The sequence below is a fragment of the Manis pentadactyla genome, chromosome 13 (assembly GCF_030020395.1).
Source record: "Manis pentadactyla isolate mManPen7 chromosome 13, mManPen7.hap1, whole genome shotgun sequence".
Taxonomy (NCBI): domain Eukaryota; kingdom Metazoa; phylum Chordata; class Mammalia; order Pholidota; family Manidae; genus Manis; species Manis pentadactyla.
The window spans coordinates 8,937,943-9,009,715 of record NC_080031.1 but is presented as its reverse complement, the minus strand read 5'-3'; the positions used below and the strand labels follow the sequence as shown (position 1 = coordinate 9,009,715).

Here is a 71,773-nt window from a genome sequence, read left to right as displayed (position 1 = left end):
CGCCCCAGAGTGAAGCTGAAATCCCACCCCCAACAGTGGGCGCAAATCTATGCGCTCAGTATGGGTAAGAAGGGAGAGCAGGACGCGCGGGCACAGGAAGGCTCTTTACTAGGCCACTGTCTGTTCGTATACCCCACGTCCTCAGGGGCCACTCAGCCCTTAGGATCTTAGGAGACGGAACAGCGTGGTTTACACTCGCCAGATACCATAGGCTGCCACTGGGAGGGGAGCTGACGTCCCTAAAGTGTAGACCGTCACCCACAGCGCCTCTTCACTAGTCTCCTCCGTCTCCAGGATAGACCCCTGAGAGTCTATTTTCCCTCTCCGTGGCTGCCTGCTTTCGGGATGTTCAGTTCTTACTACTATAAACTTATTTAAAAATCACATTTCAGACTCCAAGACAAAGTGCTCTTAGTTTAGATTGGCAAGATCTTAAAGTTCTTTCCTCCCTTCTTCCTCTGCCCTCTCACCCTCCCCATCTATTTATCATTTACCAGTTCATCCGTATGGAATACAAGGCTTCCAGTTCCTGGGGCACTGTAGTTTGGGGCCTAATTGATTCTGGTAATTAATTTGTTTTACCTGCTAGATCAGATGGAAATCCTACCCGTGTGCCCAAGGATTAGCACTTGGCTTTCTAACACCTCCTCTAATTATCTAATAGCATGGGTTGTGAGGACTCAGTCTCTATTAAAACACTTTTACTATTAGCAGTAGTGATTGGAATTGTGATGACGACTAGATTTCACCAAATTAGAGCTTAAAAATGGGGAGATGGAAGAGAAGTGGCTTCTTTTAATTTCCCTGAGTTTAACAATAATTAGAGCAATTTTCGGAGATGCGAGCCGAAATTACCCCTGCTGTGCTGTAGATGATCACTTTAATTTTAGCAAATTGACTCCAGGGAAATAAATTTAACAGATTAGAAAAAGACAAACAACAACAACAACAAAAATAAGATTGGGAGGGAGAAAAATGAAAAGAAAGATTGGGAAAGGGAACAGGAGACCAAAAAGCCTAGTATGATTATTTGAGGGAGTAGCTAGGATTGAAAGGGGTAGTACAGCAAAAATAAAAGCTGTGTGTGTGGATGAAGAGGAACCAATGGAAATTGGAGAGGTGGTGAAGGCTGGCGTTAAGAGGTAGCGCTGAACATGCACATACACAGACCAAATCACTTGACTTATGTAGATTAGTTTTCCTCATACCACATTCTATAACTGACATTAAGAATGTTATGATCATCATCATTTTACTCATTTAAATCAACAGTCCAGTCATCCCTTAGCCATAAGCTTAAATTGCGTTTGGCCGATATGGACCCTCTTACTCCTCTCTTCTCTCCGCCTTTGCTGTCATTGCTCTGAAGTTCTAAAACCCCAAGCCCCAAGGCCGAAGTAAATGCCTTATCCCTATTGCTCTGGGGCTTTTAAAAAGCCTTTTTCTCTCTAAAGAGGAGTTTGTCGATGGCAGGGACCTTTTTAAAAAAATCTTTCTTTAAAAAGCTACTGGGAGCGAAGCAGCTGCTGCAGTGGAGGGGCAGAAATTGAGGTCGAGAAACCTGGTTGGAAGCAAGAACCTGAGTCGGCTCCGCTCTCCCCGGACCTGGCCCGTCCTGTTCAGCACAGCGGACAGCTCCACGCCCCGCCCCGAGCCCTCCGCGCCCTCCCCTCCGCTGCTGGCAGCCTTGTCATTGGCTCTCCCGACTCCCCTCTCCAAGCAGCCAATACTCCTACCCGTACACCCATCCTGATCCAGGAGCTTGTCTTGTCGCCTCTCCAGCGCCCGGGGTAGCCCAGGCCGGGGGAAGAGTCGCGGGGATCCGAGCCTCCGAGGGTGGTTGTCAGCTCCAGACCAAGCTTGCTGAGACACTGCCTGCTTCCTACACCGCGTCCCCGGCCCTCGTCCTGTGGAAGGAGCAGGGCTCATGATGAATCTCAACTTCACCTCTCCTCTGCACCCGGCGTCTTCTCAGAGGCCCACGTCCTTCTTCATCGAGGACATCCTGCTGCACAAGCCCAAGCCGCTAAGGGAAGTGGCCCCCGACCACTTCGCCAGCACTCTGGCCTCCCGGGTGCCTCTGCTAGACTATGGCTACCCCCTCATGCCCACACCCACCCTCCTGGCACCTCACCCCCATCATCCTCTGCATAAGGGAGACCACCACCACCCTTATTTCCTCACCACTTCGGGTAAGTAACAGGGGCCTCAAGATATGGGAAGTGAGAGAGCAGGTCTTTCAGTGCAGCCCCTAGGCCTGTGGTGGAGACTAGGAAAAGCCAGAGCTGGCTTGGCGACCTCTTTCCCTGAGTGACAGTGGAGGGTTGGGGATGTGGCTGAGAACACATGGAGCTCCCTTGAGGCATGTTGACCCATGGGAGTACTGCTGGTCCCTCCGCCCTGTATAATGAAAGAAATGTGCCTGCCAAGAGATGGCGAGGGGTTTTGAGGATGTTCTTGGTGGGCAGCGCTCAGTGTCCTTTCTCTTGGTCTTCCTGGCTCTTAATCCTGATTCCCCGCCTCTTCCTGCTCTGAGGGGGATCCCTGACCACTCCACAGCCTGGAACAATTCAACTTTACACCTCTGAAGCTCTCTCCTCCTAGGCTCTGAGCCTTCACAGGAACTGCAGGTGCTTAGAAGTGAGCGAGGGCTTGGGATATCCTAAGGACTGAGGTTTGGGCTGGCCCGAATAAGGGAGAAAAAGTAAGACAAAAAGGAGGGACGCAGCTCCTTCGACCCTCTTCACTTCCAACGTCCAGCGTTTAACTCACAGTCGTGGGCTCGGCAGCTCTGCCCTGCCCGTGTTGCTGGCATCGCTGGAGCCTAGCACCGAAGTATTTTCATTACCCAGGCATGCAAGGTGCAGGGACCTGCAAAATCTGGCTGGGGCAGGGAGATGTGGGAAAATACGGATTTTCCTTCTGCTTCTCTCTGCAAGGCCACATTCACGCTTTCTTCTCTGTCATTTTCATTCCAGCCAGAATAGAGTAATTTAATTCGTTGAGTCCAGATGCAGAGACCAGCAAGAAAAACAGCCTTGGGTTGGGACTGGGGTTGTGGAAAGATAGGAGACAGTTTGTGAAAAGTGGGTGCTGGAATCCACGACAAAAACTAAAAATATTTGTGAAGTGGGTAAAACACAGACTCTGGGGTACTAAGTTTAAAAGGGCAAATTTTAAAGCCTACATCCAAGGCCGCATCTGGGCCTTAGCTTCACCACGGGCCAGCGACGACTCTTCGGGCGGCACCCATGTTCCTCCCAAATAGCTGTGGCCAAAGCCCGGGGTTCCGGAACTGCTCGTTTTCTATTATTTGTTTTCCGGCTGCTGTTGGCTAATAGCGATGTCTGCGGCAGTTGACTGTTGCATCTCCGACGCAGTAAAGGCAGCGAGGGTCTAAAGTCTTCCCAGACCTGGCCAGGGAAAAGCTCTTCCTTCAATCCTTCTGCTTGGGGTTGGGAGGAAAGAATGGGAAAAAGAATGAGCACCAGGTTAGAGAACGGGGTCCCAGCGCGCCTCCGAAACTGATAGGGAAACGTGCGAGGCGGGAGCTGCCCCCCTTCATTCCCGCTCCGCAGCCTCTCTGGACAAGAGAGTTTCGATTTCTTTGGCTGCAGGCGGGAGAATGGGGGCGGCTCCGGAGAGAGGTGGTTTTTCGTGAGCTTGGAAGGCAAGACCACATTCGTACTTTTAGCCCCAGAACGACACTGAGCGTCGTCTGGGGTCTGGAAGGATGTCGGGGAGAAGGGGTGGGATGGGGAGGCTGACAGCTCCTGGACCATCCGAAGTTGCAAGAAAACTTCGGGAGGCGCAACCAGAGGACGGAGCGCTGGCAGACGCTACCCAAGTCGCTCCAAGACATTTTTTAAGGCCTCAGATCTGTTTTATAATTTTCTTTTCTCCTTTTTGTTTTTCCTTACTGTTTATTGTTCTGTTTCCAGATGGCCTTTCTGATAAAGATCTCCAAGCGCTATTCTTGCGATTTTTCTTATTTTTTCTGCCCTCGATTCCTGGGAGAAGGGCTCGAGAAGCTTTGGCGCGAGGAGTGGAGTGGTGGAGGCAAGAGGCGGAGGAGGCCTAGGGGTGGGACGGGGTGCAGGTTGCCCCAGTGGCGGGGCTCTGCCCACCTGGCTGCCTGTCTCTCTGCAGGGGTGCCGGTCCCGGCGCTGTTCCCGCACCCCCAGCACACCGAGCTGTCCGGGAAGCACTGCCGCCGCCGCAAAGCTCGCACGGTTTTCTCTGACTCGCAGCTCTCCGGCCTGGAGAAGAGATTCGAGATCCAGCGCTACCTGTCCACGCCAGAGCGGGTGGAGCTGGCCACGGCCCTCAGCCTGTCCGAGACGCAGGTGGGCCCGGGAGGGAGCTTCGATCCCTGCTCTGCCCTCGTCTCCTCTCCTCTCCTAATACCTTCTGGACCTATTGCGGAATTCTTAGGAGGGAATGACCCCGCTTCCTGTTATTCTAGGCTTCTCCAAAGACCCTCCAACCACACGTCAGATTTAGCGAAGCAAAAAGCACTCGAGAGGGCTATGGACATGGAGGAAAAAGTCCGCGGGTGATTTCTGAGGATCACTCCTGATTTGAGAACTATCATTTCTGAGCCTCCCCCCACACCTCTCTGATCAGGGCAAAAACCCTGGTCCGACATAAAATCATAAGAGATTAGTCAGGTTCTTGTCAGGAAAGAAGACTGCACAAGGAGTTTCCTTTCTTATTTTAACCTTTCACAGCTAGCCGCCAGTCGGCATCTCCCCTCGCCGTCACTATAATTTAAGCCACTTCTGTATCGCCCTGTCCTGAGCAGAAGGACCGTTTGCATCTTCCTCCAGATGCTATTCACCTGCAACCTCAAAACTTCTCCACTCTTACCTTCTTATATTCTCTGCACCTGGGTACCCAGCTTGCTGGGAAATCATTAGCCCTGCCAGGCCCCAGTGATCTTCTCTCTGATGAGAGCTGGCAAGTTTGACTCATTTTCCCCTCCACGAGTCTTGCTGGACCAGGTATTCAGATACTGCAATCAGAGGGAAGTAAGTTGAACTTACAGACCTTCCTCCACGCAGCACTTACTATTAGTGATTCTAGTTAATAAGTATCAGTGTTTACTAACCACATCATTCTGATTCTAATAGTTATTTTGGGACAATCACTTCTGGGAGCCTTAGGATGTTTGATTCTGCTTCAACCAAACACGGTAACTTGCGCGTAGTAAAGGTGTGCTTTAAGCAAAGGATGAGAATGTCACAGCTCTTGGATAATTCGTTAATGGGTTGCGATCCGTTTTCCTAAACCCCAGCAATAGCTCAGCCCTTAGCTCAGTACCGGTGAGTCTGAAGGAATGACGTAGTTTTTTTTTTTTCTTCTTCCCGGAACCAGGTGAAAACGTGGTTCCAGAACCGGCGGATGAAGCATAAAAAGCAGCTGAGGAAAAGCCAAGACGAGCCTAAGGCGCCGGACGGGCCCGAGAGCGCGGAGGGCAGCCCCCGCGGTGCCGAGGCCGCAGCGGCAGAGACGCGGCTGGGCCTGGCCGCCGGCACTTTCGTGCTGACCGAGCCCGAGGACGAGGTGGACATCGGGGACGAGGGGGAGCTGGGCTCGGGGCCGCACGTGCTCTGAGCCTCGCAGCCTGGGAGGCGGGGAGGCCCCGCGGGGCGGGGCGCGGCCCGGTCCCGGGGCGGACCCCGGGGATGAGCTCCTGGAAGGCGGACCACGCGCACCTGCGGAGCCTCCGTCCCGCGCCCCGCCTCCCGCCCTCCTCCCCCTCTGCCCGCCGAGCCGCGCGGTGGGTGGGCTCCTTCCCGGGCGCAGCCTCTTCAGCGGCGCGAGGAGGAACGTGGGCTCCGGGCTGAGTCGGTGGGACACGTGTTCCTCGCGGCGGGCGCGGAGCCCCTCGGCCCTCAGCTCCCAGCCACCCGCCCCAGCTCCGTGGTGCGGACTGCGCGGCCTCTCCTCCCGGACTCTGCCTGTCCTCGGCCAGACCGATGGGCTGCAGGTAAGGGACCGGGTTTCGGGGCCTTCGGCCCGGCGGGAATTCACGCAGAGCCCCGCTGACCCCCGACACGTCCAGGCCGGGACAGGCTCGCGCGCTGCTCACCACGAACCTCCCGCTCGGGTCGCCCCTCCCGCACGTGGAATTCAGACGGGGAGGCGACTCCCTCCTCAGGACTGCGCGCCCGTCCCCTCCTGTCACCGGTCCCCTAAAGCGCTCGCGGTTCTGCACCCTGGTCTCCTTCCTGAGCTTGCGGCCCCAGGCGTGAGCCCGCGCGGCGAGAAACTTGGCGGGCGAAACCCACCCAGCAACTTCTGCTTCCCAACGCTGTTGCGCGCCTGTCCCGCAGCTCTTCCCTGTCGCACGGGGTACTGATATTTTAGAAACGAGCATTCCTCGGGTTGTTTGTGGTAATGCACATTCTCGTTGCATTTTAGAGAACGCAGTTTTAGCAAGATTAAGGCTAAAGGGGAGTACGCGTCCTTGTCCGGGGGTGCACCTGTAGGGGGATCACTGAGGTGGGGAAGGAGTTTGACCCTGCGCGATGCCCCTCTCCCTCTCCCTGTCTATTCTCTTCCCGGGTTTGCAGTCTCTTTAGATAATAAAGGGCTCGCAGGGCAAAACAGGGAACAAACACGAGTTTCCGGCAACCGTTTGTTACCGCGTCCTCTTGCTCTCACGCCCCTCCCCGCCGTGCTAGGTTGTCTCCTGTTCTCGGTTGGAGCGACAGGGCTAATGACGTTCCGTTAATAGATCCCATCTTCGATTTTTCTGTTTTTAATAGTTTAATAGGCCTGAGTTCCACCAACATGGAAAAAGTCACCCAACATGGAAAAAAAAAATTTTTTTTTGCCTCTGAAAGGCTGAAAGGATAGACATCTCTTGATATTTGGAATTTGAAATTATGCTAATGAATCGCACAGCTACACTACATATCAGCACACTTATCAAATATAACAGTTGCTCCAGAGTGACCTTAGCTTCAGATCTTCCTGTCATTGCGGTTGTGTATTTAGGTAAGTGAGCCCAGGAAGGCTGAAAAAGAGTGAGTGTGGCTAGGTGGAGGCCTGACACAGGCCGGTGTGAGCTGGAGTTAAATTTCATCTTTTTGGTTCCTTATTTCTCTAATAAGAATCTTCGAGGACTGACTTCTTTGATTCTATGAATGTAGCAGTGGGCTTTGCTTTTTATTCATTTATTCTTTTTTAATACAGTAGGCTTGTTCTGGCAAACATTAAGCAAAGATAAGTGCGGAAGTACTTTATCCAATATGCATCATTTAGGAGGCAAAGCTGTTACTTTAAAAACGTAAGCATGGCATAGCTGTTTGGATTGTCCAAAGTACTCTTTATCAATCAACGTTCTTGTGAGTCACAGACAGCACCGACTGTTTTTCTCTTTCAGAGCTAAGGAAATTGAGGCTTGGCAAGATTGAAGGATTTACCCAGGAAATTAGGAGTAGCTGGGAGCCAAAGCGGGACAAAAGAGTATCTCCTCTGACTCCTTGTTCATCTCCTTGCCCAATACACTTTGTCTTCTTCTGGTAACAATGCACTGTTGGCATTCTGCCTCTATCAATGTGTAAGAACACCTCTCTTTTATTTAGATCCTGTGGATGTGCTATTAAAAGCAAACCAAGGTCAGATTTCTCCTCTCCCTGTTCAGATCATGACAGCATCATTTTAAGGCAGGAGCTTTTGGCAAACGCTTTCCAATAAGACAAAAGACTTGGTTGTAGTAAAAAAAAATAAAATGACTTGTGAATAAGAATATTCTTGGTAACCTCCAAGGAAAGTAGATACTATCACAAAGGGGAAAATCTCAAATTCTTCTAACCCTAGGAGGAGGAGCTACTAAAAGAGATTTGGGAAGAACGTTTAAAGTGAATATAAATACTATGTCTTGGGGAGAAATTTTTAAAAAGTAGATGATTAACACAAACCCCAAAACAACAGACAGACATACATCTCTTTCTTCTCCTGTCTTCACAAGGAGATGGCAGGGCTTATTTTGGATCTAAGAGAACAATTAGGTACTTTTCATACTTTTTTGAAAAGGCAGTAAAATAGGGAACACTGTTAGCATAGGCACAGCATTAAACATGGGAAGATGCTCTTTCTGCCTCCCCGTGGTCCTCCCTCTGTGGCTGTTCCTGGCTGGATCGGCTGCAACGGGAAGGGCTTAGCCGCTCACCACCAGTCACACTGGGGCAAGGTTTTCTCGTCAGTCGTCCCTGAAATGGGTGGCCAACGATTCAACGGCAAAGTTCTCCTACTTTACTTTTCTTTTTTTATACACAGGAAGTTAGTGATGATGGTAGAGGATAGGCACAATTTAGTCTCAATTTCATGTAACATGATAGCACTTTTTGTTTTTTGGCCTTCAGTACTGATCAAAGCCTCCATAGGCTGAAAAGGTATTTTGTCTGAATTACCCAGGCTTTTGCCTCAACTCCATTTCACTTGGTGGTTGAATATCTGACAAAACCACCCTCATTATCATGTATTAAAGAAAGACATACAGAAGTCTGATTCTGAAGGGGCCCAAAACCTTAAAATAGCCAAGGTGGGCAAGTAATCCTACGTGTAACCCCAAATGTAGTAAATAATTTTGTCCATATTCTTAATGCTTTTCTGATGGACTTCGTTTCATAGATTCTTAGATTGTCAATAATGTTTCTGATCACATGACATAAGAACATAAGAAATGGATCACACACCATTCAGCCTGGTATTAGGTGAAGTAGCACTACGAAATGATTAATTGGAATCCATAGCACCACTTCAAAAGATAGAGGACTTGCTCTTGTCGATGTGTTTGATAACAAGAGATAAAGATGTGAAGGCACAGAGCAAGCAGAATGCTTTCTGGTGCTAAGAGAATTGTGCAATAAACATTTAATTGAAGCAGTGATTCCCTGGTCTTCTTGTGCTGGACTCAAGCATATATGCAAAAATGAGTTCATTGAAATATTTCATGGTTCATATAATATTTTTTGTGATATTCTCGGCCTCACGTTTTGAAGAGGGTGTTGACAAACCAAAATTCATCCAGTATGCAGGAACCTAGATAGTAAAAGGTACAGAAACACAAATAGAGGATTGTGAGCTTTTTAGCTTGCAAAGCAGAGCTTTGGGGAGGAGTGGGAGAGGGGATTAGCTATGGGAATTGTATTTGAATGGTTGCAGGGCTATTAAGTATTCAGGGGTATGTATTTCTACCGTGTTGAAGAGGGCAGATCCAGAACCAACAGGGGCTCCAGGGAAGCAGATTTCAAATCAACACCTGAATAACCTTCTATAGGCCAGGTACTGCGTGTCCACTGGTAGAACAGGCTAAGTCCACACTACGCACCTTTCACCTAGAAAAATCTCAGCAGAATCTGGAAAGCATAATATTAGGGATGCTTATTATAGATGTCTTCATTAGTGAGAGGTTGGTAGGTTAGTAGATATCCTGTTTGGTTCTTTCTAACCCTTAAGATCCTGGAATTCTATCTTCTTTTTGTAGGAAAGGACCTATAAATTCCAACTTATTGAAATCACTTGTCATCTAAAGATTTGAGTTCATACACTATAAATAAATATAACCGTAACAATTAGGAGAGTTAAGAGAAAAAAAGAAAAGCAGATTTTTAAAATGAAAACATAAACCTCTTTATTCATTTTAGAGATTCCAAACACCTCATTATAGAAAGTAAGTGAAAATAAAGTGATGTCCCAGGGAGTTAAGGACAAAGATATAGTCGGGAAGGAATTGTCACTGTCAGACATTTATGATTAAGATCCAGATATAATGAATGTCAAAAGACAGTGGCAGAATTAAGGCTAGAAGCCAATTTAAATTACACTGCTATTCATACTATAAAAGTGTTGGTGGGGCTATTGTCATAGTATAATGTGGAGGAGAGAAATTTGCATACCTATTTTAGGTATGAACTTTTAAACATTTTAGCTGGAAATTAGCAAAATCTTAGATGAATTTATGGAAAGGCTTCTGATGAAGAGCAGTCCAAAACTTCAATTGGTTTTCCTAAGAGGTACCGAGTCCCTTAACCCTGTTTTCACTCAAGCCAGGGTTGAATGGCCACTTGGGGTGATGATTTAGAAGAGGTTCATGCATCCAGTAGGATGAGCTCTGATGATCTCTAAGCTACTTCAAATCTCTACACTTTTCTAGTCTAGAATTTTTGGCCTAATCTCCTTTAATTACAGACGAGTCACCGGAGAGTCAGAGAGGTTGAGTTGCTCCATGTCATATAGCCTATTAATTTGGTGAGTTACAGAATTAATACATGTAGAGGTCAGAGATAATTCCAATAAATATTTAGAAGTGAAATGGAAGTTTGAAATGATTCTCATGTTTTACCTCCAGATTCTCTCCATTGTATTTTCTGGCTTTAATCCCCCTCCCAAAGACACATTTCTTTGCAATTTTATTTACTACCCTTTCAGAATGCCCAGTGTGAACACCAGATCACCTTTCCGCCCTGGTTTCATTTATAATAATTCTGTGAGCCTGTTCATATTATTCTTTTTATAATATCGTGTAGCTGCAATCAGATTTGGCATCATAGCCCGTGGCTAGATGGCTTCACTTGGAGATTTAAATTCTAATCTTCTGCGAATGATTATATTGTTTCTATTGGCATCTGCAAAATGAGGAGACGGCCCTATGAATCGATGCAGAATGGAGCAGATGTGAAATAGACATAAAAGTACCTACTGTGAGATCTTGGATGAAAAGTGGTAGAGAAAGATAATGAATTACAATATAAATCTGAACATTATCAGTCTGGTCCTTCTTCCAAACTTCACAGGACTACAACAGTAACAACAAGGTTAATCAGAAGGTGTTAGTCTTGTCCTCCATCACCATCATTGCAAAAGGGTTATTATGTCTCTTTCCAAGGAATTTTATTTTTATCACTTCATCTTATTTTCTCTTTGTCAGTGACCTACTGTGTGGACTAAGGATGCATGAGCTCTGGATGAAAGAGGAGTCAGAAAGTTTCATTGAGGTTGCTTCATTTAGAATGCTCTTTTCTCTCCTTACCTACTCCGCCCCCAGCCTGATCCATAGTTTGTTACCCAGGGCAGATGTAATGCTGTGTAGGAAGGGAAGTTAGAATTCAAATCCAAGGGAACCCTATTAAGAAATAAATAATTGCTTAGGTTTCCAGTACAGAATCTACCAGAAAAACCCAGAATTTAAGCTACCTTGTGAAGCTTTTGAGAAAATTTTTAGTTTAAAAAAGGCACACTTTCTGAATTTATCTCTTTAACAAGAAGTAAAAGAGTTGTTTAAAAATATTAGCTAGTACAATCATTGGGGATTATCTGAACATGCCTGACATCCATTTTTCTCAGTGGCCTCCTTGGCTACAGGTAATGGAGTAATTAAGTGTACTTGGCAGTATTCTACCCAGAAGTTAAAGAATGGCCAAATAGTCTTTATTCTTCAAGGTTTGAGATGGGATGGGAAATAAACTGTAGAAAGCAATGGGAATAGGGAGAGAAGGGTGGCTCTTTATCCCAAGTTTCAAAGGGAAATAATTTGTGAGCTAAAAGCAAAAAAATGAATATGCTTACTCTGCTCCTTTGCCAGCTATTTTGTTAGCTTTCAGTTCCTAAGTTCTCTAATTTTAATTTGAAAGATTTGAGTTTTGTCATTTACCTAGGCCCATTGTTTGAAGAGTCAAATAGTTCTACAGGGTTATTTTAAAAAGGAGCAGTCCCCTGCCTACTTCCCTATTTTGTTCACTACAGAGGCAACCAGTTTGTGGCAGTGACTGATTGTTTTGGCATTTACTTTCATGTTTCTAAATGATTTCACTGAATTGCTGCTTTTGGATATTTCTGTTTCAGGAATTTTCTAGTACTTAATGCTACTAAAGATGAAGATTTAGTTCTCTTTCTCCTGGCCTCCCACAATGTATATGCACCCTGCCCACTTCTCTCAATATTGTGATTTTGGTTAGATTGTTCTTATGATATGCCTGTCTAACTCTAAGCTAAGCCAGGTAGTCAGCTCTGATTACTTTTCTTCTTCAAGACTTTTTGTTTTTCTTGGGATATTTATCTTATTCTGAATTTTTAGAGGCCTTATGACTAATTTGTCTCCAGACTCTTCACGGTTTGTCTGTACCCACCTCCCAAGAGATTCATGTCGTCTTAGCATCTCATTTTCCTGAGCAGATCTTTCCCAGAGCCTCTGGTCTGCTCCACTTTGGATTCTGTGTCTGTGTGTCTCCCTTCCCCTTCATCCTGGGGGTTCTTTCCGTGTTTCTCATATCCTTGATCTTCCCCTTTCTCGGTTTGCTCTCGTTTTGGTGGATCACAGTCTCTCTGTCTCTATTCTCGTGTCATGCTTTATTAGTATTTTGGCCAACTATGGACGCCTAAGTTGGTAATCATTTTTGAGTACTTTTGAAGGCATCATTCAATTGAGCTTAGCTTCCAGTTGCTGCTGTGAGGTCCAACAACCTCTTAGCTTCCTCATTCTGTGTGTGACCTGTTTTACTTATTTACTTGTTTTCCTTTCTTGAAGCTTTTCTGATACTCTTTGCAGCAGTGTACTGTAATTTTACAGTTATGTGCTTTGGTTGGAGATACATTTTGCCCGCTGTTCTGGTTATTTACTAGGCCCTTTTACTCTGAAAACTCATTTCTCGCAGTTATGGGAACGTTTCTTAAGATAATTCTTTGACTTCTATTCCTGTTTTTCTATGTTGTACTTTATGGAACTCCTAATATTTGGATTTTTTTTCACTTCCTGGATTTTATCTTGACATGTATTCTTTACTCTTAATTTTCTCTCTTGAGGAAGACTCAGTGTTATCTTCTAATTTTTGTTATTTATTTCTGCTGTCATATTTCTAATTGCCAAGATCTCTTTTCATTTCCTTACCCTCTATGGCATGCAGTAGAGCAGCCTCAGATGTTTGGAAGTCCTCGGGTGCCTGCTTCTATTTAAGCTGGAAAAGCTGACAGGGACCTGTGCTTGTACAGGGGGACTTGCTGACTGGGAGTTTTCCTGCAGGATAACATGGCTGAGTTATTCAGTTAGAGAACTTCTGAAGTCAGGGCTTTTAGGTCTTCTCTTATAGACTGGTCAGATACCCCAGAGAAGGATTTTCCAAACTCCTGCTTGTAGGATAAGGGCCCAACATCCTGGGAGCCACGTGAGAGAAGCGGACCAGCCCACATGGTCATGGTTGACTGTTTCCAGCCCTGTGCCCCCTAACAGAGCCACCTTTCTGCCTTCTGTAGGGAGAGAGCGATCTTTTACTGGACAGGCACAGTCCTTCATTTAGCTCCCTCTCCCCCATTTGCTCTGCTTTCAGAGGTAGTTGACATTTTCAGTTCCTGAGCATTTGGGGTATTCCGTAGTGCAAATTAGATTGATTCTTGGATTTCCCCTTTGCTAGGTTAGCATTTAGTATTTTGGAGTCTGCCTTTTCTTTTTTTTTTTTTTCCCTCAATTCTTCAGCTTTGCGGTTTTCAAAATTTTGTTATCTTGTCCCTTCTAGTCTCTGTTCTTATACATGTATGCCTTCTAAAAACCCTTTACTGTGTTCTTAGTGGGGGTTTGCCAAGGGAGCGAAGTAGGGGGTGTATGTGTATTCAGTCTACCATATTTTTCCAGAAGTGTCATAAATTGGATTTAATGTTACTTTGGTTTTTACAATGAGTAATGGAGATGTTGATCTTTTACCCTGATGTTTCTTTTATGTAACTGAATTTGTTGAGGTTCAGGAGAATTTCATTATCATTAGAGCAGATGAAAAATCTGTCTCCATTGCCAAAGCACAAAATAGCCCTTCCTACCTTACCTTCGGTGATGAGTACCAATGGCTCGGGATCTACCAGTTGGAGGGCAGAATTAGAGTTCTTAGGCCTTAGGATCTTTATCTCTGAAAGATCCTGAATAATTTTACAGGAATTTGTGGAAATGTCAAGGTGAGGAGTTTTATGTTGTTTCCTTTTCCTCGGTCTTAGATTAATTGAAAACCTAGGTCCTTAATTCTCTGAGTAGGGAAACAGAAAGGATAAACAGAGAAAGCAAGACAGAGCCACAGACACACAAGTAACACAAGCATGAACACATGCTCCTGAAAAGAATGGTGCAAACAGCACAGGGAGAATTGGAAGGTGACCAATTAAGACATTAAGTGTTTTGTGACACATGGCCGCATCTGCATTTTGCCCCGATGAGAAGGCCATCAGCTCATTTTCAGAGGGCTGCTTCCTTCTTCAGCTCAATCCTCAGATCAAAGCAAAACTGTCTGCTTGCATTTTCCAATCAGAATGGGGATGCTAATTTATACTCCTTAATGTGAGATGGTTAAGAGACTCCTTCAATTAACTGAATTCTATAGCCAGCAAAATAAAAGGTATACAAAGAGGCGCAGGCTGGAAGAGCCGAAATTCTCATTAAATCGAAAGGTCCAGTATTCATTACCTTGTGCATCTGAGGCTAAACACTAAATATGGGGATCATCAAAGTAGGTTTAATGGGTTAAATTGAGAATATAATCTAATTAAAATATTAGACATGGCTAAATAGTTCTTTGATATTCATCTAAAGGTTTCATTTAAAATAGGTGCTTGAGGTTTGTGTGATAGGAGATTATCAATTTTAAGTAGTGACAACATTCAGGGACCTCATCAGGGCTGCTTCAAAGGGTCACCATTGTGTGGAAGTGGGGGACATGGGAAAAGACAACACCGCCAGGTGACAGGTTAGAGAGACGAGGTAAGGCTCATGGTGCTTTATGATAGTGACGTTGATAGTTGGATGGCAAAAAAGAAAGCATAAGAATGATTTGGGTGACACCTTCGCTGGATTGTTCACTTCGTATTATTCACTGGATATTTATTCTGTTCTCTGTTTCCTTCTCCCTGGTAAACAGCTTCCCAAAGGATAACTGATTATCGTTTTTGATGGTTATTTTTCCCACTGTCAAACTTGCACCATAAGGATCTTTACTATTTACACACCTCTTACTAGTAATGCTTGGGATCCTCAGGGCTGAGGGTACCCTGAGAAGACAGTCTAACTGTTCCAGCATAGGGGCTGTCTCTCTGAGCTGTCAACTGAGTAAAGGATATTTATGAAATCTTACCACATTTTCCCAACGCTTTACCAACTGTATTTGCCTGAAATGCTCATATCATTGTGATCCTCTCAACCTGTTAGGGCTATTTAATAGCGGAAGACCTTTTTTTTCCTTCAGCTTATTGAAAATTAATTACATCCATTGCTCAGTTTTGCAAGGGGAAAATGAAAAGGCAGTGGAGAGGCGGCAAGGGAGATAAACCCTGCCCACCAAATTCTTTTTTTCCTCTCTTCATATTACCCAAAGAGCCCCTATATTGAAGGCTAGAGAGAGCTGAAATATCCATTCATTTTGCATCTTACCGTATCTTGCAATGTGCTGTTTCATAACACTTTGGGAAGGCCCCCAACTTCCCAGTTATTTCACTGAGCCAAAATTAAGTAACCAAGCATGAAGAATAGGAATCTGTAAGACTGGGAAGTAAAATAAATAAATGAATGAACAAACTGTCATCAAAACCTTTTGCTCTCCATTTACCTGATGTCTCCTTAGGGCATTGAGACATTTTATGTTATTCTCAGTACCTTTGAAAGAAAGACCTGTGGTTTTGCTTAATAAAGCTAGAGGGAGAGTGGAAACAAATACTGTACTTTGTCTGGAGGCAGAAAGGTAAGGGGCTAATTCTGAATATCAGATTCCTAGCTACTCTGAATCCTACTTCAGTGTATTTTAGAAAGTAGAATATCTAAATAAATATTTTACTAGGACCCATTTTCTCCCTTACTTTGCTTTTATGTATACAAATTTTGTCTATAGACAAGATAGACAGCTCCTTATAACCTGGGACGTAGAGGGAGTGAGACACTCTGAATAAACAAAATCCACAATAATTGAAAGGTTTCACTTTGTGCTACTGTTTTAAATCCTTCCCTCAATGGGAAAACAACTGAAGAGGCAAATGGAGCATTTGTGTATCTTTCTGTTTTTCTGTTTTAACCCGCTAGGAATAGAACTTAGGAAAACACACTTAGCATAGGAAGGAGAAGTCCTGTGGTCACCCTGTGAATACTTGAGGTTTGGACGAAATATGTATTATTCAAGATTTATTCTTTACTAGGAAAAGGTACTCTTAAAAAGGGCATATGTAGGAGAGCAGCCTTGATCTTCCCTTAAGAACTTTATATTTCAAATACTGCTTCTGGTATAATGGTAATACGTGTTTTAGAGAACATCTTGGAGAGAATTAGCTAAACTTGCCCTGATATGTGCAGACTGTCACCCAAATTCAACTCATTTCCTGCTATTTTTGAATAAGTAATTAAAAAAGAATCCCCCTGAGTTTACCTAGGCTGCTGTTGTAGACCATTTGCTATCAACTCAAAGTTCTCAATTAGCTCCAGTGTTGTTATAATTACTGGATGTGTTTTCAGAAAACTCCCAGCTAATAACTGTTGGGATGAAGTGCCGTTTCTCACTATAGGCTAAACTGTGCACGCTCCTCCTTGCTGTGATGTTTTGACAATGATTCATTAACCAATAATAAGGCCCTGATTGGAACTGTTAGACCTTGGTGCCTTTGCTGAGCTTACCATTTATCCTGTGCCTCAGTACTGTCTTCCCTTGAGTTGGATTTTAGATAACTCCCAAGAGACTCCTTACTACACGAAACAATACCACAAAGACAGCTGTCATTAAATTCAGCTGCTTATAAAAAGAAAAACAAAACAAAACAATAACAAAAAGAAAGCTCCCTCTAAGAGGATACTCCTGTTGGAAACTCAAGAATGAAAAACACTATAAGAGACTCTAATAAGAGGGAATGCATGGTTTAAAAGTCCTTTACACCAGTTCATTGAGATTAACCAGATTTGGCACTACATCTTTCAGTGGCATATATAACATCTGGTCAAATACAGACCTTCCATTATTATATCATTCAGGTGTAAAGTTCCTTGCTTTCTAAAGACAGATGGTTTTTACTTAAATATCTAAAACAGAAATACCATAAAAATTGGTCACTAATCCACTTGGGTCTATAAAAGACCGATATTGCTGCCTCTCGTAGTATTTACCTTAAAGGAGGGGCAAAAATGTTCTTGTCATTTACTGTTTTCTGTAGAATGTCTATCTGGTCTTAGTATTTTGGTAGCTGAGTGACTTTCCCCCCCAGGTCTTACCCTTGTGAGAGGACTCGGGACCAGCTGAAATCCTGTTTGATCCGTTCTTTGATTTCAACCCCAGCTTTTCAGCAAATATGTTGTATTTCTTTAGCCCAGATCATTTTAGATGCCACTAGTCGCTTTCAGTATTTGTTTACAATGAATTGTGATGTTCTAGAGTCATATATACTGGATGGTAAAGACTTGCTTTGGGAGTAAAGAGCCTATGAAATGTTGTTTGACATAACTGAATTTAACCTGTTTCAGCCGAGTGTGGGCTCTTGACGGTATGAGTTAAAATGATTGAAGGATTTTTACAGTGTTTAGGTTAACACAGAAATGGTTATGGGAAGGTTTTCAAATGTCCAAACTGAAACAGTATCTCCTTTATTGGTCAGCATCTGAGTTGCTTTGTCTCTTACAACTTGATCAATGTAGTAATAAAGTTCCCAGATTGTTCATGTTAACGTATAAATTATACAGTAATGCATATTTCTAAAAATGGGACTTAATGTCGGAAATTAGGTCCAAAATTGAAATTTGTAACAACTACATCATCCCTGCCCACAAAGAAAAGTAACTACCTCTTCCCACAAACTAATAATCAAATGCTGCTTTTCTTGTTATTGACTGATTGGAGTTAGACCTGCTACTCTTCCTTTTTCAGTAGGACTGATGGGCATCAGAATCACTTGACCTTTCTTGACCTCCATTTCTTCTTCTGAAAACTTGGCCAGTGAACAAGATAAACCCATTCTAAGCTCTAAATTCTTTTGCAATACTTGGATAGGAATGGAATACTAAAAGAATTTACCATGTCCTTTTAAATATGAAAATACGGAAATGTCTGTATGCATTATTTTATCATCCAGAGTAAATTTAAATTTAAGGCCATTTTGGGGGAAAAAAAATTCATTCTTGTGTTTCTAGAAAAGCCTTCACCATGTACCCTGAAGGGTCGTCATCTTATACAAATATACTTTAACAGCTTGGACTGTGATTTTTCTGAACTAACTCATGTATGATTTTCCAAATACCACTGAAACATGATTTGTCAGTTTACTATTTATCTTCAGATTCTTGTTATCTTTCTAGACTTTCCATTCTAATTGTCTCCAGCTTTAAGAGAAAGTTACGTATAGGCAGCTTTCATACCACACTGTGTATATGTAAAATGTGTATGACATAAGAGTAAATCTCCAAAGCTAGTCTTTATGCCACATGTATCGATAAAATATTTGCCTTCCATTATTGTTAAAACTGTCCACTTTAGGATATGGCTATCTAAGAATGCAATGCCCATTTAACACAAGCAAGTAAGAGAACATTAAATCCTTAAGGGGCATTATAATTTGCAATCACAATATAGGTATATAGGCCATGGGGAAAGCAGGACAGCATGGAGAAGAGACGTAGTAACTCTCTAGCATCTTACTGCGCAGATCGGCAGTGACTGCAATGGGGCTGGGGGTGAGGACTTGATAATACGGGTGAATGTTGAAACCACAATGTTGTTCATGTGAAACCTGCATAAGATTGTATATCAATGATACTTTAATAAAAAAAAAAAAGAAAACATTAAATCCTTCAGTAATTCTTTTAAGACCTGGAAATTTTACAATGTTCACTCAGTCTCAAAAGATAAGAAAATAAAATAGTTATTAATATTGACATTCAGTAATAAAATATGGAATGCTTTTGTCTTGCCTGATATTACTTTCTGTGTGAATGCACATATTTGGTAATATTTTAATATACTTGTGATTGCAAGATGCCCAACATATTTATGTACTTGGAGTGAGTAGCTTTGAGAAAGTGTATCTCTCAGAGTTGCCTGAATTGGGTGTTTCTGGACTTGTTGGAGGGTTTCTAATTAATGTCTCGATGCTCTGTTAGCACAACCTTGGGATTTGTTGTACTATAGTAGGTACATGTAGATGTACCTTCATTTTTTTCCCCACTTGTATATATAAACCCTTTGCTAAAAAGAGACTTTAGAAATATTTTGGAAATGTTATCTCAAAATACAGTGGTGATTACTCCAATTTGACTTCACTTTAGTAGAAATTGAAGTGTTGGTACTTTCTTTTTCTTATCAGGAAGGTCAGAGAGAAACACAAGTAGGTAAACTTATTTCTGGATAACTTCAAGGTTTTCATTATGCTAAGGATGGATAGTGATTGTTTAAGGAATCCAAAGATCTGATATAAAACCAAAAGGCTTTATTCCCTAGTTCTTATTTGCCCAGATTCTAACTGATTTGCAAATAAATTAAAACATTGATTTCTTCCTCAAAAGTAAAATATGGCACCATAATGTAATAGGGCCCCATATTAAATCCTGTACAAAGTGAGTATAGACTGCAGTTGAATGATGAAAACAGGTCAGCACTCTCCAAACAGAGAGGTTGGCTAGAGTTTCTTTTCTCCACGTCCATTCCTCGGGTGTGTTGGGTGTCCTGCACACATATTGTCTACACGATGTGAAGGACTTTGAAAGCAGCAACAGCCTGTTTTTCCCTTTCGTGTCTGCTCTGCAGTATTTCCAGCAGGGAGATTTCAGGTAAAGTGTCTTCTTTTCCAGCATAGGTTGGAGTGTTCTTTTCTTTTGATGTTTGACCAGTTAGATTTGAAGGTTTGGGTTTGGGGATGGTCTTAGCATATTCCAAAGCCTAAAAGCATAAAAACAAAATCTTACTTGAAATGCAAGGTGAGCCCTGGATTCTTTTAGTGAAATCTGGTCTTAGGAAATGTTTATTGGTGATAGACATAAAGACTGTTGCTGCAATAATGTACTAAGATGTGGATGAAAATGGAGATAAGATGGAAAATGCAAATAATACAGTATAACACAGTTTTAAGCAAAATAACCACACGACAATATGCTGTGAAAAAAAAGTTGAAAAATGCTATGTACAGTTGTGCCTTTGGATATTTTCTTTATAAAACTGCATTTTATTCAAGTGTTTGAAAATAGATTTCTCATGTGTTTGATCTATTTAGCTTCTGGCAGTCTTATTAAAACCAAACTTCTATTAAGGAGATGTTAACAGACCTTTCCTTCCAAAGAGGACTTGTTATAGCTTGAGACCAAAGACATCACTGTAGGTGATATAAAATTGAGTCTCCATTAGGTTCCATCAACTATACTTGTTCCTAGGCTCTTAGAACTTGAGCAAGTATTTATTAAATGTTGAAAATTATTTTTTCTTTTCTTGAGTATATCTATAGAAACCTGGAGACTGAAAAAAGACACTTTTCCCCCCAGTGATGTCAGTTCTGAAAGGCATTACAATAAAAATGAGATCACTAAATCTGATTTCTAAATCTGCCTGTATATCAGTTTTACATTTTCCTAAGAGTTTCTGGAAAGCTGGAATGGGAACAGGTAGGATATTTAGGTCCTGGTAGGGGCAAAAACTCCAAAATGGAAAATCTCCAGAACTCTCGGTGTGTGTAGGTGACTTTGGTAGGAATTTCTAATTATAGACTTGTTGCCTTGAATCTCTTCATGAGAAAATAATGGACTGGGGAGAATAGAAAAAAGTGGCACATGTGAACTCAACCAGACAGACTGAGATCTCCAAGGTCTGAGGAAGAAAGCCAACAAATGGAAAAAATGATAGTCTGTGAAAAAGAAAATGAAGTACAAATTCCTAAAAGCACCCAAGGGTCACTTGTCCCTCATGCAGAGGGTCCCATGTCCTTACTGGACTGAGGCAGAGACTTGCACTACAAAGCCTGGTGTGCCCGTGGAACAGATTTCATTCCCATCACGACTCAGCCGGATGACATCTGAGAGGGAGAATGTTCTGTACTTTACAAAATCATTTTTCTTGGATAGAGGAACTTATATATTACAATCCGTCGGGAAAAATGTTGGGGAAGAAACCTGAGAAAGATGAGGAAGTATTTTCTTTGACATGGGCAACCATAAATGGCAAAAAGTCTCTCATTTCTTTAACTTTATTTAACGGTAGAGAAGGAAATGAAGAGAGTCCATCAGGACTGCTAGTTTCTCCTCGGAAATCGCCTCATTATTCAGTTTTTATGTGTGAAACACTAGGGAGAAAACGTGTGGAAGACAAAAGACAGTAAGAGAGTTCAGGAAATAAAAGGCCAGCCTCATAGCCTTTTACACACATCGTCTGTGTGTGTGTCAGTTGTACATCAGTGTCTGAAGGACAGGTAGCTGCAGGGAAGGTAGTAACTAAAACATCCCATGGTCAAAACCTATGGGAAGTTAGTAAGTTAGGAGGGAACAAAGATCTCCTTTCAATGAACTACCCTGGGGGGGATGTGTTACCTTCTGCCGAGGGACGGCAGGTTTATTTTCAGTTTTTGCTGTTTGTGGCTTTGACAGTGTGGATAGCGCCTTCATGTTATACTGCTTCACTTGCTTTGCATATTCCTTCTGCTGTATTAACTTCTGCATCTGTTCAGAGAAACAAATTTACCATGACTCACAGGTCCTGCTGGATGCCTGTTCCCTGTTTCAAGTGGCATTAACTTTAGGGAGCCAGACATACTGTGCCGGCGGCCCAGGGGAGATGGTGCGGTGCCGGCAGTGGAATGGGGAAGTCAGCGTTCCCCCTAGAAATAGTCTTTCTCTGGAGGATCACTGCAATAGCACACCCGGTGTGCCCTTAACGGTGGCTAAATGACATTCCACCTCTTCTTTGTTGCATTTACCCAATTTATTTTCATTTTTGCTTCCAATTTTGAGCTGTACTCTCTTTTTATGCCTTGAGTGCAACTGCAGTTAAAACGCATTAGATGAAGATCTGTTGCTCAAGGTAAGAGAATAAAGTGGATGCACTTTTCATGGGCTGGGAAACTCTTACCCTGAGTGTCTTCTCTGTAGCTACTCTTCAAAATTACCCAGATAACTCTGTTGGGAAAGACCAACAACCGTGTAACACACATGCGTCTTTTCATGGGCTTGTATCCCTCTCTTCTGTTTGGGCCTTCAAGACTAACGGGAAGGTGGATACATAAAACAACATTGGCTACGTAGGTTTATTTTACGGTGGAGTGAGTGTCTGGGTCCCTATTACCGATGCTACTTCAGAAAGGGGAAGGGTCTCTATTCAGAGCGAGACATTTGAATTAGGGTTCTAGGGGTGGGGGGCATCTTTAAATGTTTCGGCTGAAAGACAGATGGACAAATCCAAGCCTGAAAACTGTGTGCGTACATCACACTCACTTTGTGTCTGATGGACTCGAGGTCAGGTCCAAGGCCGCCAAGCTTCACGTCTCTTTTCTTATAATCTTTCAGCTTGGAACTCTAAAAATACAAACACAGAGACCGTTTCTTTCAAGGACTTGTAGGCCCCCCTCCAAGTTGTCACAGCGCCTAAGAAAGGGAAGAAGGGAAATGAAGAGTCGAAGCCTGTGGGGACATTTGGAGGGTGGGTGCATTTCCAGACAATTCTTCCATTTTAAAGGTAGTGATTAGTAATAGTTTCTTTGTTCATCTGTAGCTGGTTAGCAGACATGTTTTGACTTTCCCACTCCTGCAATAAACTGAAATTCTGAAAATGAGAAATAAAAATCTTCAAGTGAGTAAAGTGCTGTTTTGTTGTTAACATTTTTAACATGACATATACTTTTCTACTTTGCATCTGCTGTTGCTATTATGTTTGGTTTTACACAGTTCACTAAATCGAACGATTTGTGTGGAGGAGGCAATCTAAATGAATCAGGTAAGCGCAGACCCTGTCTAGGGTGTCATTATTTTCAGAAGAAAGCAAACATTTGAGGTTTAAGAATCTAGGCAAGACCCACTGAGAAACTCATTTGATTCAGTGTGATCTTGGATATTTTAAGGGTATAAATTTTATGTGATAACTCTTCTTAGTACTGCATATTTAAAGGGACAGTAACAATGTGACAATTTAATTATTAGATTCTGACACTTGAGCACAATAATGGGCAGGAAAACACCAATGCTCTCCTGGCTGCAGCAGAGATTAAGCTCTTCCCCAAACTGCTGATTTTGACATTAAAACTGATGTTATGATGCTACTTTGCTGCTTGGTGGCAGACGCCCTCGTGGGGGATACCAGGTCCTTTTTTCTTGGTATTTGTGAGTTCATTTGGTTTCCTTCCTTGGGAAGGGTAGGAAGGACACTATCAAAGAGATGGCTGGATGACAGTAATTATCACAGAGTGGAGAAAGAGCAATACTGACGAGGCAGACAGGTCTGTACTAACTGCATGGTACCACCTGTCCATATGCTAATGACAAGGCTGGGCTTTTTTCTAAATTTTGAAGCTTCTTATTATGTTAAGTCCTAAGATATATAGAATATCTAATGTGCCAAAGTTGGCAGAGATAGTCCAGAGACTTAAAAAAAATTTTTTTCATCATATTAGGTATAGTTACTATATATAACTCCCCAATCTTATAAGTGAACTGCTGTAGATACAAAGTATACAGAGTTATACACATTGTTATCAACTGTTCCAAGAATGTGTTCTTTTCCAACTGGCTTATTTTGAGTATACAGAGGTCATACTAGTTAGCTTCTCCATTGCCATTTTCCACTGTAGAGGCTCAGAGTCAAATACTTTTTTTCCCCAGTGCTTAATTCTGGCCCAGGAGGTGTAAGTGAAAGTTTGCCTGGGTAGATAGAGGATGCATCTTGGGCAGCTTTTGTTCAGGCTAGTGCAGCCCCTCCCCCTTCCCTTTTTCTTGCCTGGAATGTGGATGTGATTCCTAGAGCTGCAGCAGCTATCTTGTAGCCAGGAATGAAAAAGAACAAGAGAATCATACAAATACTGGTTCTGATGTTTTGAGCTGTGGAACTACCAGTGCTAACAACTACCTACTTGTGGATTAATTGCATTTATATACAAGAAGAATGAACCCATATTTTTGAAGTTGCTTTAAATAGTAATTATGTGACTTGTAGGTGAAGGCAATGTTTTTGACATCTAGTCTTTAAAGGGTCAAAATCATGTGTTACGTAGGCAACACTGCAAGGATAAAGAGTTCTGTAAAAATTTGTAAATAGAGTGAAAAATTTATAGTCAAAACTCTTTGCATTTTATTCTGAAAGGTGAGAGATCCTTTTTAAAATAAATCTTTGGACTAAATCATTTAAAAATTATTATTAAATTATATAGAAGAAACATTGTCCATTGAAGGCCTTTCAAAATCATAAACCTCCTTTGAGAAAGCAATCACCTATAGCCACTATCCAAAAGACAAGAAATAACAAGTGTTGGTGAGGATGTAGAGAAATGGGAACTCTCCTACACTGTTGGTGGGAATATCAGTTGGTGCAGCCTCTGTGGAAAGCAGTGTGGAGGAATCCCCCAAAACTAAAAATAGACATACCATTCGACCCAGTAATTCCACTTCTAGGAATTTATCTGAAGAAAACAAAATCCCTGCTTCAAAAAGATATACGGACCCCATGTTTATCACCACACTATTTATAATAGCCAAGATATGGAAGCAACCTAAGTGTCCATTGGTAGATGAAAAGATAAGGAAGATGTGGTACATATACACAATGGAATATTATTCAGCCGTAAAAAGAGAAGAAATTCTGCCATTTGCAGCAACGTGGTTGGACGCTAGAGGGTCTTATGCTGTGAAATAAGCCAGGTAGAGAAAGACAAATGTCATGATTTCACTTATTTGTGGAATATAAAAACAAAGCAAAACAGACCGAACAGAGCAGCAGTAGGCTCACAGACACGGAGAAGTGACTAAAGGTTACCAAGGGGGAGGGCACAATAATTCACTATCACAATATAAATTGGTTAAGGGGATAGTAATCCAGCATGGAGAATATAGTTAGTGATTCTGTAACATCTTTCTATGTTGTAGTTACCATACTAGAGGGGGTGAGGATTTAATAACATGGGCAAATGCTGAACCACTGTATTGTACATATGAAACCAGTATAAGATTATATATTAACTAACCATACTTCAATAAAAAATTACCTAGCAAAACCACTATAGCTGTTCTTGCTCTTTCTGGCTGTTCATATTTTTATAATACTATGTGCTATGAATTATGGTTTTTTTGACTGAGCATTTTAGCATTACACTGCAATTTCTTGTCTAAATTTTTTTCAAAAATGTGACTTTTATGCATAATATTCTATTATACATAAAAGTGGGACAAAATCACAAGCACATGTAAGGCCATTACGGACACTTCCACAGGCAATGTATAAGAATGCCCTATGTAGCCAAACCTTGATTACGCTGGGTGTCATCACATTTAAAAATCTTTAAAAATTTTTAATAGGCGCGTGAATTCAGCAGACATTTGCAACTGCAAATTTGTTCTTTGTGTTGAATGTGCCATCTGCACCATTGTTTTGTAATCACTAAGTTGCCAAAGTAAACCAGTAACGAAAAAGGAGAACCCCACTCATATCCAAGTCATAAATCCAATGTGTTGAAAACTGAGGAGGAAGAAATGATCAGAGCACAGAAATCACATCCTTGGTCTGAAGGAGCATAACTGTAATCCTTGCACTGACTCACAAAAGATACACTGTAAAACACGAATAATCGCTCCCTGCGCCCAGGCGTAGTTGTTACTATCATGTGGGATAAACATCTTGGCTGTCATAGAAAAACAGACCTGAGCGTCTAGCATAACATCCGGATTCCAAGGGAAGAGTGTGGCCCAAAGCGGCTACGTCCAAGTGCCACTGAGCCCTTTACTGGAAAAGCTGCTTCTCGCAGAGACATTTCTCAAGGGAGAAAAATTGTTCTGGGGAAACTGGCAATGAAAAATCCTAGATTTACTTAAGTTTGCCTCAAGGAATCTGGATCGGATCTCAGCACTGTAATTCCGTTTGATCTCTTTCCATTAAAAGTCTTTTTAACAGCTTTACTGAGATACAATTCACATACCGTAAGATGCATCCATTTGAAGTTGTACGATTCAGTGGTTTTTAGTTGTATATTCATTAAGTTGTACAAACCTCGCCACAATCCAATTTTAGCACATTTTTAGCACCTTAAAAAGAAACCCATACCCATAAGCAGTGGCTCCCCACCCCCCCCAACCTCCAGCCCTAGGCAACCACTAATCTACTTTCTGTCTCTTCAAAAGGCTTTTATAGTAAAATAATCCCTAGAATTTACTTTGATTACCTCTCCTTTTGGCTGTTACAAGACTAAAAGGTCACAATAGCACAGTTCCCCCACCCCCCACCCACCAATTAAATCAACAGTGATAGTCTGCTTGGTCTCCAAACCCGAGGAGAAAATATTCATATACTCATGTTCTTAACAAATCCCTAATGGGGGTCACTGCTAGTCTTTGCATAAGGTGAACACAGACTGACAACCAACCCTGGCACCAGCCGATGATCGCTGAGACCAGACCCACCCCTCTGGACTGGTGTTCACCCTCCATCGCTTTAGCGGAGGATAACATAGGACTATGCTGATAGAAAGGTTCTGCCAGTAATTAATCACACTTCTTCTCTGGCTAGATTTTTATCCTAAACCTGGGGACAAAGTGTGCCTGAATTGAAACTGACACTGACTGCCCTGTTTCAACTCTCAAATGTTGTACTCTGTTGTGTGGCCGCTGCAGGGTTTTTCTCCAGAACATTCCTCAGATGCGTAAGTGTGAGAAACTTACTTAAAAGCAGGACACACACACACAAAAAAAACAATGCCCCAAATACTGTGGAACAGCAAGTGAAGGAAATTTGCTCTGTGGTGGCTAAACTTAATCCAAATAAACCTCTCCTTAGAGGCAGTCAAGCAGCAATACCCAGATTGTCTGTGACAATAAACACACGAGTTAATTACTGCAGCTCAGCTCAACACAGCTGCCCAACAGCTCCTTAAGCAGTTATTTTGTGGCGAGTTGTGATAGATATTTCTATACTGTTTATCATCCCTTGGTCTGTGTTAATCTCTTATTGCCTGATGACTGGATTTAATGGTAAGGACAATGCTTAGTATTCATGAATCAGTCACAACAGAACGGCCGGGACAAGGGGGACTGGTGGTTGGGCCTATTATCTTTACAAATCCTCAAATTTTTAATGTGATTCAAGTCGATTCCCTTGGAAACCACGAGATTGGCCGTGACTAGCAAATGGGCATGACCTGGATAATGATTCCCTCTGTCTGGGGCCCCAGCTACCTGCCGTCCTATACAAATAGCTCCGTTCTAAATCACTTCAGCTTCTGGAATAGCTTAAAGGACAAAGAGAGCTGCTATGTATGTGTTAGATGTAGGTTGAAGCTGTTGGACCGAGAGAATGGATACATATGGATTGTCACATTCCTGAAAGACAGCAGAAAGGAGGCAGATTTTTCAAGTTGGGAAGCGGGTGTGGAAAGCAGTCACTGGAAGTCCTCTTTCTCCCCCTTCCCTGCCCTCTCATGCTCCTAGATTTCTGGTGACACACGCTGGGGCAGCAACCTCTACCTTCTGACTGTAGGGCATGAATTCAAATGACTACAAGGAGGAAGGAAAAGGAAACTAATTTTGTTGATGTCTGTTTTTCGCTGGGCATTAAAGTAACACGATTCATTATTTCATGTAATTATCGCACCGAATCTACAAAATGAAAACACTCTGAGCATGAACGCAAGGAAAGAGGGGCTCAGATGAATTAATAATTTGCCCAAGAGACAAGTCAGAGTCTGTCTTGTAACAGAAACGTTTGGTGACAGAGCTGAGACGAGGACTTGGGGATGGCTGAGTCTGTGACTTCCACTAAACCCTGCTCACTAAGATAGAGTTTGAGAGCTTGCACTTTCCACAACAATCCACAGTTGGCAAGAACCCTGTCCCAGAAGGTCCTCTTCAGGGGTGGTGTGTTTGAGCCATTTTTAGGTCCTGTAACCTGGAAGTTCTGGAGGGAACAGGCCACTCTCACTCTTGACGTGTTAGTTCCAAAGCTCTGAATGATTTCCATATAGAAATACCAATATGCATGGTGTCTGGCTTCTTAGTCTATACAGACTCTTAGTTTATAAACTACTGGAGGGCAGTGCTAATCATGTTATGGGGTAAATGAATGACAGAATTTCCAGAATTTCCTGCCAAGGTTTAGTTCATTTCGATAGGTGTTGATCACTGCAGAGCCTCCCAAAGATCTGGGCCAAGGGGGGAGAGAAAACGGCCATTCTCTGCTCTGGTATGTGATTGGTCTGGCGTCTGCCTGTCACCAAGGACTCACCAATGGAGTTCCTCCGGGAAGGGGTGGATGGGAAGTAGGGAGCACCCAAGCGGTGGAGCGTGAACCCCGGCCTGAGGAGATGGACAGTGCTGAGCCTGGCCAGCAAATTCAAGCAAGTTGTTAGCAATAAAAATGGTTTCTCCCAACCTACCCTTTCCCTTGACTTACTTTGGTTTCACCGGTTTCATAGCAGATTTGCCCCAGGCTGGGAACACCCTTCCTCCTGGACCTACACATGCCTCAGAAGCTAACCACCCTGTGATGATGTGTCTGGAAAAAGAAGTTTCTTGTGATCTCAGAAACACATTTCTCCTTATTTAAGTGAAACTGGGCGTTATCCCAGCTCCAGCTATCGGTGGTTTCCACGCCCACACAGGAAGTGATGACCTCAGCAAAATGGAGCGCATGAGGGCGTGGAGTCAAATGAGCAGTGGAGGGCCCTCCGGTGGGGTATGTGAAGGCTTGGAGCTCACGGACAGCAGGGCGACGAGTGAGCTGAAGACCGGGGTCCTCAGGCCCCCAAACGGAGCTGCAGGGCGAAGGGTCCATATCCACCAACCTTGAGGTTGTAGCTCAGCCCCATGCCAGTCCTAGATTTCTTCTCTTTGATATGAATAAAGCCCCTCTTCAAATGACAAACAAGATCCTCTAAGACCTGGCCTTTACCCTTTTCTCTACCTGCATCTCTTAGCACCCCTACCTGCCTGTTTCAGTCATACCAGAACTTCTGGCAGCTCCCTGTGTGCATCCTGTTGCCTCAAGCTTCAGAATAGCTGCTCACGCTGTTCCCTCAGCCCGGGGTTTCCTGTTTTGTTAACTCTTGCTCCTTGTCTAAGACTCAACTCAGAATTATCTCATGAGGCTCTGCTTGACCCTCCCGCCCCTGCCTGGTTGGGATGTGTCGTCCTCTGTGCTCTGTTGTGCAACCCTTGTCAACATCTTTTAAAAATTCTTTATTGTAATATTATATGGTAGCCATTTACATGTGTGTCTTCCCTGGCTCCACATTACTGCAAGCTTCTGGGGAAGGGCCATGGCTCATTCTCTTGACATCCTGGCACCTACCATAATTCCTAGTAAGAATTCAACAAATGTATGTTGGATTGAACTACGGCTGCATCCCTAAAACTGCCCTATAGTGGATGTCCCCTTGGACGGAGGCACTCATTCCCCCACTGCTGGTGGTGTAGTCTGCTGTGAGTCCCTCCTAAGAACTGCCTTCTGCCAAGTGGAGCTGCTATGCTCAGTTACATGCCTTCCCCAGGGGCAGCCAATAGCCAGTGGTGGGGGTGCAAAAGCCTGGGTGCCTTGCTCTGAAGGGCCACACCAACTTCAGAACCCTCAGGGGCTTGGCCAAGGCTTCTATGGTACCGACATCACAGTGCACCTGTCTCTCAGCCAGCCCCCTCACCCCCTTACAGGGGTGCTTCCCGAAGCACTCTTCAATAAACCTCAGTCTGTTCCTGGGAAAAACCCAGCTCACCACGGCCTGTTGCTTCTACCAGGCGTTTCCCTGCTGCCCTATAAAACAATGCATTTTCCTTACTATTTGACATTAGAAGCAAGTGTTCTTTCCTGAGGGGTTTGTTGTTAGTTTTTTGGAACAGTAAATACGTAGGACTTAACAAGCTTCCTTCATTTCTTCTGCAAAGATTCCACTTTACCACCTCTCTGCCCCATTTCCCTTATTTCACCTGATAGACCCAATGGGAAAGATTGGAGGGCACCAAGGTGTTTGTAATGGTGAATTTTACTGTGGATAAAGAACTCAATAGAAGATGAGGCAACATTTCAGAGGAAAGCTCGGTCATTGGCCATCCTGGGTAGTTCACTGCAGGAGCTGAGGTGAGGTTAGGATGAGGGGACTGTGGTGCATGGTGGGGACATGCAGTGGCCACAGGGGCTTTTGCTCGCTTACTCTACTTGCCCTACTCTTGGACATGAGAACGTACCTGGGGGACTCAGCCCAGCCTCAGAGTGTGGGCAGCTTTTCTGAGGGCATGATGTTTACACTGGCGGCCGGCAGAGGACCGACAGAGACCTTCCCTGAGATGATGCAAAAAGGAGGTAGATACGGGCATTCCTGGCAGTACCACCTTCTGGGAGGAAGAAGAGGGAAATTCCAGGCAGCTGTGGGGACTTGAGTAAAGAGGATCCTCAAGGCCACCTGGCTGCGGTGGCAGCTCAGGAAGGACATCCGACTCCAGGGCCATATGTAAGGGGAATGATGTGAAGGTCCATCTGTGTCATCAAAATTAAAAGGTTACTTGGAAAAATGCCTTTATTACCTTAATGCTGCTGCTTTTCCTAGGCTTTTTTCCTTTTTCCAGTTGAAGCAGATAGCCTTCGGAATTGCTACGACTCATTTTCATTTGGTTTCTTTGGCTTCTCTCTGGACTGAGGTGGGATTCACTTTCTACCCTGGACAATATAGGTGGGAACGTGACGCCGGGTAAGGGCCCTTCACTGGGCTGCACCTCAGTCAGGTGCAGTAAGGCTTGCTGGTGCTGCTCCATAATCTGCATGAGCTGTGACTCTGGAGAAGCTCCTACAGGTTGGCTGTCAGAGGAAGAATGGAATTTCCTGAAAGGAAAAACACACACACACAAATCTGTTAATAAAACTTAGATACGTAAGACTTCTAGCAGAAAAGTCTTTATGAATTGGATGTACTTACCATCCCCCACATCAAATGAATGAACTTCAGCTTAATCTTTTCATAAATACATTAGTTTCTTTTCTTAAATTCCTCCTGTTATTTTTTCTTTTAGATATTCTAGCTCTTATTTAGAACTGTCAGTGCATTCAGAATAGGAAAACCCACCATTTTGAAAAAAATCGAAGACTTTCCCACTACAAAATACCTGAAAATGTTGGGGTAACTTAAATGTCCTTTAAAATACATAGTTGAGTTTGTAAGTGAAGCAGGGACTCTTCACAGAGCAAAAACAAATATGAATTAAGACTAAAGCAGATTTTGGACAAAGCCGAAGCTATCTGTGTCTCTTTGTGGGAGTTTTGGACCCAACGGCTTGAGTCCTAACATTTAACACTGGTATGGGATATGTGAGATCTTGGCCATGTAGAAAGGTTGTGACCCAGGATGAGCTACATCCTCTGTAAAAGGGTAGATTAGTGAAAAACTCAGTTTCCAGCCATGAGAAACAACAGCATACCTCCCTGTCTCGGTCCAAATTGGAAAAAAATTTCCCATGAATTTCTATTCAGGATTCAAATTTACCTTATGCACATACTCATGGAAATCCAACACCAGGAAATTAACATAAAAATGATCCTGAAGAAGGAATACTTCTCTGTATATGGCAGAAGCAAATATAAAAATTATCTGGAGGGATATACTCTTATCTAAGCCTGCCTAGGTTTCTACAGACAAGATGGCTGAACATAAGCTCACAATCCAAAATTCTAGAACATATGAGGAAAGACTGTACCAAGTATGAGAGTCGGCAGACACACGTGCACACCCACAAAGGAGGAGATTTCTAAGAACTTCAGATAATAGAATATTAGATAGTATTCATAAAGTAAGCATAAAGACAAGAAAGAAGAAATCAAAGCCCTGAGAAACATTTTTAAAAAAAGAACTGGAAGGTTTTAATCAGGACTAAACAGAAATGGTAGATATAAAAAATAACATCGTTGAAATTTACACCTCAGTGGGTTGATCAAGAGCATATTGGACACAGCTGAAGAGAGTTATAACACTGGAAAACTTAACTGGAGGAAATTTCTCAGAAACACAGAGGTAAAAGAAGGAATATAAGTTAAAAAGACATGGAGTCTAGAGTAACACAATCTAATATACATTTATTTGGTGTTCCTGGAGGAACAATAGAGTAAATTTGGGAAATATAATATTCAAAGGGAAAATGGGTAATAACTTTCCAGAAGTTGAAAGAAATGAATCCTCAGATTAAAGGATCACAGAAGAATCACAAACAAGATGAAAAGTTTCATATCAGTGAGATATGACATTTCAATGAGACTGCAGAACACCAAAAACAAAGGAGAGACCTTGAAACCAAGAGGAAAAAAAAGACAAAAACAAAAGGAATAATAATTATATTGACAAAAGATTTTTCAAAGAAACACAGAAATGGGGATAAAAAATGATGTTTTCAAGGAGTTTATTTACCAAGTTAAACTATAGTTCAAGGTAAGAGAGTAAAGGAATTTCAGTTAAGTTTACCAGTGACACATACTTGCTGAGAGCCTGTCAATTATCTACTTCAGGAAAAAAGAATGTTAGTCAAAAGACATTGATTAAACAATTAGTTAAATCTAAAACATCATTGACTCTATATAACAACAATAAAAGCAATTAATTTTGGAGATAGTGCTGGACAAAATGCTGGGCAAAAATAATTACATATAACAGTAAGGTGCTTTAGAACAACCCATTGGTTTTGAATATGTTCTGGAGGAGAATAAAAATATTAATTGAACACTGGCCTAGTTAAGTATGCAAGTTAAAAGAAATAGATAACATGTATTTCCAAATTAGAGGGAAAAAGTAACAAAGAAATCTATTAGTTCAATAGAAGATACTTCTTAAAAAAAAGTATACAAAAAAATAGAGTGATTAGAAAGGGCAAACTAAGATAGTAGAAATAAATCCAAATATATGAGTAACACAGTAAATGTGAATTGTTTCAAGTTGAAAATCTCCCCACGAACAACAAAGCAAAGCCAGACACACATGACATAGTTTTACAGAAAAATTCTATGAAACCTTCAAGTCATAGATAATTCCAATTGTATATAAAAAATTTATATCCAGGGAATGTAAAATGGGGGAGTATTCCCCAACTTATTTTATAAGGCTGGTATAGTTTTGATAACATATCTAGATAAGGCCAGGGACAAATAGGAAGATTTTAAGCCAGGCTTACTTCATGCATGTCAATGTTAAGTCCACAAATTTGATTTGTGCTAACAAATCAAATCAATTTATTAAAAATACAGTACAAGTCGAGTTAATCCTAGGAAGAAAAGGATGGTGTAACATTAGGAAATCTGTTAATATATTTAGCCACATTAAAGGACTAAAGGAAAATTTTTAATTGGTGCAGAAAAAAATATTTGATACAGTTCCCATTTTTGAGGAAAGTTCTTTATAAATGGAATAGGAATAGGAGTAAATTTCCTATCTCCCCTCCCTAGCTACCAAAAATTAAATATTATTTCTAACGGTAAAGTTGTTAGTACTCCAAGGTCAGGAAAAAAAGACAAGGATGCCTACCATCTATCACTATCTCTTCTAGAAAGTGAACTCTGATTCCATTTATATGAACTTCTTACATATATGGAATGTATGTTCCATACTTCCGGGTGGCACATGTCTTCTGATCAGTTCACATGTGTAAAACTATCTCCCTACTTTGAATGGTACTTACCATGCATCACACTACTCTTGTATCTTCTCTAGAACCAGAGCATTTTTTATTCAGCACATATCAGGTGTGCAATAAACACATTTGATTAAATGGCATTAAGAAATGTCCCCTGAAGGGATCTTGTAAATAACTCTTTTTTTATGATTATAGAAGTAATACACCTACATTATAGGAACTTGAGCAATTCAGAAAGTATGAATAAAAAATTAAAAATAACCCCAATGTCTCTTGCCAGACATAACCACTAATGACATTTTGGTGCATGTCTCTTCTGTACACATTTTAGCATAGTAGGTCTCCTTACGTGTAATTTTATACCTTACCATATTCTTCTTGCAGAAGCATTTCCTCATAACCAGAATATTTTCATGGTTACATGATTTGCATATCATAATCTACCTAAACATTTCTGTATAGTTGGTTTTGTGTTGTCATTTCTGTAAATGATATTTTTGTGCAGACATATTTTTCTGTGTTTTAGATTATTTTCTTAGGATAGGCCATGACGGTATTGCAGACAATTTGTTTCCTCCAGACATTACTTGTAATTCAAAATATACTCAAACTGATCTTTTTTGACTGGGTCCCTCTGTCTGGGGGGTCTCCTTCCCACTTCTGGTTTAACTACAGTGGGAAAAATAGAGGAGACAGGGAAAAAGAAAAGAAATGTGTCAAAAGTGGATTATTTCAGGCAGAAACCAGAGCCAATGACATTGTTAGGTGGCTTTCTCCTCACCCATGAACCCCCTTTCCACCCTCCCTCTCCTGTCTGTCTCCGGCAGTTTCTTATTTCTCTAGAAAACCCCTTGAGAAAAGGGAATTCTTACCATAATATTTCTAAATTCTTATACTTTGTCTCAGAATAAGTCTGTTTGGGTTGCTTCTTATTTTCAGTCGATCCACTGACATTGATGCTGGACACAGAATGCAAGCCCTTCCGGCTCAGGGGCACCTGTCTCTTAGGAAGTTCATTAACGTAGTTCAAGTCCATGTTGGAAAGAGTGTTGATGTGTGGCTGCTGGTATGAAAATCTTTTCTCTTCTTGGTCTTTATGTCCTCTTTCTGTATTACCATTCATCACCGAGTGATAACCAGTAGAGTTTTTATATAATGCCTTGTCAGAAGCCTGTGGTGGTGGAATGAATTTACTGGAGGTGACTTTGGGATTCTGGCTCCGGAGAGCACGTGAGTACTGCAAGTCATTGCGAGGGGCATTCATGATCACAATTGTTTCATGCTTTACGGAAGTATCAGTAGGCTTATTTTGATTTTGTTGCTGTCTGGGAGTGCTGTTCTGGTTTCCTTGGCTGACCACCAGCTCTTCAGTCACCAAAGACTTCAGGCCAGGCTGGTGTTTATGCAGTTTTTGGATCTTGTGCTTCGCTGGTCTTCTGGAAGGTTGCTGGCCATTGCTTGGTTCAGATGACTGCCCTCTTGGTAGTACACTGCTTGATTTTGCAGTTTCATATTGAGACCAGGATTCCTGGTAATCCTAAACAAAATACTTTTGGTTAATGTAAAGTTAAAAGGTTGGCACTCTTCACAAATTTTAAATTAGTGTTTTCCAAAGTGGGAGTGGAGACTTCTGGAAAGGTGCCCACAGACTTAAAAAAGACATGCAAAGAGTTCAGAGGGTCCTTTCCAAATTTCAGGCAATGTGAGGGTGATTCTTCCTGGCAATTTCAGATGGTGGATGTTCTAGAAGAAATAGAGCACTTAGAATGGGCTTTATATTCAGGGCAGGTTTTTGACTTAAAAGGTCATAAAATTAAATGTGACCAAATGAGAAAATGAAGCTTTACCTCTAAAGAGCTGCATCCAGAGAAAGTGCAAGTCTACATCAAAATGTGCAAGCTTATTTTGACTAGACAAATGTTTTTAAAAAATCTGAACTAGAAAGAACATCAGTGATTTGGCTTACCCAACAGCCAAGTACAATTTAGTATGAAATACAATTCAGATTATCAAGGTTTATTACTCATATAGGTTAGAAGCTAGAAATGATCTCTTCAGATGAGACAAATTAGATTTTATTCAGGGGATTATAAAATTGTCTCTGCTGTGATACGACATCTGTGAAACCACAAGAGTTGTTTTGCTTCTGTTCCTTAATGTGGCCAGCACTTAGGCAATCAAACATCTGCGGGAAATATTTCAATTTCTGAAGTCTTTATGCTTTTCAAATTCTTGTAACAATAAAATATACTCCTGGTATAGTAGATACACTATGTATCTAGGTTGTGCTAAGCCAGTTAGACGTATTTTCCAAGGAATAAAGCACTCATTTCTTTGTGAAAAACTATCTGAGTCAAGAGGCCTTTGGAAAGAATGATTAAATGCTTACTTGAAACAGTAAAATGATGATATGCATCAGTGGATTATAGTTCTTCCTTTCGGAAGACAAATGTAAAAAGACCTCTGTGGCCTATATCTGTACAATGTTAATTGAAAAATGCAGGTTCCCTTAGTCATTTGAGAAAAAATTCTGGAAGTGAACAAACCCTGATTTTGCTCATACTGTTGTAGCTTTGCTATGGAGAATGATCAAATTACTGCAATGAGTTCAAACTTGTCTTACACTTTTCTGATATAATGGCTAGGGCTCCTCTTAAATGACTATTTCTATAAATTTCTATAAATAAATGGTTTTCTAATTCTAATGAAATCTCATCATGATAAGGTTGAGATTACATTTAAAACAGTAATACACAATATTACTGTTTATATGAGATTTTTTAAGTAAGAATGGCTTATCATTTGAGCTTCAGAGTATGTTCTCCTTAGAATTTGAGCTTTCTGAAGGATTGGCCAGGTTCTGGTTAGCATCCCTAAACTTTGAATTTTTACCTGAAGTGCTCTAAGAAAGAAAAATTTCCTTTCCTGTATTTCAGTTAAAAAACGTTCTTCCTTCTATGCAGTCTGAGCTGCATAGGGGAAACGTGGGCAGGAAGGCTCCGCAAATAGATAAGCCCTGGAGCACCCTTCCCTGTAGAATGTCCAGACAAAAACGTTTATTTTATAATCTGATAGGTGTATTCATGAAACACAGTAGCTCTTTCCATGGCTGCCATTACTGTTCATGAAGGCCAAAAAAGAGCCACCTTTGCTAAGATCTGAAGTACTGATGCTGACAATGTCATTTTTTTTTTCAATATTTGTACAGCCTTCTAATTGCTAGAAAAATAAGTGACCAGGAACTCTTTTTCTGCTGACACCCACCTGTACATGTCCCAGCTGTCTCTTCATTCCCACCATAAAAGAAAACAACCTATCAGGAATTTTTTTCCCTTGGGCACCAGCCCTGAAATCTTGGTTACCACTTGGTTTTAATCACGTTACACCTTTGCTGCTGACAGTTCAGATTACAATAATTCCCTTCACAGGGCGCTTTGTCAACAAGGCCAAGGACCCATCATTTTATGAAATTTCAATTGTCTCAAGTGTTAAATCCGCTATTCATATAAATATAAGTGCCCAGAGATGGCATTTCAGTCCCCAGAAAGGAAGGCATTTATGGGCTTGATGTGATTTCTCTCACCTCCCAAGCAGGCTCCTTGAGACCTGTGGTTTACTGAAGATTTATTTCCCTATAATTGAGGCATCAGGTGTCACTTTTTAGGTCGCAAGACGGGAGTTCCCTGAAGTTAATATACAAAGCCATTCTCAGGCTATTTAATCTCCATCAGCACGGAGATCTTCTATTTCATCTCGCTCTCACTGGGGTTCTTTTGTTATCAACACTCACAATCAGTCCACACTCTGCACACTCAGAATAACTGCTTAATGGCCGTAGGTTTTCCGGGCACACACAGAGTGGGGTACTTTGCCTGGAGCGTTAGCATCAGGGAATCTTGATGCCTAATGCCGGGATGGTAATTTCTTAGTAAGACCCATTCTTAGTTATTAATGTTCTTTCGTACTGTGCCATCCGAGGGAAGTTTGCCCCCGGCCCTCAAAAGGCAGCGTCCAGCTGTTTACGGCTTTCGTCTGCGTAAGGAGAGGGGCGATAGCATGCTCTGATCTCAACCAAGAAATTTGCCTGCTGCAAAACAAAAGCCATTCTTGCTCAATTAGTTATACTCTGATGAGCCCTGGAGTTCTGATCAACCCTTGACCTGGGCTCCAAGATCAGCTCTGATACAGAGAAGTTTCTGTGTGTTTATTAACAATGACACGAGTACCTTGAGCTTGGGTTTTCAATTCCACCAGATAGTACTAAGGAAATTTAGAGCACACTTATTAACCGGCTCTAACTTTCAGCATCAGGAAGGAAGGACTCTGTTCAGATGAATAAGAGAAGCACAGCTCTGTTGATAGTGTTGGAGGCAAAACCAAATTAGTAGCTCTTGGAAAGGTGGGAAGATTACTTAGGATGTGATTATAAAGACTTTTGAGATTAATTAGTCTAAAATCCTATACACCTTTCACACTATTATTCCTTTTCCTTCCCTAGAAAACTGAGTTAACAGTGGCAAGAAAGGTAAAAATTCTATTTCATCCTTTTGAAGCTTTACTTAATTGGGGAACATTTTATTTGGTCTATGGACAACATCTCCTTGCCTGGGACGGGGCTTCTGCTAGCAGGCGTGTGCTCCCCCATGCTGGTTAACAAGGTTCAGCCCCTTAGCTAAGCACTGTGTCCAGTTCTGGGTACACAGAGGCAGTGGGGTATGGAAAAACCTGAGAAGATTTGTGGGAGAGAACACAATGATTCAGGACAAGACCTATGTGGAAAGATAAAGTGCGGACTGACTGCTTGGCTTGAAGTAAAGTCTTCAGGCATCTGTGAGATGCTTACGGAGAAGAAGGTGATGGCCGTGCATTCTCGGTGTTTCTAAATTGAAAATTCATAGGCCTAAATTGTCTCACAGACCTTGTTTCCAGCATATCTTCTTTCTTTTTTTGCCCTGTCTCTAGTTTCTCATTCTTTCCAGTATGTAAATGTGTTTAAGTTTCTAGGAAGAAAAATGAAAGAATCCCTCGCTCGATCTCGTTCTCCGGTTAAACCTCATCTCTTAATGCACAGCCACGCATCCTGAGGACGCAGGCTGCGCTGGGCCTCACCTCCCCGCCCCGCATTCTGACCTCTGCACCCTGCAGTCCAGTGCTTCTTGGCACCCCTTGCCCCCCCCGACAGCTGCTCTGCTCAGGCTGCCAGTAGCCTCCTAGATGCTAGATCCATGGGCCCCTTTTTGTTTAACATTTTGGTTTTTTTTCAAGCTTACAAAATTATTTCCAACTTAGAGAAAAATGGCAAGAATAGCATAGAGAGCTCCTAAGTATTCTTAGCAAGACTCACCAATTTTTAATATTTTGCCACTTTTCATCATTGTCTTCCCATATGTGGACAGATGGACACACAACACACATAGATAATATTTCTATGAATATCATTTGTATTATTGTCATTTAAAAAAATCATTTGACACTGCACATATGTGTTGGACATATCATTCCATTTTCAGGGCACCTTTTTACTTGTCTTCTCCGCAGAATTTTACCCTGTTCACTGTTCTCTTTCTTGATATTTTCATGCCTCAGGTTCCTCGGCAGTTTCATCCCGGGCAGCTTCCTACCTCACCGGCAATCCCTTCGGTCTCTCCTCTTCTGCTCTCTGCCTCTACCTCTGCTCACCCTGAAAATTCTACCACTCTCTGCAGAGCCCTGTCCTTGACCCTCTTCTCTTCTCCCGCTCCCACACCTGGGGCATGGCAGCAATTCCTGTAGCTCCAGCCCCCCGGTGAACTCTTACGATGCAATGGTGCATGTTCACTCCCCCGTCCCTCCTGATTCTGTGCCCCAACCTGGCTGTGTCATTAACCTGCTTAAAATTTGCCAATGGCTTCATGATATCCACAGGAGAAAATATGAACTCTTTCGATGAACACACAGAAAGCCTTTCACAGCTCCTACCTCTTGCTAACCTGTGCAGCCCCACTTCACACCCCGCCCCCAAATCCTTTCTCCTTTAGCTATGGAACCATATGTGAGACTCCGAACACACCACATTCTCTTGTACTTCCATACTTCTGCTCCCATTTGTCTGCTTGACATATTCCGATATTCTGATTCGTCCTTCTAAGGTCAGCTCAAATGCTATTTCCTTTTGGGAGATTTCTCTTGTCTTTTTCAGGCAGAATAGGTGCTCTTTTAGTCCCACTATATAAAACTCATTTTCATATTATTGTATTCTAATGATTATATAACTGTCTTCCTTCTAAACTCTGTAGCTGTCTTCCCACCTTGAGCTCCTCAGGGGTAGGGGCCATTATTATTTTTTCTTTAAAAGAAAAGTTTCATCAAGTTTTATCTATTTTTTTCAAGGTTTTTTTTGTTCTTTTTTTAAAACCATGTCTATGGTCCAGGCACCTAGCCCCCAGTGCCTGGAATACAGTAAGTACTCAGCAAATATTGTTGTGTGAATTGTTTTGATTTCATGCAAAGATATTTCTCATCAGTGAGAGCTTTCTTTAGGTTTACTTAGGGATATTAGAGTCTTTTAAAATCGTCTTTTGAGAAAGAAATTTCAAATGGGGCCCATTTTCCCTTGAAAGACTTTTAAATGTTTTTTTTTAGATCAAGCAGTACATATTTGTTGAGCACCAGCTTCAGGCAAAGGATTGTGTTAGGAGATAGAAAAATAACCGTCCTCACATTCAAGGAGCTTATGGTGTGGCTGGTACAAGAGAAATACAGGCTGAAGCTAATAGGACATGGAAGTGGCCCAGACCCCAGGCAGGGCAGGAGTGAGAGGGGGCATGGGACAGGGTGGGAGAGGCTGGGGCATCCTCAGGTAGGGAGAAGGCATCAGATCTGGGCAGTTGAAGAGGAGAAAGAAGGGCGACTTGAAGTGTCTGCCTGCTGAGTGCCAGGCCAGGGGGTGGGGTGCAAATCCTTTCTGAATAGAGAAAGGGAAACATCCCTTGGGCTGCCCCGTGGTGCTGTCATGTCAGCTCTAACAGTCTCTAGCTGCTTGGCTCCTTCTTGTCTTCATTCAGCAGTGGGTTGTAAACAGAGTTCTAGCACACGCAGAATAAACAGCAGTCTGCAGCTTTTCCTATTTTCTTCCATACAAAGATTTTTCCTGGCCCTGTCTAGGGCCCTGCTATGAACCAAGCACTGTAATTTTACTTTATCATTGGCTGAGAATCCTACAGTTTTCTGTAGTGACTATCATGCAAGCTATAGGTTTAAAGAGCCTTAGGTGCTTCAAATATGTTTTCTATAATCATTTAAGTAACTAGAGGTAAATGTCACACAATCATAGATAGCATTTTGCAGCTTGTAATTCATTTTGGCCAACACTTCATTTAGTAAGGAAGAAACTGAAGTTTGGAGGAGGTTGAGATTTGTCCAAAGTTATGCACCAAGTGAAGGGCAAGTGAAGGCTCAGAAATTCATGTCTTCTGACCCAGCCCGTCACCCATAGTACCCGCCAAGCCTCCAGGAGTCTCCTTGTCATCTCCATCCTGTTGTGCCGGCATCCTGGGCTCTTATCAGGTCTGCTCATAGGCCGGTCCTTTACATCCCAGTCCCACGAGACATCAGTCCCCATCCCTCAGCCTCTGGGTGTGGTCTCCCTGGCATCAGCTTTCAGAAAGCTCTGGGTGAACGATTGTTTTCTTTCTTTTTCTTGTAAGTTTAAGACCGGCCTGGAGGCCATGTGTAGCGGAAAGAAGATGATTTGGGTGGCCCCTCATTTCTGACTTCTCTGAACCTTGAATGAACTTTATTTTTCATATGACTTTGACCACCGTGCATAGTTTTAACTGATGATGTCAGCAGGCTCTGGAGGCTAGGTGATTTCAGAGGGCTCATCCTGCTGAAGCAGGGATAAAGCCTGGTGCAAGACTGCCTGCCTCACACAACTCCACACACACGTTCAAGAAGAAATCAGCTGCTAGTGCCTTTTCTCTTTCTTCTAGAAAAAATAGTCAGTGGGGACAGTTTCACAAAAATCTCCCCTAAAACCACATTATGATTTCAAAGTAGTAAACCCATAGGCCAAAAAAAGGATGTCGTCATGCTCAGTTATTGGGTACTAGGTTTTCACATTCTGCAAATGAGGGTTCAGTGTGGGACGCTAGGGATTCCTACTTTTTTTTAGGATCATGTTCCCCATCACCTAGAGACACCCTGGAACCGTCAAGTCCAAAAGGAAACAGACTTGGGAACAGCCCAAAATTGGGCCAGATTTTGGAACTATGTCTTTCCCCCCCTGCACTTTCTCCATGCATTTCTGTGTGGGATTTTAACTCTAAATGTTTGAAGAGGGATATGATGAATTTCCTCTAGAAAAGAGAACCTTGGAAGAAAATAGTAGGATTGGCTGGCTAAGCAAGCAGTGCCCATCTGGGCAGAAGCCAGGCTTACCCATCAAAGGATGGGTAACTGTTCTCAGATGTAAGAATAAACCCTTAAGTGATAAGAAGTCAGTCATGAGCATTACTTATATTCAGCAGTAACCCTTGAGACACAGTTAACATTCAGCCTAGCAGGTAACCTTTAGCTGTTGGGCTCCATCGTGGCATCTGTCTTCATGATGGGCAGCAGCCTTCTCAGTCTCTCTGGCATTCTGAATAGACGTCTTGGCAGTTACTTTGATGGGGTAGGAAATCTAAGAGGGTAAAACATATATAACATGTTACCTGGATCCCTGTTAGTCTGAGAGCCATAGACACAAGTCTGTACTCTGGAAAGAGGTTTTGCAGGCATTTCATTTTATTTTTACTTCCCAAGGAAAATGGGAATCAACACTGTTTTCTCTTTTAGTCATGATGTGAGAATGAGGTCAAACTCTTAATTACTTTAAATGCTCAATACACAAGGGACCCAGTTTTAGACCAGCTATTTGAACCGGATGCAGCAACTAAAGTTTGAGTATGTGGAAGGAAACAATGAATATTTGGAAATAACATTGTAACATGGCTATAACAACAATATTTAATGTACACTGAATGTTCATGATGTGCCAGTCCTAAGCACATAGCATATGTCAGTTAATCCTCACCACAACCTTATCAGGTATGTACTATTATTATCCCTTTTATCTACAAATGAGAAAATTGAGGGACAGAAAGATTAAGTAACTTTCTCAGGATCAATAGCTTGTAAGTGGAGGACACAGGCAGTCTTAACTCCAGAGCCTGCCCACCTAACACATTTGCTAAACTAGCTCACTTAGAAATACCATCTTTGACTTGCAGAATTTGTAGTTTCGGCACTCACTGAATTTGCATGCTGTAGATCAGTGGTTTGTGACTTCAGATATTAGAATAACAAGATATCAGTTCCCTAGTCCCATCCAAGACCAATTAAATTAGAAATTCTAGGGATGGCCCCACATGTCAATATGCTTTTTTAAAAGCTCCCCAGGTGGATCTAATCTGCATCCAGGTTTGGGAGCCACTGATGAAGGGGCAGCTTTGTGGGACTTAGGTCCCCGAATTATTCATGGGATTTAGGTCCCCAAGTTATGGAGGCTTTTCATTGGCTCCATTAGCTACCGGTTTTAAATCAAGAAATTGGATTGTCTCTCTGCCGTGTGGCGTTCTAGCCATCAGGTAGCATTTCAGAAAGCGAAGTTACATTTATACAGTCTTCCTGCTGGTCAGAGATCCTGGATGCAATCCAGTATAAGCTCTAATACACCTGTCCCATCCCCAGGAGATGTCCATGCCCTCCTGCCTAAACACGTGCTCTCCTGCTGGCACGAGTTACCTGTCAGTGTTGGTATAAATTTAAAGACCTACCTACTATCGGTTGAGGAAGAGAAATGGAATAAGGATATTCCATGGAATAAGGCTTGTGGATATTCCCCTTCTGTTGGAGACCCGGTCCTTTCCACCATCCCTTGGGGGAAAATGGTACCTCTCTTCATCTCTGTTTCATGGATGAGGAGCATATTGTTCCATCACTGAGCAACCTAAATGCTATAAAGCTCTTCTTTATTAGAGCACAATGATGTCTTCCTGTGATTTCTATCCTTCTGCTCCATGAAATAGCACAGAATCAATCCATCTCTCAGACCATAGCCCTAAACGGTTAGAAGCTAAGGTGCCTTTCCTAAGCCTTTTCTTATTTGCAGGACCCACGGCCAGTCCTCCCGGGACAGGTTACTCAGTTCGGGCTCCATGGGCCACTCTGCTTTGTCACCTAGAAATGCTGTTTCCCCGCTTTCTAGGTGGATAGAACTACTTTTTAAACTTAGATTCAGGATTTTACACTTGTTATTAAATTTCCCCTGGTGGGCTGTGTAGTATGAACAGCAGGAAGCCAAAACACAGGATAGTAAATAAGGTTTAGAATCTCTCGTGTTGTGTTCAAATCCTCCTCTTGGTGCTGCTTACCTTTACTTTGTATCTATGCCGTTCAACAGACAGAGGCAACAATATTTGTTAAATACCAAGTAATAAACAAGTGTTTGACAATGAAGATAACCTCATTCCTTATCCCTCATTGTGTCTTCCCTGGCATAAGCAAGATAACATTTCTTTTGGGTGTAACCTGATCTCTAACTAAATACCTCCCTTTCACAATTACTGTATATATATATATATGTACTCGTTTCTATATATATAGAAAAGGCAAATAGATGGTGTGAAAGTTTAGATATAAGGATTCATCTGAAAATAGGAAACCAGGAAAATAAAATGTTTTCATGCTTGAATTTTCACTGTTAAAACGAGGAGCCTAACGTATTATTTGATCATGGAATTTTTCTGACTACAAGGAGACATAATCAACAGGTTTTCAATGATTACTCCGCAAACGGAAAGCTTTGCACCACCGTGAAACAGGTGACCTTGTGCTGAAACAGAAATGCTGCTGCCCAAGGTCAGGAAGCGTGTCTCAGGCTTCCATCTCTCCGTCCCTCTCAGAGGACTGGTGCAAGAAACATTAAATGACACCGCAAATATTAGGTTTCACAACTTTTGTCATCATTATCGCACAGAGTCCAATCCCTTACTGCCACAATGTTAAAAAGGAAACAGAACTCATATACAAGAAAAAAATCAACTCTGTCCTGGAGGAGAAATGAAGGCCAAGAGAGCACAAAAATCTAAACAGGCTCCCTAAGCAGGCAAGGAAATCATCCTTTTCCAAGCTTCCGTCAGGCGATGCCTTGGACGGACTGTTACCTGGAGCCTGGGAGAAAGAGCAGTTGGGCTTATTTCTAGATCCGCCACAAGGATGTTTGATTCCCTGGCTTTTGCAAAGGGCACTTGGTTTAGGTAATTCAGTTTTTCAGTGGCGATATTGTTTGGTTCACAACGATGAGATTCCCTTGTATAACTCCAGTAAACAGTTTACGAATTAAAAAGATCCTGTGCTTCCTTACCCCGAGAATGTGGGACGTGCAGTATTTCCATCCACAAGGCTGTTTTGGTGGCTCTCAGTGTCTGCATCTCCCCAGTGAGAGCCTCGGGGCCAGTAAAGCATACTTCTACATTATCTCTTTGAAAGTGGAATGGGACACAACCTCGGCCAGCTCTTTTTTTTTTTTTTTTTGTGAACCATTCTATTAATACCAATCAAATCGAGAAAATGATCAAATGAAATTGCATTTTGAGCATCATAAGCTGTGTAATGTCTATTCTGTTAAATTGGGATCTATAATTGCTTCTCTACTGAAAAGATACAACAAAGACAGCAATCATGGCATGTCATTATCCCAGACTAGAAAACCGGCCTTTGCTGGGAGGACTTCAAAGGCTTGTGGTTCTCGAATTGCATTTGGCTGCTATTGATGAAGCGCAGGCAATCTTGATTAGGTGTTTACACTGAGGTAAGGCGCAGAGCAGAGAGCCTGAGTGCCTGGGTCTAGAGCCATTAAAAAATCGTACATTATGTTCCTTGCTTTGAAGTGAGGGTTTGTAGGGAGGAAAGCAACTCCGATTGAGTACAGCTGAGCTAGACTGGGCTGCAACCTCTCTCAAAGAAACTCACTAGGTTCTTAGAGACTCAGCACCAAGGGAAAAAACAAAACAAAACAAAAAACCTGATGCTTTACCAAGAGCTGTATGTGAATTTGTGCATCTGCATAGACACACACTGAAACAAGCCTAAATACTGTTTATTCTGCAGTCACTGAAAGGTTTGCTCATTTTTTTCCTGGATGTTGGTTTTTGTTACTCACTTTCTATGTAGATGTTGTGGGGAGCCCCACATTAGTTTATTAGTTTCTTTGTTATTCCTTGATGATAGTAACAAGCACATATCCAAATTACAATAGGCCAGAAAGTCTGATCTTCAAATGTAGCATCTGCTAACCATCATTCCAACACCTCTGTCACTGAATCCCTCTTTTTGGGGGCAAGATTACTGGATTCAGTGGGTGTTGATTCACTGGGCTAGCGAGTGATCTGCACTATTAATTGTGTCCCATTGCTAATACATTTTTCCCTGTACCAGTCTCTGCCCGCTAACATCACTGCTGCCTGTATTTATACATGGCCAGGTGCACAGGCGGAGGCATGACAATACGGATGGCCTGTTGTCAGGCTCCCACATGGATGTTTAGCACGGTTGTTTGAATTTTTTAGAATTTGGATTTGTATTAATTATTCAGCTATTTAGAGATGAAACACATAAAATGTTTTGGCTCTGCCGTTGGTCACTTTCTCCATTTCTACGGAACACCTCATGATGTATTTAGCAAGTGTGTGGTCAGTAAGAAATTCATGATCCTGGAACCTCTGGATATATTATTTTCTGCATTCACTTTCTATATACGATGTTTGAGCTTTGAAAAGCTCAAAACTAATTATGCCAGTCCCCTGTTTAAAACCCTTCAGTGCTTTTCCACCAGCCTTAATCTTCAAAGGTTCAGAGGGTCCCGTGTCCTCTGCTTCCTTAGCCCTGGCTTCTTGCTCTCCTCAGCTGTATTTTTGCAGTTCTGCCGCAGGGCCCTGTGCACCCTTCTCTCTGGTCTGTGCATAGTCCATTCTTCGCCCGGAAATGCCTCTTCGCCTTCCTTATTCTGCCCAGTCCCACTCACTGTTTCTGTTCCAGCCTTGGCTGAAAAATAACTTTCTCCAGGCAGCCTTCCTGATGCTTCAGAGGTTGCAGTGGGAGCAACTAAACTCTCGGCCTTAGTATGTAGTACTTTCCCTCTCATAACAAGTGTCGTCCTAGTAATTATGTTCCTTTCCCCTCTAGATTGTACATCCCATAAAGGCAGGAAAAAGGGACTCTCTGTGCAGGGTTGATATGCCCTAAAGCTGCAGGGGTGCCCCTCACACAGGTGGCATGGTGGTTATGGATGTGCCTGGCACATATATGCTCCAAAGTATCATTGAGGGAAAAGACCAATCCACATTGCTCTCTGAACTGTCCATTTACACCAGACGCATGTAATGTACTTGTGTACCTGGCTAGATCTGTGCTTTCTATCAAAACCAGGTATCCACCATCAACAAAATTAGGCGGAAAGTAGGCCCTCCTCTTCCACCCCTTGTCCTTGTTCTTGAGGACCAGGTCCATCAGCCCTTCCTTCTCATCTGTAGTTCCCTCTTCTAGGAATGCTCTTTCCTCAAATATCTGCCTGGGGAGCTCTCCCCTCTCCTCTGTGACCTGGTTAGATGGTACATACCCTGACCCCAGGTCTCCGCATCCCTCTGCTCTGCTTCATGTCTCTCCTCAGCACTTGTACTGCCCTGAGAGTACAGGGATTTATCCATTTTGTCTATTGTCTGTCTCCTCCTGATAGAAAGTTAGCTCCATGAGGGCTGGCATTTTTGTCTGTTTTGTGCAGTGCTGTATTCCAAGTACCTAGGACAATGCCTGATGCACAGCAAACTCTGAGTAAATGTATGCCGATGATGAGACAATTCACCATTTTTAAGAATGCAAAAGATTTTTAGGAATGTTTTACATTGTGTAGGAATGTTACACAGCCTACATGAAGCTCGATTTAGCCAGCAACCTGAACTCTCTGAAATACAACTAAGAATATCTAAGTGTGACACTGGATGGTCACAGCATTCAAACTGCTCCAGGAGCAAAATCCTTCAGTTATTCCATGCCATGCAGAGGAGAGGCCTAACTTTTTAGCCCAAGGGTTCTAAAACTTGAGTGTGTATTAGAATCACTTGGGGGGCTTATTAAAACACAGATTGCTGGGATTCATCTCAGAGTTTCACTTCGGTCTGGGATGACGCCCAAGAAGCTGCACTTCTAACAAGTTCTCTTCTTCTGTTGATGCTGCTGGTCCAGCGACCACATTCTGAGAGCGTCCCCACCTTAAAGTGACATGTAAGGGCCTACAAGGCAGGCACCTGCCAATCCCTCTATCCCAAAGGCCCCCGCTCGCATCCTCATGACCGGTCCTACACAACGCGGCAGTACCCACCTCCTCCTCATTTAACTCCCTGGATTGAGCACCACCCTCCAGTCCTTGGAGTTACCCAATGCCCACAGCGGAAGGGCCCGCCGGCTGCTCCCTTCTATGCCTCGTTACTTCCATGTTGAGTTGAGTTACATGTTTACCAAGAGTCTTTCACATCTGTTCCCAAACCTGTTCCCCTTGTGTGTGTTGTTAAAATTATGACATTTACTTAAAGCTTTGATAACCTGAGCACAAACAGAGCATTGTTATTTTCATGAAAACCAAGTTAAATAACTAAGGATGCCCTAATAAAGCAAATGGCAAAATAACAACTCGGGTGGGGGCAGCTGTACGAGGGGGAGCGGTCATAAAAACTGAAGAAAGATTGTGTTCTTAGATTGTCTCTAAAAGGCTTTTTAAGTTTTGCTTTCAAGAAATCAAAAATGGAAGCACAGCTCTCTCAAGCTGATGTGAGGCAGATAATGTATTACCCCAGTGCTCAGGACACACACAGATGGGAAAGGCCTGGCCCTCAACAAAAGATTGGCAAATTATTGTATATTGACATTCTTTTTAAAGCAAAAATCAAGTATGGATGGTCAGCATTTTTCATATCCGCTTTAACCACTTTATTTGATCAGTTGACCGATGACCGGTTCCTGATGAGCTCCTAAGAGGTTCCTCCTGTGCCAGCAGCGTCCACTTCAACAGGTCCTTTCATGCCTTCCCACTGCTGCACATGCTCCCTTTGTACTGTCTTTGCTCCCACCTCCGCCTGCTACCTTCTACTTCTTTTTAAAGAATGAGTTCATTGATTGCCTCTTCCATGAAGCCCTCTCTGGTTTCCCCTGATAGACTTGGCCGCTTTTTCTTCTGGGTGCCTTTGGGAACTGTCCATGTCTCTAGCATAGCAAGTTACCACTTGGTACTGACTGTTTGCATGCCTGCCTCCCATGAGGCCAGCAGCTTCTGAACAGCAGATGCACTGACAGCAAGAGAAATGACTTTAGACACAGAGCAGACTGGGGCATTTCACAGAGAGGCAATAAATCATTCCCACAGCATAGCTGCCAACTTTATGATGGCAGAGGGCAATATGGTCTGGGTAAGAGAGCACGGAATTCTCTGGTACACGTTTTTCAGAGCTACCCTTAGAAATGACTAATTATGTTAAAGTTCTGGTTTTCAAAAGGGCATGCTTTACTTATGTGGAAAGTTTTCTTTTCCTGGATCCCTTATCAGTGACCCTGAATTAATGAAGTGTCACCCTCTAGATCATGCAAACTGGTGGTTAAGCAACTAAGTGCTGAATAGTACATGCAGAAAGATGCCTTCAAAGATGCATTGTATTGGAAAAAACCTTAAAGTTCAATTTAAATTATGCAGTCATAAGTAAGTGCTCTTGTGGTTGCACAGGGAAAAATAAAAAATCTATCAATCAATGAACATTACAGAGTGCCTACTCCATAGAAGAATAGTTTTTTGAGTATAACAGAAGTGGGACTCAAAAACACCACCAAACTGGAAGAATTCTATAAAAAAGAACTCTGTGTTTATAACCAAATATGAGAAAAAGATTATCATCATTTAAATAAAGGTCAAGCTTTTATAGACAACTAAAAGTTGCACTAAATTTAAAACTACAGGAAAAAAGAGCAATACGTCATTTAGATATTAATCATATCGAGTAGGAGACTAAATTCAAATCAAATGTTCAATAATAAATATAAACTTATAGAGGGCTATGTGATCATACACAGCTTTCACATACAATATCCCATTTGGTCTGTAGTAGAAGGCAAACATTTGTAACCTCACTCTAATGGGGAGAAATAATGCTAAGAAAGATGTTGTGATTTACCAAGTTAATAAATGGCTCCAAAGATAATGGTGCTCCAATTTGTCTTTTGATGTCAAATTCCAGATTTAGGTCAATAGCACAAGCTCCAGATGGTCTTTTTTCTTTATTTTCTCATTTTGAAAATAATAAAATTCTGGACCAAAGAAAAGTTCTTTAAAAATTACAGTCCTTCATCAAAGATTTCGCTAGGGCTTACTGTATGCCCGTCTGTGGGAATTCAGAGATGAGTGGGCCCTTGCCCTTGCAGAGCTCAGAGTTACACAGAGATGTGCAGACACACGAACACAATGTGCAGTGCGCTGCCGTGGGAGCTGTGGTGGATGTTCAGGTATGAGGGAGCTTGTGGGAGAGAGGATGTTCAGAGAGTCTTCATGCAGGCAGAGGCCTTTGAGCTGCATCTCAAAAGGTGGATAAGGTTTTCAAGACAAGACAGGGAAGAGTGGTCCATGACCAGTGGCCCTGGGGAGTTCTGGGAGCTGTGAGTTCCCAGAGTATGGCTGGAATAGAGGATGCATGGGTTGGGGTGACAAAGGACGAGGCTGAAGTGGCAGGAAGGGGCTCGCTCACGAAGGCCTGGTGTGCCACTCGGGGAGTCTGAGTCTGCAAGATAGCATGGAAGCGTGAGGTGTGCTAACTGCATCCCCTTTGTGGACCGTCTTTTGGGAGTCACACCATTCAATGAGCTCCTAGAGCGCACAGAAGCTGCCCTTTCAGCTGCACTTTGTGCTTATTCTACCTGAAGTCATATCCCTTTCATTTTGAGGCACTGTGGCCTGAAATAAAAACTCTGCTGAGAAGGGCAGATTCCTGGGACAGATTCCTCTCCTTTCCCATGATTTAAGGGGTGCCCAGTGGTAATAATAGCCTTCACTTATTGAGCATCTGCCATAGTATCAGGAGCTTTGCACTGATTTTTCCCACAGCTCTCCTAGGCAGAAATTGACCCCATACAATAGGTGAAGAAGGTAAGGTTTAAAGAGTCACCTGCTCAAATATCTAGTAATACTATCACCTAGTACGCTGAAGAGCCAGGCTTTAATCCATGATTGCCTGACGCCCAGACCAGTGTTGTATTTTGTTTCATTTTGTGTTCTCCCATAACACTGTTGCCCCGCTGTGTTTATCCGTACCTGAAACAATTCTACCTGCTTCTTGTCTCTGTCACATGACTGGCATGTAAGCTTGAAGACAGGGCTCTGTATGTCCTGTTTTCTGTCACATCCCAAGCAGTGAGCAGGGTACCTAGCACACAGATGGTGCTCAATAAACGTCTGTTGGCTGAGTGACTCGCTGTCTCAGCAGCAGCCACACATGTATGTTGATCCTCAAAATAGACAGTGGATTCTGTGTAGTACTTTATGTTGTCTTGAAGACTATAGATGATTGAATAACCTTTCTATATTCACATTTGCAAAGTATCTGTAATTGCTTCCCAAGAAATTGCAAGGGAAGAGAAGAATAACATATGAAAAGCACTTTCCGCTCTTTTCTGAACCTATACTAAATTTTACCTTTCTCAGCCTTCAAAGTCACATTAGAATCAAGATAGAAAGGAAGCTCATTTTTCAAGACACAATTTCTTTTAATGGTAGACGTAATTGACTCAAATTCTAATGAGTTTCAGACAAATACTCTGGCTACTGAACAAACCGCGAATAAAAGCAAGCACTGGATTTCAGCAATGGAGTTATTGGCTGACTGTGATACTGAGGTGCCCTCTAGTGTGTGTTGATTTTTATATCATTTCTTGCTTGGCACATCATGTGATAAAGATCTATCCGGTATCCAAAGGAGATTTTGCCAGTGCATGTTAATGTATGATCGACAGATCTATGAAAAATGGCAAAAACACTGTGGAACAATTTAAGAATCAATGGTTCTACTCTGACCTATTTTTTATAAGCCAAAAATGCAATTTAAGAGACCCTGAGCAGTGAGGGGGTGTGAAGTGACAACGGATACTACAAAATGTTGTATACTGTAAATACGTAGGCATGTTTCAAAAACAAGAGATATGAAAAGGTATGAGGTGAAAAGTTGTGCTCCGACCCTGTTCCCCTTCCACCCTCTAAAGTTGACCATCAAGTATCTTTCCACACTTTTTTATGCATACCAAGCAAAATATGATATGTGTTTTTATTCTTCTCCACTTTATAATGCTGTTTACATTGTTCTACACCATTAATTTTTCACTTAATCCTGATGAGTAACCCATAACAGTTCATGAGGAACATCCTCATGTTTTAAAAACAGCTATAGGGTATTGTTAGGGATGTACCTTAATTTAAGTATTCCCCAAATGATGGACATTTGGGTGGTCTTCAATCTTTTGCTATTACAAAAAAGGCTGAATTGAATATCCTTGTACAGGAGTTATTTCAAAACTGTGTACTTTTGACTAGAATGAATTCTTAAGAGTGGAATGTGTTGGGGCAAATAAAAATATAATTGCTCACACTTACCTAGTGCATGCTGTAAACAAGGCAAATTCCTGTAAGCATATTACATATATTAACCTATATATCTAATCTTCATCCTATGAGAAAACTATTTTTTAAAAATCTCCATTTTTAAGGGTGAGGAAACTGAGGTACAGAGACATTAAGCAACTTGCCCAAGGTCAGACAGCTAGCAGATGGTAGTGCCAACCAGCCTGGCTTCAATGTCTATACTCTTAGCCACTGTGTATACTTTTTCAAGGAGTATATGTATTTGTATTTTAAGTAGATATTAACAGATAGTCCCTTATACTGGTTATATCAATTTATTCTCTCACCAGCTTTACTATACTTCTTTGCCCACAGGTTTATTAAACATTTAGAATATTTTTTGGTTTAATTATAGGTGAAAAATGAAATCCCAAGGTAGTATTGATTTGTGTTTCTCTTATAATGACTGATATTGGGTATCTTTTCATGTTTAATGTCCTTATGTACCCACTTCCCTGTGAATTATCTATTCAGAGCTTTTGCGTATATTTATGTTGGGATTTTGGTCTTTTTCTTATTGATTTCTAAGTGCTTTTTATATATTAGAGATATTAGTGTTTTGTCCATGATATGAATTAGAAATATTTTCCACTTCTTTAAATTTGACTTGTGCTTTTTTCCCTACAGAAGTTTTTCATATTTATGTGGTCAGAGTTATCAATTTTTTATAGATTCTGGACTTTATATCATTTCAAGGTTATAGGCGAACTTCTCTGTTGTTTTTTTCCCCTAGTGTATTTATGGTTTAATTTTGAAAATAAAATATTTGATCCATGTGGAACTTGTACGATATGAGGTATGGATCCAACTTAATTTTTTCCTAGATGGCTACTCAGTTGTTTTATTGAATAACCCATATCATTTCCTCACTGATTTGAGATACTATTTTATCCAACCAAAGTATGGTATCATATATTCCCATATATAATTTGGCTCTGTTTCTAGGCTTTCTTTTCTGTTGTTCCATTTTTCTATCTGTATATGTATTATATATTACCCTAATATTTAATTGTTGAGGCTTTAGAATATACTGTACTATCTAGTAGGTATTGATTCTCTCATGAATCTTAATTTCCAGAGCTTTATTTTTTCTTATTTTTCATGTGAACTTAATAATCATATTTTCCAGTTTTATTTTTTTTTAAAAACTATTGACATTTTTATTGGGATATTGTAAACATTTCAGACTTATTTTCAAATCTTTCCAAATACAATACACTATTTAAGACCCTGTCTAACTCAGCTAGGCATGGATGCTTGTAAGAAATGCATTAAAAAGCTGGGTGTTCTCGGCTGTGTTATGGTAAGTGACATTTATTCACTTAACAGTAGATCTCACTTATCCTTCCAACATTTCTAGTTGTAAAACACTTGTCATCTCTTTCAAAGACATGAGAAGTGGAAAACAGAAAAATTTCCAGATGGATAATGTTTAATCTGAAACAGTAGCCTCCAAGCCTATCCCAACCTCAACTTTTTACCTCCTGTCCCATCAACAGAGCAATCCTATCAACCCCTGAAAATGCCAGTGTTCTTATGGGTACTGACTTATACCTTTGGCTTTAGGTTTCCAAAAGGCCCTTTATGTTCTTCATGCGAGGTCCTGGGCCAGCAGCCTCGGCATCACCTGCACACTCCTGAGTCTCACCCCAGACTTACTGGATCAAAATCTGTATTTTTAACAAGATCCTGAGGTGGTTCATATGCACCTTACAGTTTGAGTGAGAGAGGAAAAGAGATCAGTAGTTCTCAAAGTGTGGCCCTGACAGCAGAAGTGGCATTCCTTGGAACCATGTAAAAAACTCACATTCTTGAGCCCTGCCCTCCACCTGGCCTCGGGTTAGGTCCAGCTCTTCGCTTTAACAAGCCCTGTGGATGATTCTAATGCACGCTGATGTTTGAGAACCACTGCTCTACGTCCGTGATTCTTCATCTTGGTGACATATTAGAATCACCCTGGGGCCTTTGAAAAAAAACCCCATGCTAAAAGTACATCCCAGATGAATTAAATCAAAATTTCAAGGCTCCAGGCTGAAAAATCAGTATTTCTTTTTCATTTTTCAGGTGATCCCAATGTGAAGCCCAAGGCGAGAACCACTGTTGTTGTCTGGAACAATGCTTCTCAAACCTAGTTTGCATTAGGATCACTTCAGGATCTTAAAAAAAAAAAAATTATTGATGCTCAGGATCTCACCCAGACAGGTAAACTGGCTTGGGTGGAGCTAAGAATCACTTTGAAAAAATTGCTTTCTCAGGTCAATCTACTCTCCAGCCAAGCTTTCAAACCACTGCTCTAGAAATACCATTTCCCCTCATAAACTTCAAATCATACAAAAGAGAATCAAGTTGGGAGGTGATGGAAGACATATAGTTGTTATTTCCCATATATTTACTGAGCCTTTGCAGTTGTTAGGCAGGTTACTATGAAGATTAAAAACAAGTACAAAGTATAGTTCTTGCCTATGAGGGGAACATACAATCTACTGGCAGAAAGACCCACACATATTTCACATTTAATGATTTGAAAGGAACACATCATTCTATGTTGACTATACTTCAATAAAACAAGTTACCCACATCATTATATCACTGTAGGTCAAGCAAAGAATAAGAGTAAAATGAAAGAAACGTATGTTAGAAAATGAAACAATTTTAAATATAATTAGCAATCAGCCCTTAGACTTTGGAGGATTTGGAGGAAGTGCTAGACAAGTCAATGGCCACTTCAAAGACTTATTTACTAGCTTAAAGACTGAGCAAGACTAAAATGCTTGAAAGGTTCCTCCTTAGCACAATGAAAAGGAAATTATGCTATGGGTAATTCCATACAATCAACTCACCCCACTGCTGTTTGTAAATTAGGTTATAACTACCAAGAAAAATTAGCAATTAAGAAATCAGCAGTTAAAGAGTTTAAAATCTCTTTTTTGTTTTTATTATTGGAAGTAAAATTATTTCTTTTGGCTTACTTACCTCTCTTTCTAGAGTGGCTTCCTTTGAGAAGACATTTAAAAATAAATGAAAAGCCTTAGAAAAATGATTGGCTATAAACATTTTTCACAGATACAGAGCTGTTGATTTATATTTTAAAATAAGCTACCAATGTTGAAAATTCTGTTTGAATTCGGCTAAGTATTTGTTTTATGATTCAGCTAAATACACTATACCAATTCCTTTGTTCTATTATTAATTACAAAGGCAAGGATGTGACATCCTCTTTTAAGACTATTAAAGGGAGTTCTGAATTAAGAAAAAAATCACAAATGTTCACCCACCACAATTGTTTCCCTTGTTTTATTAGAAAATACTTACAGGTTAGAACAAGCTAGAGCACATTAAATAATACCAGTTTGACCTGGGACTGGGTCTAAGGGCATCCCATTTAATGTCATAACCTCTCCTTCATATTTGAAAATGACCTTACATTAGTCGGAGATGAATTTCAAGCTGTTTCCCCAATCAGACATATCCAACCAAGAGGTACATTGTTAGGATCTTTATGGGCACCCATGAAATACAATTAGGCTTTTACTAGCTCCAACAGGTTTTGAATTCATCATCACAGATAGAATTTACCCTCAAATTGATCAGAGGAGAAAGGGAAGACTTTTATTATTCCAGTTTTATAGATGGGGGACTACGGTTTAATCACATCATTTGTGCAGAATAAAGGATGGTGTAATGATGATCGATGGGGGTTGGGAAGGGAATAGAATCACCTGGATATTAAAAGTAAAATACCTCATATGTTGTCCTCTGCCCCCTCCCACTACCACCCTATACGTACGCAGAATGTGAGTTGAGAAGACCTGTATGTAAGTTGCTGTTACGGACATGAGTGTGTCACGTCACCACCAATGTACTGGGGGCATTTAATAGGGTTGAAAACCAGTGCTATAGTGGAAACAAAGGCAGCCAACACAGGTTCAAACCCTCAGTCCTGTATTTTGTCTACTGAAGTGTGCAATTAAAAAAATAGTGTGGTTCCTTGAACGGCAACATTTTGGACAGAATAATTGAATTGAAGCACTATAAGCCATCGATGGCTTTTATTTTGCTCTTAAGAATTTGCAGAATGATTCTCGATTCTTCAAAGAGGGGCATGGGATAGGGCACTGGCCTTTCTCAGTGGTTACAGCATCATCACCATTCTCAACGGAAGTGGTACCCAGCCATTTCACATGAACGCAAATTCCAGGGTAGCCCTTGGAAGAGATTTTTAAGGAGCCGCTACGTACCTGTTCTGGTTGAGTTTCCCCCCTCTTTTTGTTGTGAAGTCGAAGGTAAGAGTCTGTTTTAGGAGTGGGTAATCCCAAAGTCAGCTTGTTTTTCTCCACAAAATGTTGTCTGGACTTCCTCCGCCGAGGGCCACGGGATCCTGGCAGGAAAACCTCATTATGTGAACTTGAACTCTTAAAGTACCGAGAGAAGGTGCTGGACTTCGCTTCCAGGTCACTGTCGCTCAGCCCGGAAAACGGCTCGCTGCCGTGGGCGCCACGCTCATAGTTTGGGCTTAAAAATTCACTACCAAGTAAAGAGGCTTCGCTCCGTGGGCTCCCCTCCTGTTTGCCTTTCTCCTCCGGGAGTTCCATCGACGTCTCCTTGGAAGGATAGAGTGGTTCCAAAGGCAGATTTTCTGTACAGCTGTCTACAGACTCGGGTACTGCGTGTAGAGCCAATAACCTGCCCTCCCTTCTTTTATTCTTCCAGTTTGGGTCATATCGGAGGTCTGAATATTTGTCTTCTAGTGGCTGTTGGCTGCCCAAAGCAAAAAAGAAATGTCAAGTCCTTCATTAGAATAAATGTACTCATTATATTTAGTGGTCATCTTGAAATCAGTTTCCATCTTTCTCCTATGATTTTCCTTTTACTATCTGTATGTTAAAAGACATATCCCAGGCTCACAGGCCTCCACACTATACCCATAAGGGCAGAAAGGTCTTTCTTATCTAAGTTCATTGAAATACAGCATGAAAATGGGGGGATCCTTAATTTCTAAATGCTGAAAAACAAATGTTAGAATAATGTTAAGCCAGTGAATCATTGTGGTTCAAGGGAAACTATTACTTATGCACACTGTAAGTATTTTAGCTGGTGAGACTAAAACTGATTTCACACTTCGGCTGTTTATCTAGGAAGGGAAGTGATGCTCATCGCCTGAGCACTGTCTGCCTCATCCTGCCCCTTTTGTGGGGAAAGCAGTCCAGACTGAATACCCACATAGCTTCATCCTCCTTTTACTTTTACTTTTCACTTCACTTTTACTTTGTAGATTTTGTTGAATGTACTGTAGAAAAGTCCCTAGCGTTGAGAATCAGATGGAGGCTCACTGAAAAGCTCTTTGTTCAAACTGTCTTGGCTGTCAGGTCCCTGCACACTAAACTCAGCAGACAGTTCAGCGTGTGCTTTAAGCTGTAGGGCAGCCTGAGTGAATAAAAGGTTAAGCATATGGTCCTGCCAAGGGGAGTGAACCAGTCCATAATCAGTGCATAGGCCCCCCACCCCCACCCCCCTGACACACAAAATCAGGACATTCTTTCCCAATGATAATCTCAATTTGTAAAGCACCTCCCAGTCTTAACCAAAAAAAAAGAAAAAAAAATACTGGCAACATGGCATATTTAATGACCCCTTGATCTTCAAAAGCTAAATGGGAGAGATTTTCCTTCCTTGAGCACAGTAGATACAATCCTCTAATCAAAAAGGAAATGTAAATCACCTAGTCCTTTTATGTTACTTGACATTCCCAATTACAACATAATTTTATGCTGGGTAAACAAACTAATGATGCCCTTAGTGCTAATTTGCTTTTCTTAACGTGGACCTAGATTTCTTTGATTTAGTGTAAAGCAAAAAATTAGATCAAGAAATCCAAACTCCCAGGTCTTGCTAAACTGTCATTTTGAATTTTTAGTTCACATAGTAAGATGGGAGACTTCTTTGATAGGCTGCTCATCTTTTTTCCACCAAGGGAAGAGAGCTGATATTCTCTTCTGGCAAAATCCCCAAATGGAGATGGTCCATATTTGTCAGGAAATCATACATCAAATTGTGCAACCCCCAGCCTCCAAATTCCAAAGGGTTACCTGTGTCTGGGCTGCAGATGGCGGTTTCTCCTGTGTGGCTCATTGTATCTGTTGGTCCTGCCTTTCACCTGGCTGGAAGGGTCTCTCACTGGGCATGTGCAAGGGACACAGAGTGGTCCGGAGGGGTAAAGTCTGGACTTGGAACCAGACAGACCTGGGTCAGACCTGGGCTCAAGTTCTGGGTCTGCCACCACTTATCTGTGTATCAGCTGGCAAATAATGCCATCTCTGAGCCAGTTTCTCTCATCTGTAAACAGGGATAGATTATATTGGTTCTGTTTATTTCTCAGGATTACATAAGGATCAGAGTGAGACTATCTTAATTAGCGTTCTGTATTTGTGCCGATTTCACTATGAGATTCTTGCCTCTTCAGGAGGCCTGGGAGGCAGGGACCGAGGGCGAGCCTTCCCTCCCCAGCCTCTGCCCAGCTCTCAGCCCAGAGGAGTCAGTAAGTACTTTTAACCAGCCTCTAAAAATACTCTAATCAACACAGATATAGCATTGTGTATCTTTTTTAAAAAAACAATAATAGGAGCCACTGTGATGTACATTTGGTAAAATGAAATAAAATAATTAACTATAAACAAACAAACAAAAACCTCAATAGTAGTAAATTAGAATTGAAACATGCAGAAAAGCTTCTTGCATTGGACCAAGTTAGTGAATGATTTTAAGGCTTAACTTGTACTGAGTTAAACATAAGATTCAACTGTGGTTGTTTAGGTGGGAAAGGGAAGATTGAGGTGTACCCCCACATGTCTTTAATGATGAAAAAGGTGCTGTGTCCTCAGATCCATGACATGTTGGAAGGGAAAAGTGAATTTAACTTTCCTCATTCATGTGTTCACTCACTTGATTCAACAGGTATTTATTGAGCATTTACTAAGCTAGGGGGGACACAGTGGTGCACTCAGAGCCTAGCAGGGGATACAGACAAGAAAACAAAGCAATTTATAACTGGGGTGATGAGTGTCCCGAGGAGGAGCATGGGGCTCAGAGGGACATCGAGCCTGTCCTGTGAGGCTGGGGAAGGCTTTCTTGGGGAAGCTACAGCTTGGCTGAGACCTACAGCTAAGAAGGGCAGGCAGTGTATGCCAGGCTGAGGGAACAGCAGTAGAAGGCCACAGAAGGGAGACAACACAGTGCCTTCAAAGGACGTATCTGTAGGGATAAAATGGAGGTGGGAGGGAGGGAAGGTTGAGGAGAGCTCAGGATCAAGCAGAGGTGAGATCTTGAGGGGCTTCTAAACCCTTTGAAGGAATTGGCCTAACTAAATTAACATAGAGCGGCTTTAATGCAGCAAAAATAATTTAATTAGGAAAGATGTAAGCAACACATAAATACTTTTGGATCCCTGAAGTGATGAGCTTTTGGAAGGGATTATTTACAGAAGCTCTAAGGTCTTCTTTTGGAAAGTCTGAGAACAGGTAGTCATTGCACTGTTTAAAGCCGAGGCTGGCAATCTTTAAAAGTGACAGACAGGTCCCATTGGGATCACTGCTCTGCTACTGAGGGGGTGGGATGTGGAATGCTGACTTAGGGAAGACAGCACACACTACTGCCTGCTGACCTAGGGAATGCTTATAGTGACTCTTCAGTTCTTTCCTTACAACAACCCTGCAAGGGAGCTACTATTATTATTCCCATTTAACAGATGAAGGAACTGAGGCTCAGAGAGTGTATGTAACTGTCCCTGCATCACAGGGCTAACAAGGAGACAGGATAGAGACCCTGGCAGTCTGCCTTGGGACCTGGCTCCTGTCCATTAAGTTGCCCTGTATCATGCAGCTATTCCCACAGGTGGTTGTGAAGCAAGGGGTATTCCAGCGCCTGCCTTACGTGAGTTAGTCAATTGGTCAGAGTCAGTCAACCAGCCAACAAACATGTACTGAGCAGCGACCAGGTACTAGGCACTGAAGGCAGAGTGATGAGCAAAACAGAAGCAGGCTGATGGGTCTTACCTGCTAGTGAGGAAGCAGGCTTTATGCACCAGCTGTAACAACCAAGTAATAAATTAGATACATAAATATGGAATATTATGGGTATTTAAAGTAGAGGAGAGAACCTTATTTATTACTGAAACTATCTTGACCTCTTATTTCCAGATTCAGTTGCTAGATGATATGCTAAAGTCCATTCAAGCCCTATTGTTCTATGATCCTCTAATAAACTCACAAAAGAATCAATAACCGAGGAATGCCCATTACTTTTTTTTTAATAGGAAGTCTTTACTTGATCATATGGGTGAATGTTGAAACCACAGTGCTGTTCATGTGAAACCTTCATAATTCATAAGATTGTATATCGGTGATACTACAAAATAGATACATTTGTTAAGAAAATAATAGGTAGTCTTTAATGATCAGAGCAAGTGGGTTCCCTGACTTCCATCTCCACAATTATACTAAGAAACAGCACTCAGACTGGTCAAAATATTTAACCACCATCAACTGATAATGGCAAATCTACAGTCATGGCTATAGACCTTCCTGAGTTGTATATGATCTCTGTGGTGCTTGGTTTATCTGAATAATGACATGGAGCATCCTGGTCCTGAGAAATGGTACAGCGCAGTGTCTAGGGATAAGAGGCCTGGGATCTGACTGCCTGCACTTAGTTCCTGGTGCCACCAGTTAGTGGATGAGTGTGGGCAAGGTACTTAACTTCTCTGTGCCTTAGCAGCCTCATCTGTAAAATAGGGATAAGACAGTGCCTACCACATTGGGTTGTTGAGGGGATTAAGTGAGTTAATATACATTTGACCCTTGAACAACACAGGATTGAACTGGGTGCATTTTTGTCCAAAAATAGATTGCAAACATTTTAGGATATTTGTGACAACTTGAAAAAACATTTTCTCTATCTTTATTGTAAGAATACCGTGGGTCATATGTATAACATACAAAATGTGTGTTAATCAAACTGTGTTATTGGTAAGGCTTCTTGTCAACAGCAGGCTATTGGTAGTTAAGTTTTGGGGGAGTAAAAATTTATACTCAGATTTTCAAGTACACAGGCGGTCAGTGCCCCAAACCCCGTGTTGTTCAAGGGTCCACTGTATATGAATGTTTCGAGCTGTGTCATTGACACAGAGCAAGAATCCAGTAAGGGCCACCTAGGGAAGCATACGTCCATGAGTGCCGTCACAGGGCTGTCTGTGCCTGCCGTGTGTTATATCCGGTCGCCATGACATAACATTGCTGTGTATGGTGCTTCCTGCTGATGGGTCCCAAGAGGTTCTTCTCCCCAGACCTCAAGTTATTTCCAGGGCATAGAGTTGTCTCGTGATGCACTAAGTGGCACTTTAGTGGCCTGAAAAAATTAACACTTATTTTTAAAAATCCAGTTGTTTTCCATGACTTTGGCCCCATGGAGAGTCGGTTTGAACTGTAATTTAGGAAATGGTATTAAGAAACGTCATTTCATCCACATGATGAAATATTTGAAAAACTGCTGAAAGATGAGGAGGAAGGAAGGTAAAGCTGGGAGAATTAAATCACAGTAGACCATCAAAAACAGCTATAGTTTCTGGCCTCCACGGATTCCCATCCTTAAAGGCCCACAGACGCATATCACAAACTACAGAAAGACTTATGTTTTCAAGTGGAACCTACAAAATATGGAGGGCTTTGAAACAAACAAATGAATTGCTTTGGCTGAGAAAAATAGTTTTGAACCAACCATATGAAGAGAAACTCTAATAATGTAAACACACGAGATTAGAATTGGAAAAAGTGGCTCTTAGAAGAGCTTTAATTACACTGCACTATTTACACTTACAATGACCGTCTTAAAATCTCCCCTTTTCCCCCTTTCTAGATGGAAACCGTATGTTGAAACAGACAGGAGGTTGTGTTTTGCAAAATCATGAGCATGGAAAGCTGTAGTGTTTCACAGAAACAAATCTAACGATTGAAACAGAACATGATACTAAAGAACCCCATTGTTCTGAGCTTGTGTGCTAAGAAGCTCAATTATGTGTTGTGGTCCAGGTCAACACAGGGGAACAAAATGAGTGTGAAGGGCGGCTTCTGCAGCAATCATCTGTACACAAAACATGCACCTCTTCTCCTCCCCGTTTGATAGAAAGGTTATACAGACAATGAGCACACAACCCTTTTGTTACTGTTCAGACAACAGATGCCAGGTCTCCTCTTCAGATGCCTAGGTAAAAAATGAATGCATAGAGGAAGGGGAAGGTGGTCTCATATGCATATGCCATGATGTTTGCTGCCTTTAATGGACCGTATTTGAGTACTTACTGAACTCAACTTCAAACAAAATAAAATCACATCTCCATTTAATGAAAAGCCTGATTCAGTATAGCATTCAATCAAAAAATTACTAAAATTAGAGCGTGTTTCTAGTACAATTAACATGCTTTGCACTCATAATAAAATATTCAATAACTGGCCATTTTGCTTGTTGAGGGGGTGAATAAAAGCATTGCTATTAATCATTTAGCAGTTATTTATTTGCCACTTTAAGTAGGCAGTTAAATTGAAACTGCACGTTATTATTGATTTAGGTTTAATTTAATCCTTTTAAACAGAACAATTATTCCCAATTTATATGCCATTAAATCTTTTATGCATATGAACAGCAAATTCAATTTTCATTTAAGTGTAAAGTTTTTAATGCTTCTTTAAGGAACTATAAAACTGACAATTGTTTCCAAGGATTTCTGAATTCTATGCTCATCTTGGTCTTTTTATCAACGGCTTTTAAGTGAGTAAAATGAAATAAATCCAAAGGATTTAAAAGTCACTTTTGCAAGTATTAAATAAAATGGCTCTACAAATATCCTGATATGCTTCATGGAGGGTCTTTATAATGCAGAAAATTTCATTTAATGCAGGCATTTATTCTGCTAAGAAAAGTTAAACATTTTAATAGAAAAAAGTTGCTTTAATGAACTGAAGGTCAAAGACAGTCTACAGAAACACACTGAAGTGAAGGGGCTGGATTGTTACCTTGTAAATTTTATTAACAGCAATTATATAATTTGGATAATTCCAACCAATGTTCCTTCTTTACCTTTGACAGCAAATCCATGGCTGCAAAATAACCAGATATTTGCCCCAGTTTTTTAAGTACTAGTCTTGATTCAAGGACAATCTGTGAGCTAAATTAAAATAAATGATTTAAGGAGGGCATGTTAGTAATTGCAGTGTAAAATTCTAGTACCTCACTTCTATTAAGATTACCTTATGTGAAACAGAGGCTTCATCTCCACAAGGGAAATGCTGTATGACAGTATTTAGAAACATAATTACTCTCAATCAGTGAGAGTTTATGATGCTCATGCCAGACGTTTTCCATGGAAGGCTTGGATGTTCTTTTCATTCTCCAAAAACAATGGCTAAGAGACAGAGACCCAGATTTATAAAATTTCTAGGAGCTCACACTTTAGATAGAATTTCTTGTATTTTAAATGCCAGATATTAACAGCCTTGGCACTGCAAGGTAGTCATGATATCATGAAAAAAGCAAAGTGATGGATGAGCCTGGGTTTTAGTCCAGATTTTGCCCCTGACCAGCTCTCTGCATTCGGGCGAGTCTCTTAACCGCTCTAGGCTTCAGGATCCTCCTTTGACAATAAGGGGAGTCGGCTGCTCTAGGGCCCTGACGGCTCTAAGAGTCCATTATTTTATTCATTGGGTCGGGCCTGTCATGAGAAGCTTAGCAGTATATATAATGTTGGGAAAAGCGTTTTTTAAATTCGGTACACTAAAAAGTTAGTCAAGTGCTCTATGTTTCCCAGACTTACCTGGGAGTAGAAATAAATTAATATAGTCAAGTTTATGAATTCAACTATCCCTTTAGTAATTTGGTTACAATCTTTTTTAATCCTCTTGACAAACAGGATTATAGGTGATACGCACTTAAATTACACTTTGTGAGGTTTCAAATTCACTATTTACCGATTTTAACCCCATAATGCATCCCAGCTTTGAAATAAGCTGGAAAGGAACTCTTGCTTGTCTCTGAGGGCAATAAACCCCGAGGCACGGTGGCTGTATGGCATTTCTAGTGGGGATTCTGCCTGTAATAGACACAATTCATGCCCATGCACACTCTTTACTTCCTTCTCTGACTGCTCATCTGTCACAATGGCACCAGGCCTGCTCTGAGGAGTGTCCCGGGGTTTAACAACGGCACAGTTGGTCAGCACATGAATGATCATAAGACGGAAATGACTAATACTTATGACACAGTCACTTCTCTGCTAGAACTATTCTCCTGTGATCAGAAATACATAAAATGCTAGTAGCTATCCTACAAATACTGTGTGAAACCCCTAGAATAGGGATGTAGTGTAATGTGTTTGAAGAGGTTGGCTAAGCAATGGCCTTAAGGTGAAAATATATTTAATGCAATAATGCAGACAATAGAAATCAACACGGACAGATGTGGCTAGAAACCCATAGGAATGAAAGTTGACTCCTGAAAACTGTCAGAATGTTCTTAATAATACTGAAATATTAAACCTAGCCTCAAGTGTGGCCTTTACTCTCCTAATAATGCAAAAAAAAAAAAAATCTCAACATTTATGAGAGAAAGTAGCCTACCCTCAGCTTGAGTAATTTCCAATGTGTTCTAGAAAACTGGGAAATTTGAACGGAAATGAAAGTGCTGACCTTTGGTCTTTACAAGACTCTCTTTACCCACTGGTTTTGCTGTCCAGCTGTGCTACTAAGTCCTAGAAATCATCATTCAGTGCTTCACCTGATTCTTGTATTATTAATCATAAACAATATATATGAAAGTACTTGAGAGGAAAAATTATATACCGCCACAACACAATAAAAATGCAAGTTATTACTACTGAATCCCTTTCTTTCAAACATTTTCCGAATATTCAGTTTAACAAAGAATCTCGTCATTGTGCCTATGTTCCATGCAGTAATTTCTGGCATAAGGTGGTTTATCAGAGAATGGAATCTTCTGGAAAGGCTATGATTCCCAGCTGATGAGAGGGAAAGCCATCTACAGACCACACTTCTGTTTCCCAGGAGAGGTACTAGGCACATAGGGTGCTATGACCCTGATGCCCAAAGTGAAATGCAATTCATGTTTGTTTATTCTCAGGGCACAGAATCCCTTAAAAATTGTATTACTTTACTAAAAATGTGTAATTTTACATGCATTATTTACTCTGGCCTCAGTCCATACTGATGTGGACTAATATGGCCTTTAGTCCATCTTGAAATTGTTCTATCTTTAATTTTTGCTAGATAAAAAACTGAATCCTTTATCAGATCAGCCCTTGATCATCTATCTAGATGCTTATAATTAGAGGCTTGGGGTTGGAGTTAGGAGAGAGTTCATTCAGTTCAATGCCGGCTCTGCCGCTTAGTAACTATATACAACTACACAGGGCTCAGAGCCTCGGTTCCTTATCTGCAGAACAGGGTTAATAATGCCTAAGAGGCTCTTGTAAGGATAAATGAGATAGTATATATAAAGCAAATAATTCTGCAAATGGTAGCTAATTATACTTAAGTATACTTACATAAATAAGACTTTATTAAACACATATACTAGGCACTGTATGGCTGCTCTCTGATTTTTTTTTTTTTTAACATATAAGGTTTCAGAAGGCCCCAGGACTGAAGAGGTTATTTCTAATGCTCTAGGAATTATACTGATCTCTTTCTTCGTGAGTGCCAAGTGCCATAAGGCTAGTTCTGGAGTGGGGTTTAAGGACGAGGTGAGGGTCCTCCCTCCACTCTTGATTCATTCACTACGGTCAATGCTGCTCCAATTTCCACTAAGTAAAAGGTTTTTGCTAATCCATATACATTGAACTATGGCTTGATGTGGGGGAGTCACAGGGAGTAATTGCTTTCAGAAAGTTCTAGTAACATCAAAACACAAGAATAGGGCTCGAGTGCTTCATCGGGAAGCTCTTAAAACTGTTGCTTATAAAAGCAAGAAGAAAGAGATTTCCCTTGGTTTTCAGGCAGCGTTCGGACTGATATTTTTGGACTACTATTCCCAGAATGCCAGCTACCTTGCAGAAATGAAAGCTTACATGAATTTCACGTTGAGAGACTGAAATTGATTTGTCTATTTCGTGGCTCATAAACTACTCACTTCCAAGCAACCACACCTAGGAAAGGTTTCCAAGACTAAAGTGAAAGAAGCCAGTAACTAAACACTCACCTGAATAACACTTTTGAGTCATTGTTTGGCTAACGGCTTCAGTCCTGTTTTCTTCTGCAGTGGAGAACTGGCCCTCCTAGTGTTCAATATACGAAGCACTATACAGCCAGTTACTAGGGTTAATGCCCCTTCTAACCCCGAGATTATAGTCTGCCACTGAAAATTGCTAAGGCAAATCAACCTAAGGAAAACAGCATTACTTACAGATCTCTGAATCAGAAAGCCAAGTCCCTAACCATCATCTTGACTTTTGTAAGAATTATTCTCTATTTTGAAATATATCGAGTGGTATTTACATTGTCCTTGGGTAAGAAGCTAGGGTTATAGTCAGGTCCCTGAGAAGAGGAAAACTCAGCACTGGGGAGATGAGGTCATTTACAGGATCCTTGCATTGGGTTTTCATTCTGAAAGTATGACAAGGACACCTGTCTGCGGCAAAAGATCGTTCCTTCCCGATGCCCCCATTTCTGCAAATAAAACTACTGCCATTTATTACCTAGGAGACTATGGCTCTCGTAGATTACAGCAATGATAAAAATATGATTTAGGGCATAGACTCAGTGCCTGAGTTTTATGCTCCACCACTCACTAGATGTAATAAGTGGGTATAACCTCTTTAAGCTTCATATGCAACCTTTAAAATGGGATCAGTGTCGCGTCCGCCTAATGGGCTGCCGTGAGGATTAAATGATATAATACATTAAAGTGTTCAGCACAGTGGAGGGCTCATGATAAGCATCCTATAAATGCTATTTATTGTTATTAGAACCTTAAAGTAATACTTGGTTTCCTTTGTTCCTTTAGTCACCATGGCTAATTTGTCAATAGCCCTGTTAATTCATTCATTCAATCTACCTACCCACCTCTACTAATTATAAAATACCTATGAAGGAAATGAGTAAAAGATTGCTAAGGAAACACACGCACATAAGGATACGGATGGGTTATTTCTGAGAAGGAAGACGGGAATGGATTTGAGATAGGGAACAAGGAAACGCTATCTGTAAAATTTTATGCACTTTACCACCTCACTAAAAACCCTTTCTAATCAACAGCTTTTAACTGCTTCTATATTGTATCTTTATCATATCATCAGTATTTTCATTAAAACCTGAGTAATAGCACACTAACTTATATTCCCTTGTATTTTTTGGTGGCTCATAGCATAGAGTTAACTCCCCATCCATTCTGATTATTAGAAATCAAATCTTTCTATGAACGTATAAGCCCCTGGGAGGTAGACCTCTTCTAGCCCCGGCGGGATTGTACTCCCAGAATGTACTTTTCTGAAATTCACAGCCCACCTGGCAGATAGGCAGGCCAGATCATTTGACAGGTGAGAAGTGAGCTGCAAAGAGTTAAGGGTCTTACTCCAAAAATTACACACTAAACAGCAGTGCCTGGACCAAAGCAAGACCGCCTCACCTCAAGTCGTGGTGCTTTTTTATTCCAACCTTTTGAGAATTTCTCCAAAGTCACTGCAGTGGAGACACTGAAATACAGGCAGGAAATAAGCATAAGAAATGTACCTGCCCTTATTAATATCTATCCTGTCTTCTGCTTTTTTTTTTTTTTATTAAAAAAAATATGTGGTAAAACCTGGCTCTTAGCTGCCTTCAGGTGCTTGGAGACCTGTCTCTCACACGTGACAAGGTGCTCACTGTGACAGTCTGTCCTTTCTCTCACTTGGGACCATACCTGTAACTGTTTAACAGTGCCTCTCGGAACCCACTGTTATGTTACCCGAGCCAGTTCCTTACCTGGTTTTCATACCATCGTCCTGACTGTGGAGGATTTCCCTGCCTTCCGTCTGGGCTGCTCCGAAGCTGGCTTCCCCCTCTGTCTCACTCAGGCTTCCCCACAGAGGGCTTCCTCCCTCTAAGCTGTCAGCCTCCATATAGTTGTCCAGGATTCGGTCTTCAAGTTCAGACTGGGACTTAATCTCTTGCATGAGGCTTTCTGAATCAGATTCCAAGGAGTCTTTTGAAATCAGGTGTAAGTCTTCTTTCTTAAAAGGTGGCTCTCTGGACTGGATCTTTAAGCTGGTATGAAGGGTAGGAGATCGGCTAGAGAGCTTGGGAGTTAATTTACAATGACTCATCTTGAAAAAACACAGGCGAACAGAGGAGATCTTGGTGGACAGAAGCAGTTGGCTGAATATTTACAGGTGTGGTTCACAAAAGCATTACCTAAGAAAATTACATTTATGTCACTTTGTGTTTACTGAAAGCTCTTTAATTCCAGCGTTAATCAAAAAGTTTAACAGCAAGACAACCTTGTTGAATTTTCTGCTGGCTCTTGTATGTACCCTTTTGTGACTATGAGGAAGGTTTATTGGAAAGGCTATTGTGTTTTTCTCTGTACAGAAACACATCTGATGTAAAGCTGGTAATCGAATGCAGCTTTATTGAGGAAATCAAATGGCCGGATTCCTTTTTCTAGCCTCCAATGGCCTGTTACAGATAGGCCTGGGCAAAGCCAAATGGTTAATTATGGAGAATACTTTGATGACCTTATTATGGAGAATACTTTGATGACCTTATTTCAAATATCCAGGGCACCCATACAAATGTCTCATGTTCAGTAGAATTCATGGGTGGAGTAAAACTGGTTCAGGGTCTAATTTTTGGAAAGTAAAGGAGGGAAGGGTGTGGTGTCCATAGCTGGAATTGTAATGAGGGAATCAGGTTTGTTCCTAGGTGATCACTACAATCATCAGTAATAATGATTAAAATTGTTCAACAAAACATTTGGAGGCTTTGTGAATTCTGACACTGAGTGATTCTTAGCAGAGTGGGTGTTCACCTATGTGAAAGTGATGTTTTCCTGGGGAAGGTCGGGTAGGTGGAAGATTGGCCCAAATAACAGTTAGGGTCCCTTGTAACTCCCTTAAGAGTATGATTCCAAGTGAGCCTTCCCTGTCTCAAAGGGCTGTTTTATAAAGACCCAAAATGCTTATGGAAAGGGTGCTTTGAGTTCATGAAGGATTGAAAGAGACAATGATTTTGGAATGTGCTTCCTTTCATCTCTACCGAGCCTTTCTGTGTTGCTCTCTTCTATTGCACTGCCTTTATGCCATTTTTTTCCTGCAGGTCAGATAACAGAAACCTTTACCGTTAAGAGCTTCCTGTAAAATTTATTTAAGGACTTGCTCTTGTTCTTTTGGCAAATCCTAACTTAAATAACACGAACTTATTCTTATTTCTTGCGCTGCTAATAATGTTGACCTTGTTGCTAATGTTTCCAAGAAACACCATCATCAATTCCTTGGAGGAAAGCACCTTGACAAACAAAACAGACAAAGGGTAGCATTCATCTTTAAATACATATGAAGTGGGGTTTTTTTACTTCCAAGTTGTAAACTTGGTAGTAAACTGTTGGTAAACTGTTGGTAAACTACGATATTGTTGTTTACTATATTACTGTTTAATTGATTTTGCTGTGTTGTCTCTTATTTAAAAAATACATATTGCATTCTACCATATTATTTTAATATAAGCAAATTAACTGTTGCTTTTTAGGGTGTTTTTAGAAAGCAGCAAGTCCATTAAGTACTAACATATTTTAAGTGAAACAGTTTGTATAAACACCAATTTCACAGTACAGTTCAAGTCACTGTACTTGGGATCTTAAAGAAACAGCTTAAATAATCATTATATTTCAGTTTGGAATTACTCTTTCATGAACTAGATCAGTGCCCTAGTGTCTTTTCTTAAATGAGATGATCTAGAGTTTCTTAAGAATTAATAAGTAAAAAAGCAATGTCCTACAAGAAGGTAGTGATTTTGTTGTTAACAGATGACATTCGGGAGAGTATGAAGGGCGCACAGCCAAATGCCACAAAACCTGGGTCTTTCCTAGAGGCCTGATCTTATAAAAGCTTGAGATGAAAGGAGGACAAGCCAACAGCTTGGCTAGATTAGGAAGTGGGCATTTTAAATGCGAAGAATGTGGCTCCCTAGTGGCACGACGGTTTTCACTGACATTTCTGACGGCGCGAGGCTGACAGATCCCCTGGCCAGCCCGACAGGGGTCTCCCTGACGGTATCTGGGCGCTGGGAAACGGCCAGGGCCCGGGTCTAGTCCCCTGGCGCCGGGGAAGCGAATGCCCCGCTGGAGGTGGGAGGCCAGCCCGCTCGCGCTCGCCCAGGGGAAGGGCAGGGCGGAAGCTGTGGCCCGGCCTTTTGTTTTCTCCCTTTGCCTTTCCTCTGATGAACAAGATCAGCCAACAAGGGCGGGTTGAGTCCGGGAAGTGACAGGTCGGCGGCCCTGCTGCCCTGCACGGGACTTGACGCAGGGCAGGGATGCTCGGGGGGTCCGGGAGCCAAAGCCCCTCCGGTCCCGGCCCCAGATGCCCTTCGGCACGGGCTCCCCGGAGCTCTCCCGCCCCAGTTTCCTCGGGGGTGTCCTGCTGTACCCCCACCCCAGGGCCAGCCCAGGCGGTTGCCCTCCCCGGGCGCGCGCCCACCGCGTTCAGGAGGCCACCGCCCGTCACCTGCGCCGAGCTCCGCCGCGACCTCGGCCTCCCGCATCCTCCGCACCGCCGCCAACAGGGCCCCGCCGCCTCCCTGCGCCCCGCCCCGCCCCGCCCCGCCCGCGGCCCGGCGCTGCCCTGGAGACCGCCGCCAACAGAGGCGCCCCGCGCCCGGGGCCCGGCAGGCTGCGGGCGGGGCGCCCGGGGAGGGCGGGGCCGGCGCCCGGGGACACCCCTGCCCACCCAGCTCTCGGAGAGGTGCCTGGCCGCCCTGACTTTCCAAAGTTGGAAAGCAAGGAAAGGCAGGCCGCCGGGTGGAAGGAGATTGGCGGGGCTAGGGGGGGAGCTCCTGCAAATCGAGGAGGAACAGCCACGGAGAGTGGGTCAGTGACTTCAGCAGGAACGTCACAAAAGAAATCCAAAGGACAAGCAAATAGCGGCTGTTGAAAAGATGCTTAATAATCAGAAGAGGGCACATTAAAACCACAGTGCATATCCCTCCATCCTCACCAAATGGGCATATATTAAAATATCCGAGAGTGCCCAGGGTGGG

The 71,773-nt window shown here is 41.9% G+C and overlaps 2 protein-coding genes across 3 annotated transcripts; one reads left to right on the top strand and one right to left on the bottom strand.

Annotated features, from left to right (window-relative positions):
- The first annotated feature begins 1,807 nt into the window (after positions 1-1,807).
- Positions 1,808-5,616, top strand: BSX (brain specific homeobox). Its single transcript, XM_036887647.2, has 3 exons — positions 1,808-2,192; positions 4,150-4,346; positions 5,377-5,616. Exons 1-3 carry the CDS (start codon positions 1,928-1,930, stop codon positions 5,614-5,616), a joined length of 702 nt encoding a protein of 233 aa, XP_036743542.1. The 5' UTR covers positions 1,808-1,927.
- A 10,350-nt stretch (positions 5,617-15,966) lies between these two features.
- Positions 15,967-71,304, bottom strand: JHY (junctional cadherin complex regulator). Of its 2 annotated transcripts, XM_036887642.2 has the most exons (9): positions 71,242-71,304; positions 68,507-68,935; positions 56,729-57,248; positions 42,315-42,428; positions 34,639-35,303; positions 30,683-30,977; positions 22,415-22,495; positions 21,515-21,643; positions 15,967-19,880 (listed from the first exon to the last, which is right to left on the bottom strand). In XM_036887642.2, exons 2-9 carry the CDS (start codon positions 68,845-68,847, stop codon positions 19,683-19,685), a joined length of 2,343 nt encoding a protein of 780 aa, XP_036743537.2. In that variant the 5' UTR covers positions 68,848-68,935; positions 71,242-71,304; the 3' UTR covers positions 15,967-19,682. The 2 variants fall into 2 exon arrangements, with proteins under 2 accessions (XP_036743537.2, XP_036743538.2); XM_036887643.2 differs by lacking the exons at positions 15,967-19,880; positions 21,515-21,643; positions 22,415-22,495; positions 34,639-35,303 and having other exon boundaries at positions 30,824-30,977.
- Positions 71,305-71,773: the final 469 nt, after the last annotated feature.

Excerpts from the sequence above, each read along its gene's own strand:
- BSX (XM_036887647.2), top strand. The coding sequence starts at position 1,928 with ATGATGAATCTCAACTTCACCTCTCCTCTGCACCCGGCGTCTTCTCAG. Across the intron at positions 2,193-4,149 it reads TTATTTCCTCACCACTTCGG|GGGTGCCGGTCCCGGCGCTG; the intron begins GTAAGTAACAGG and ends GTCTCTCTGCAG. Across the intron at positions 4,347-5,376 it reads TCAGCCTGTCCGAGACGCAG|GTGAAAACGTGGTTCCAGAA; the intron begins GTGGGCCCGGGA and ends TCCCGGAACCAG.
- JHY (XM_036887642.2), bottom strand. The coding sequence starts at position 68,847 with ATGAGTCATTGTAAATTAACTCCCAAGCTCTCTAGCCGATCTCCTACC. Across the intron at positions 35,304-42,314 it reads ATGGAGCCCAACAGCTAAAG|GATTACCAGGAATCCTGGTC; the intron begins GTTACCTGCTAG and ends TATTTTGTTTAG. Across the intron at positions 30,978-34,638 it reads AAGAATTTAGAAATATTATG|GAAATTCCATTCTTCCTCTG; the intron begins GTAAGAATTCCC and ends TTTTCCTTTCAG.